This window comes from Dasypus novemcinctus, chromosome 15, assembly GCF_030445035.2.
Source record: "Dasypus novemcinctus isolate mDasNov1 chromosome 15, mDasNov1.1.hap2, whole genome shotgun sequence".
NCBI classification, from domain to species: Eukaryota; Metazoa; Chordata; class Mammalia; order Cingulata; family Dasypodidae; genus Dasypus; species Dasypus novemcinctus.
Window position 1 is genome coordinate 102,163,538 of NC_080687.1, and position 72,089 is coordinate 102,235,626.

A 72,089-nucleotide genomic window follows, 5' to 3' on the forward strand; every position below is an offset into this window, starting at 1 on the left:
GGCACTGAAGGCACAATAAGTTACATGAGGAAGCAGCCCAAATGTCCAAGGCCCCCACTCCTACCATGTTACCTTCTCTTTCCCAGCCTATACCTATAGCCTCTTGGGGAGTTCCCTGAAATCAATTGACTGAGGAAGAGAAAACATGGACCTGGTTTACAGATGGTTCTGCAGGATATACAGGTACCACCCGAAAGCAGACAGCTTCAGGACTACAACCCTTTCTGGGACATCCCTGAAGACAGTATAAAGGGAAATCCTCCCAGTGGGCAGAGCCTCAATCAGTGCACCTGTTTGTTCATTGTTTCTTGGAAGGAGAAATGGCAAGAGGCGCATTTGTGTACTGATTCATGGGCTCTGACCAATAGTTTAGCTAGATAGTCAGGGACTTGGAAGAAACATAATGGAAAATTAGTGACAAAGAGATCTGGGAGAGAGAGATATGTGAATAGACCTTTCTGAATGGGTGAAAACGTGGAGGTATTTGTGTCCCAAATGAATACCCGCCAGAGGGGAAATTCAGCAGAGAGTTCCACTAATTAATAATCAAGAGGATGGGATTATGTGTTCTATCGATACCAGTCAGCCTCTTTTCCCCGTCACTCCTATCATTGCCCAATGGGCCCATGAACAAAGCAACCATGGTGCTAGGCATGGCGATTATGCATGGGCTCAGCAATATAGACTTCCATTAACCAAGAGCAACCCCACTAGAGCCACTGCTGAGTGCTCAGCCTGCCAGCAGCAGAAACCAGCAGTCAGTCACCAATATGGCGCCATTCCTCAAGTTGATCAGCTTACTACCTGGTGGCAAGTTGCTTACATGGGATCACTTCCATCATGCAGGGGGCAGCATTTTGTTCTTACTCGAAGAGAAACATACTCCAAATATGGATTTGCTTTCCTTGAATGCAATGTTTCTGCCAAAACTATGATCTATGGACTTACAAAATGCCTTAATCACCATCATAGTTCCACATAACATTGCTTTTGACCAAGGAACCCACTTCAGAACAAATAAAGTGCAGGAATGGACACATGCTCATGGAATTCACTGGTCTTGCCATGTTTCCCATCATCCTGAAGCAGGTGGATTGTTAAAACAGTGGAATGGCCTTTCAAAGACTCAGATACGGCACCAACTGGTGGCAATACCTTGCAGGGCTGGGGCAATGTTCTCCTTGAGGGTGTATATGCTCCAAATTAGTGTCCATTCTATGGTGTTGTTTCTCTGATAGGCAGGTGTATTAGTCAGTCAAAGGGCTGCTGATGCAAAATACCAGAAATTGGTTGGTTTTTATAAAGGTTATTTATTTGGGGTAGGAGCTTACGGATACCAGGACATAAAGCATAAGTTACTTCCCTCATCAACGTCTATTTGGAGCAAAATGACTACCAACGTCTGCGAGGGCTCAGGCTTCCTGGGTTCCTACGTTCCTGGGGCTGGTTTTTCTCTGGGTTCAAGGTTCTTTTCTTCCTGGGGCTGGCTTCTCTTTCCTCCACAAGGTCAGCTGTAGACTACAAGGCCCACTAGGCTTTGTCTCTCTCCACAAGGTCAGTTGGAGACTATTAGGTGAACAGCTCTGTCTCTTTTCTTGGGGCTCCATCTTCAGCATCAAACTCCAACATCAAAACTCCAACATTAAAAGGCCCTAACTCTTCTTTGCCATGTCTTTTATCTGTGAGTCCACACCCACCAAGGGGTGGGGACTCAACCCCCTAATCATAACTCAATCATGCCTGGGTACAGATCAGATTACAAGCATAATCCAATATTTCTTTTTGGAATTCATCAGTAATATCAACTGCTACATTCCACCCTCTGAATTCCAAAAAAGACATTACAATATTCAAAAAAACTTTAAATCAGTTACAATGCAAATACTAAATTATATCACAATTAATTTAAAGAAATACAGTTTGTCCTGGGGCAAAGTCATGTCTGCTATAGATCTCTGAAATTACAAAACAATTTATCTGCTTCCAGTACACAAATGGATAGAAAAAGGATAAACATTTTCATTATGATAAGGAAAAATTGTGAGGAAAACATGGGTCATGGGTCCTCTCCAGTCCAGTACACCTGCAGGGCAGCCTCCATTTGATTTCAGTCTGAGAGTCACACTTAAGATGATGGTTTCTTCTCCCTGGGGCCATATTGGGAGCCACCCTTTCCACAGTCTTGCCCAATGGCCATTTCCTTGGTTCCACTCTCAAGCATCTGGGTGTTGACCAAGCTCCAGCATTCTCCCTCCAAGAGCATTGGGATGATTGCCACACTTCACCCAAACTTTGGGTTAGAGTCTTAACTCCCCTGTACAGTGATGTGAAGACAATATGCCCCCTAACCTTTGGTATACAGGTTCAACCCTCCCAGAGCAATGAGTTGACCACCTGTCCTGCCCTAACCTTTGGGTGACAGGTCCACCCCTCTCAGACCTGTGAGGTGCTGACGTTAACTGCCCTAATCCTTGGGGAATGTGCTCCACCCTCTTTGTACCCTTGGACAGCAAACTCTCCCAGAACATTGGACTGGAACATCTACCCTCTTCAACTGCTGGGGCAAACTCACCCTCTCTGTACACATGGGTGGGGTTCCTCTCTTGGCCCAAAGTGATGTCCTAATTCCAGATCTTAGCTTCCATGGTTTTCCTCCTAAAGCTATTTCTCCTTCAATTCTCCTTTCCATGTCCTTTTTATTCCAGGCTGCCTGTGGTTTTGTTCATACAGCTCTCTCAAAAAGTCTGTTGGTTTAGCATGCAGGAAGCGAGGGTCCAAGCCATCAGACATTAAGACTTTCCACAAGTCTTTCTTAGATAACTGCATCTTCAATCTTGATTTACCAGTTCCAAGTTTAGTTAAGTCATCCAATGGGGCACTTTCATCTGGGAGCTTGATTTACAGAGGCTTGGGATTTCCAGAATCAGCTTTTGTTTTCTTTGTGCCGAACAGTTCAGTCCTCAGCATATCTCTGTCATCTAGCATTTTGCTATAAATGGCAAGCAGAAGCCAAGCTGCACTCTCCAGGGTTACTTTGAAAATTTCTTCAGCTAAATGCCCAGGCTTGTCATTTTCAAATTCTGCCTTCCATAAAACAGCAGGAATTAATCTTGCTAAGTTCTCTGCAACTTTAAAACACAGATCTCCTTTCCTCCAATTTCCAATAATAGTTTCATTTTTTACTTCTAAGGCATCATAAGAAGTCTCTTTAGCATCCATATTGCTATCAACAGGTTCTTCAAAGCGATCTAGGCCTTTTCCATTAAACATCTCACAATTTCTCCAAAAAATACCTCGTACCCATTTATAAAACCATTGCAGCATTTCAGTAATTGCAAAAGCACTTCCCCAGTCCTGGGTACCAAATTCTGTATTAGTCAGCCAAAGGGGTGCTGATGCAAAACACCAGAAATCTGCTGGGCATTATAAAGGGTATTTATTTGGGGTAGGAGCTTACAGTTACCAGGCCATAAAGTATAAGTTACTTCCCTCACCAAAGCCTATTTCCACATGTTGGAGCAAGATGGCTGCCTACGTCTGTGAGGGTCCAGGCTTTCTGGGTTCCTCTGGGTTCAGCTCCTCTGGTTCCTCCACAAGGACAGCTGTAGACGATGAGGCTCTCTAGGCTTTGCCTCTCCCCACAAGGTCAACTGTAGACTATCAGGTGAACAGTTCTGTCTCTCTCCCTGGGGCTCCAACTTAAGACTTCAGCATCAAACTCCAACATCAAAACTCCGTCAGGAACCCACAACTCTGTCCTTTGCCATGACTTTTATCTGTGAGTCCCCATCCACCAAGGGGTGGGGACTCAATGCCCTAATGACATGACCCATTTAAAGCCCTAATCATAACTCAATCAGGCCCAGGTACAGATCAGATTGCAAACATAATCCAATATCTATTTTTGGAATTCATAACTATATCAAACTGCTACAGCAGGATTCATGGGTCCAGGAATCAAGGAGTAGAAATGGGAATAGCACTATTTTCCCCTAGTGATCCATTAGAAAAGTTTTTGTCTCCTGTTGCATGACCTCATGCTCTGCTGGGCTACGTTTTGGTTCCAAAAGGAGGAGAGCTTCCACCAGGAGACACAACGATTCCATTGAACTGAAAGTTAAGCCTGCCAAGCAGCCATTTTCAGCTTTCATGCCTCTGAATCAATAGGCAAAGAAGGAAATTACTTTACTAGATAGGGTGACTGATCCTGATTTTCAAGGAGAAATAGTAATGCAGCCATACAATGAACATAAAGAAGAGTTTGCCTGGAATACAGCAGATCCCCTAGAGTATCTCTTAGTACTACCATGCACTATGATTAAAGTTGCTAAACAAACATCAACAACAAGCAATAACAACAAACCCTGTGGAATGGAGGGAACCTGATTTTAGATTTGCCACATTACATTATTTGATATGTCCAGTTTTCAACAACAAAAATATATATAAAATATGCAAAGATGGAAGAAAACATGGCCCATACAGAGGAGAAACGCAATCAAATGGAAACTATCCCTGAGGAAGCCCAGACTTTGAACTTACTTGACAAAAACTTTAAATCAACTATTTAAAATATATTCAAAGAGCAAAAGGAAGCCATACTTAATGATTTAAAAGAAAGTAGAAAAAGAATGTCTAAATAAAAACTATCTTGGATTAGGCAATGGTTTCTTAGATATGACACCAAAAGGAAAAGCGACAAAAGAAAAATAGATAAATTAGACTTTGTCAAAATAAAAATATTTGCACTTTAAAAGACACTACCATGAAAGTGAAAAGCCATATAACAAAATGAGAGAAAATATTATAAATTATGTATTTGATAAGTGTCTGGTATCCAGAATATATAAAGAACTATTTCAAGTTAACAATAAAAAAGACAAGTAACCCAACCAAAAAATGGGCAGAGATTTTGAATAGATATTTCTCCAAAGAGAAGTTCGCTCTCTTTATCTAGTCTCTTAAGGTAAAATTTAGGTTATTGATTTTCAGTCTTCCTTCTTTTGTAATATAGGTATTTATAGCTACAGAAATTTCTCTCTAATTTATCTATGCAAATATCCAACATGCACATGAAAATATGCTCAACATCATAAATCATTAGGGAAATGGAAATCAAAACTCCAGTTTAAAAAATAATTAATGAAATAACATTTCACACCAACTAAGATGGCTATAATAAAAAAGACACAAAAGCAAGTTGTATCAAGGATGTGGAGAGATTGAAACCCTCATACCTTTCTGGTGGGAATATATAAAATGGTTCATCTGCTTTGGAAAACAGTTCCACGATTCCTCAAAAAGTTAAACATAAAATTTCATTATGACCCAGCAATCCCACTGCTACTTATATAACCAAGGTAATTGAAAACACATGTCCACAAAATCTTGTACAGGAATATTCATAGCAACATTATTCATAATAGTTTAAATGTGGAAATAATCCAAATATCCGTCAACCAATGACTGGGTAAACAAAATGTTTATATTCCAACAATGGAATATTATTCAGCCACAAAAAGAAATGAGGATTGATACTTGCTGCAACATGGAATAATCTTGAAAACATTATACTAAGTGAAAGAAACCAGACATGAAAGTCCATGTTTTGCATAATTCCATTTATCTCATGAGTTATCCAGAATAGGTAAATCCATAGAAACTGAAAGTAGATTTGTAGTTAGCAGGGGCTGGGGAAGAGGGGGTAATAGGGAGCAACTGCTAATGGGTGTGGGGTTTCTTTTTAGAGTGATAAAAATGTTCTGAAATTAGATATTGGTGCTGGGGATTGTGGCACAACTCTGTGAGTATACCAAAAACAACTGAATTTTACACTTTAAAAGGGTTAATGGTGGGATATGTGTATTATATTTCAATTTTTAAAAAGTCTAGAACTTGACATATGATACCAAATACTCAGAGAAGTTTGCTCCTAAGGCAAAGAAGAAGTGTAGATTGGCCACTGAGTGCACAAATGGAGATTATTAAACAGTAAGGAAAATCAGAAATAAGTAGGAGAAAAGATCAGAAGGCCAACCCTCCAAGATTTTTTCAGATGGGCAGTAGGGGGAGCCCTTGATAGCAAAGAAAATTACCAAAATAAAATTTTTGCTTCTGCCTATAGAGTTTTAATAAATTATTTTTTGAAGAAAATCTGCGAAGTACTAAAATGCAAGGTAAGGAAAAAATGCTAATAATTCCGTTATTCTGAGGCTTGATATTAAATTTCATTTGCGTAGATGCTTCCAGTCTTTTTTCTATGTGTGTACATATGTATGTGGCTATATATCCAAACTCACCTCTTTGTTTTGTTTGTTTTTTTTGCCAAAAAAGATAGAAACATGTTGTAGTACAGTTTTTCATCCTATTTTTTCACTCATTGTTATGTTTTAATATTTTTCCAAAGTCTTAAATGTTTTTGAGAATGTAATTTTCAGTGATTTCAAATGCATTATAGTTATTTAAACCTATTTATTTTTATTTTTTTTCACTCCTACAAGTAACACTGCAATAAATATACTTAAACCTAAACATTTATATTTCTTAAGGATGGATTTCTAGAAAAAAGATTATTAGGTCAAATGTTGCCTACAGCTTTTAGTCTCTGGAAACATATTGTTGCATTTCCAACCAGGAAATTTGGAAAATCTTCATCCTTCTACCAACTGTGTATGATACTTCCCTTTTTCCTGAAATTTTACCCAAATAAGTTAATTATCTATTTTACTTTTTTTCAAAATATTTGTCAATTTTATAAGCAGAAATTGGTTTCTTCTTTAAATTATTTTTAATGAATAGTGAGCTTGAAATTTTTTCACCAGTTATTGTCCGTTTTAAAGTTTATACAAATTGCCTTTTCATTTAGATATTTATCTTCTAACTATTGATTTCGAGGAGCTCATCATGTGTTAGCCATATTAAATTTTCTTATATATTGTCATTCTTTTTAGATTATTCTTTGCTTTATGATTTTTTATCATGAGTCTTGATATAGACAAGTTTTCAATTTTTATATTTTAAAAAAATCTATCTTCTTTTCTTACAGATTCACCGTCTCTCTTTTTGCTTAAAAAGTGCCTCCACACACCAGGAGTTGATATTTATCAGATTTTTTCCTACTCCTTTGCGTTTTCATTTTTTTAACTTTCTAATTCATCTAGACTTTATTTGAGGATATAAAGTGTGTTCCCTCCTCCCCTCCAAAACAGAACTAATTATTCCAGGACTAATTATTGAATAATCTTTCATTTTCCCATTGACTTGAAATGAATTTAGCAAATATTAAATTCTTACATATGTTTGTGTTTGAAGATTTTGTATTTTCTGCTCACTGTCTAGTCTAGTACCAGTATCATGCTACTGAAATTTTATAACAAGTTTTTTAAATCTGAGTACAGAACTCTATTTCTTTAAAAATAGTTCTTGGTTATTTTTAGCTACACATTCTTCCAGATTAACTCTAAAGTCAAATTTTCATTCAAAAAATATTTCAGTTGGGACTTTGACTAGAACCATTTTGAAACTAACAATTAATTTGAGGGGAAAAAGTATTCTCATCCAATAATAAGGAATATGTTTCAATATATTCAAGTCAACTTTTATATTATTAAATAAAATTTTATAGTTGCATTCTTAGATGCTCTATGCCTTTTTTGTTGTTGTTGTCTTGCTTTGTTTTCCTCTCCTATTTAAAGGAGATTTTTCCCTCTTTACATTTATTTTCCAGTTATAGATATTTTGTATATTTTATATCAAGGTATAATAGTGAACTATTAGTTCTAAATTCTCTCCATAACCATGACTTTGAGGTCTAAAAACCAATTCAAATTTTTGGAATTACCGTTTTCTAATGCTTCATAAACTTGACTTCTTTTTAAAAAGTCAACAAATTATATATGAACAAATAAAAAGTAAAATCAGATCTGAGACATATAGCTCCCGCTCCTCCACATGGCTCTTTAAAAGCCCAAGATTTGACGTGAAGGATTTTTTAAAAATAAATCCAAAATAGTTTTTAAAGAGGCACTTCCAACTCAAAAAAGCCCTTTGGTTTCAAATGGCCTCCCAAACTACAAGGAATTTTTTTTTTCATCAGGCTTATTGAGTTATAATTTACCCACCGTAAAAGCCACTCTTTTTAGGTGCACTGATCTATGAATTTCGACAAACATGAAACTTACACTGCCAGGCAGCCACCACCACCAAGACCTAAAGTCCTGCCCACACCCTAAGGAGCTCTCTATGTCCATTCACGCCCCCAACCCCTGGCAACCTTGGATCTGTTTTTCTGTCCCTGTGCCTATATTTCCTGCCCCCCGTTTTTATTTCTGCAGCTTCCAATTGGAATCAGAGCTGCAACCTGGTCACTAGCACCCAGTCCTCAGCTGCTCGTTCAAAAGCCACCTTTTCTTTGCTGACAACCAGCAGATCGCTCTCCAGGTCAGCAGATTCCTCCCCCGAGCCCCGGCCTGGCTCCAGGGGGGCCGGCATGCCCAGGCAAGTCCGGCAGGGTGCCCTGGCCAGCCGGAGGGCTGCTCCCTGGCCAGGCCGGGAGCGCCGGCTTCAGACCTTGTCCTTCTGGCCTGGCCCTCTTCGCCCGTTTGAAAACAGGAGCGTGTGTGCGTGTGTTGCAATAGTTTTTCAGAGGTTCTGCCCGCGCCCCGCGAGCGTATCCTCCTGGAGGGTGAACGAGCCAGCCAGTGCCGAAAAACAGCCCTCCTTGAGCCCTTGCTCTCTGTCGCCTGACTGCGGGATGGCTGGAGCAGGCGGTCGGGTTGTGAGAGCTGGAAGGTCTGGAAAGTGATGGCTCTAACTGAGTCCAAATGCGACGCCAGCACCTTGGGGAGGGGCTGAGGCCGGAGAGCTAATTTCAGAAAATTATAAATTGGCGGAGAAGCGCGTCCTGATGTGGAACGTTGGAGACAGTTAGGAAGGTTTTTCACTTTGGTCGTTTCTTTTAAGATCCATTTTCTTTGCTGATACTTCTTCCCCTGTCTCTACGTGGCCTGGGCTGCTTTATTAGTCCACTTAAACACCGTTGTAAATAAATCTATCTGTGGTTTTATGTTACCCCATTGGACTGCTGTCTGAACGCAGGGCATAAAAGGGGATAAATTGCCTAACTCAATCCACCCTTGAGACCTGCCACGTTAAAAAGATAGACCTTGGAAACTTGCTCTGCCCGGGAACTGTTGGAAAAGCAAGGGACGGCGGTGATTAAAGAAAACTCTGAGTCTCGCCTGATGTTGATAACGCTCTGATTTACTGTTGCGGCTATGTACAACATTTTATATTTGTCAAGGCCTCTCAGCTTTTACGGTGAACAGCTAGCCCTGGAAGAATATTTGCAGCTGATGTTCATTCCTGCCCTGGAGAAAAGTGAGGTGCAAAAGACACGGGAGAACGGGGCATGCCGGGGGCTTTGCTTCAAACCCTTGGCCTCCACCTCCTCTAGCTCCAACCTCCGAAGCCACTCAAGCCTCTCATTGACCACTCGGGGCTACTTGACCTCGAGCAAAAAATATCTGGATTGTAGGCCACACATACCAGTTACCTAATTTGTTTCATCCGTTTAAATTTTTTAACGTGCCCTGGTTAATTGTTTAAATGCTTGGTGTAGGGGATCCAGTCGTGTCCCTCATAAAGACACCTTCAAGTCTGAATCTGTGTCCCTGTGAGTGGGAGCCCATTTGTCAACAGGACCTTTGGAAACATTACCGTTAAGGTGTGGACTCGTGTGTGAAGGGGATCCTGGAAGCTTCTGCTCAGATGAGGTCAAGTTGAATCGGGGTGGGCCTTTACTCCGTGTCACTGGTGTCCTTATGAGCAGAAGAAATCGGCACGCAGCCGTGGAAGCCAGAGCTGAGAGGAAACCAGAGGAGCAGACATGAGGAGCGAGAGACAGGCCAGAACAGGGCCGACCGAGGAGAAAGCAGGTCCTGCTCAGACCTCGAGGTGGACTTCCAGCTTCTAACACCAGGAGACCGTGCATTTCTCAAAGAAGAGTCAACTGATTGGGTGGCATTTGCCAAAGCAGCCCTGGAAGCTAAGACACTTGGTAATTTGCTTAGCATTATATACAGAAGAGGGCATTAAATGTTTCAGAAAAAAACAGTGGTGTGTGGGGACATGAAATGGAGCATCTTCTTACCGCTCACCTAATTCTTTATTGGGCAAGGCCCCTGCCACTTCTCTTAGTCCCACTCACTTAAGGCTGGGGCCGTGATTCTGTCACATGACCAGCAGATGGAATCGTGGCCTCGGAAGACTTAGCTGACCATTTCCATGCCCAGCCTTCCTTCGGGTGCTGTGCTGCACCCTGGGCTTTCCAATGGTCATGGGTTTAAGACGAGGGCAGAGGAACCTCTGGTTCACGGTGCATCACCTGCCCCGCTCTGGCTGTCTCCCAGGGCAATGTGCCAGCCTGGTTGTGCAACAACTTACACGTGGGATGGACAGCCAAGTCCCCTCCCTCGAGAGGGGGCCTGTGGCTCAACAGACTCTCTCCTGGGGAGCAGGTGTAGCTCAGTGGCTGAGTGTCTGCTTCTCATGTGCAAGGTCCTGGGTTCAATCCCCGTTGCCCCTAAAAAAAAAAAAACACTGTCTCTGCTCACAGAGAAGTCAAAGGAAGTGGGCCAGAGGCTGCTGAGTGAGGAGTGGTCACCATAGAGCTAAGCTGTCATTTCTGCTTTCCAGGGCTCCTTTCTCCAAACTCTGGGCCTCAGCATGTAAACCCATGTGTTAAGATCAGCTACTTGTGATGATGGTATTAACAGTGAAACCGGTGTGGGGCTGACATGCCTGTCTGTGCACCAGGGCCCTACACGAAGCACCTTGCATCCCTTAGCTCATTCGATGCCCACAGCAGGTCTAACTGCAGCCCCATTTTGAATACGAGAAAGCTGAGGCACAGGGGCTAAAGGATCCTGCCCATGGGCGCACGAGCAGTAAGTGGCTGCTTCCAGATTTCAGCAGAGGTTCTGACTCCCAAGACTGTGCTCTGAAGGAGAGAGGGCCTCTTTGGACCTTTCACCATGAAAATAACCTGGGCGAGGGCTGCAGAGCTCTGCCTGGGAGATGGGGAGTGGGAGCTGGAGCCTGAGCTGAGGAGGAACAGAGAAATCCCAGGCTCCTGCAGCCCCCCGGCCCTCCTCTCGGTCCCCTAGGTCTTATAAGCACAGGTACCGAGCAGTCATTTGAAAGCATGTGTTCACCGGGGCTGGACATCCTCTGATGGCAGCAACTCCAAAGAGCAAACCTACCTGGTGCCAGCGGAGGCCGAGGAGGGGGTGGGTCTGACCGGTCTGGGTCAGCTCTCCGAGTGCAGGAGGGGCGGGAAGGTTGTTTTTTTTTAGTGAGAACAATGAGGAAAGTGGTTCTGAAATGTTCTTCACAGAAGCAGAAATGGGTGAAACAGAAACTGATGCTCCACTGTTTTAGAAAGATAAGCAGGCCAGCAAATTGGCTACTTGACTGCCATTGCCAAGTTTATAAACTTTTCATATTTAGTTCGTTCCCCCAAAGAAGTGCATGCCCAGATTACCAGAGAACGGCCAGTGATCAGCAGATGTGCGTGCCAGGCCCCAGCCTCTGCAGCGAACGCGGGATCTATGGCCGTCGCTCACCAAGCCCACCACTGTGGCCACAGCAGGCACAAGTGCAGGTGCAAACACACACACACACACGCCCGTCTCCCTCCCCAGCCCAGGTCCCAGCCCGCACCAAGGTCCTCCCACTGCAGGCAGCAACCAGGCAAGAGGCATCTGACCTGGCCTTCAACAACTCCGGAACTTGGAAGAGAGAATGTGGCATTCTCCTGCAAAGCCTTCCTCATTCTCCAGAGATCTGTAGCCAGGGAGGGGAGAAAATGCTCCTTCAGAAGCAGAGCCTGTTTGTCTAGCCACCCGTGTGTGCGCCAGAGCTGGGGACACGGGCGTAGCCTTCCTGGCCAGCTGTAACTCTCTGTTGGTCTGTCCCTGCTATTCCTGGCCCCTGCTTGATTCTCGGGCATTAACCTGCACGTGGTTGGCCAGTGCCTTGTAACTCCAGCTTCAAGGCTTCTCAGCAAAGAGGCTTTGTGAGGATTCCTTTCCTGGGCCTTTCTCAGTCTTCTTTTCTCTTCGGGTTGCCCTCCTGCCTCCCCTCGCCCTTCCCTCTGCCTGGCTGAGCTAGGAATCTTACCTTTCCTCAGGGACACCAGCTGGCCAGGCGTGTTCTCCGCACACATTTTGCTGTAAGAGACTGCTCCCGGAGTCACGGATTCGGATCCGCAGAAACAGCCCAGGCTGCTCTGCAAGGCTGAACTGGGGGTCCAGCCCCCAGCCTCCCGTCCAGCAGGCCCTCGTGGGCTGGACAGGGGAGGCACAGGTGGCCCAGCCAGCTCAGGGGCCACTCCTTAGAAAACTGCCGTATGGAACCTGGAGGGGCCCTTTGCCAAGGCCTGGGAATGTCCCCTGAAACCGCCGCAAGACGGGGTAACTGGCCTTACGGTTGAAACCAGTTTGGGGTTGGAACCAGAAAGCCAGGATTCATGTCCCGAGACATGGCTTCGAGAACTTTGGTGGTGCTGGACCTGTCTCTTTGAGCTACTCAATCTCTAAAACCAAGAGCCGATTTCACCTTTTGGAGCGCAGAGAGGCGCACATCCCACAGGAAACCAGGGTGAGAAGTTGCTTTGGAAGCTGGAAAACACCACACATACATACTCAGAGGCTGGACACAGTCAAGGAGCAAAGAGACGAGAGGAGTCAGCCGTCACCCCGAGGGCGGGGAGAAGAGCCTGAGGCTCTGCAGACGCCCCCAGGGCCATTTCATCAATAGCTGCTCTTGTCAGCGAGGAAATGGCCACTTCTGCCACCATCTGAGACAGCCGCCACACTTTTTACCTCACCACATTTCCTGGCTAGCTGTCACATCACCTGGCTCATCCTCAATCTGTTGGAGAGATGGTCCAGAGTTAAGAGCATGGACTCTAAAGCCAGTCCCAGCTCTGCCTCCTCCTTGCTGAGGGAATTCAAGCAAGTGAAATAGCCTCTCTGTGCTCCACTTTACCCATCTGTAAAACAGAGCTAATACTATCTGCTTCCTACTGTTGTGAGAATAAAATGAGTTAATAAATGTAAAGTACTTTGAATAATTTCAAGGTCACATTAGGAAGCTAAGTGTAGCTCTTCTTCTTTTCCAATAAAATAGTCTGTTCTTAAAATCAAAATACGTGTTCTAAAACGTGGGAAAGATGCAATCTTTAGGCATAATGGAGAATGGAGATTGATTTGACTTCACGAAATCCCATCTTTTCTCCCCCCACCGCAGCGTGAAGTGTTAGGTGCCCTGGGAGAGGCAAGATGGCAGTGTCCACCGGAGCCCCAAAGGCAGAATAATGCACTTTGACACCAGGATATGCAGAGGGTGTGACTGGCTGAAAACAGGTGAGCGGCTAAATCTGGCTGTTTGGCTTTGGACACCTGATTCGTCCTTTTGTACCTACACTTTATGATTGAATAACACCAGTACCTGCCTCACAGGCTGGTTGCAGGGATTGAGAGAATGGCAGGCCGAGTGCCTGCAGCACTGGACATGGTAGATACACGGCCCGTTTTAGCTATTATTGTTGTTTGTGTAATACCATTTGCCATGAACCAACTCCGTGATTTGAAGTTTAGAGGACTTACGTGAAATTTATTTTTTCAAGTTCAAGTTCAAAGAGCTAAAGAGCCAGGTAAATGGACCCTTACAGAAGCCTGATTTCCTGCTAAAGACAAGGAAAAGAAATGCCTTAGCATCGCGGTCAGCTGTGAGCTCTCTGAACGCAGGCTGGTCACACCGTGTGACAATGTCGACAATCCACCATTCACGTCAAACTTATTTAATAATTGCAGTGAGTTGCTTTATTTGAAATTTTAAAAAAATATTTTCCATACATGGAAGCTCAATGCCCTCTAGACATGCCCCAATTTTCTTTAATAAACTGACCCACTGGAAACATGCGGCCCCAGCCTTGGTTTTGTAACATGTACAGAATAATGAGTAAGAAATCAGTGCTTCCTAATTCTGGTCACCCCAAAGTGCCCCTTTCTTTCCGTTTTTCTGTAGCTTAGAACACGTACATAGTTGGAGTCTACATGTTTTTGAGAAGCGCTCATCAGGATATTTGAGCAAATTCGTAAGTGGAAAGAACAGAAAATGCCGGGTGAGGTTCAAATTGATAAAATAGCCTCGTGGGGCTGGTACCTTAGTGGAGCCAGGCATCAAGTTTTGGACCAGGCACGAAAGATCATAAAGTGGGTTTGCTGACAGTGCAGAGGGGGGTGCAACGCTTTCTTTTTCTATTCCAGCTTCTCAAGGCAAACCGAAAGTTCTGGCGTCGGGCCGCCCCTGCAGACAGTGTTTGGTTTCCAACATGCTGGGAAGGTCCCTGGAGAATGTTGAAAAACAGAGTAGGCTGCTGGAGTCAAAGACCCGGTATCAGTAAAGTTAGCACAAGGTTTAATAGCACCAGAAGGCTCCCGCCCCTTCCAGTGCTCCAGCCTGATAATGCCGGGCAATTAAGGGGAAGAGCAGAGATTTCAGGGACTTTTCGCATTTTCAAAGTTTCATCTGTGCAAACAGAGAAAAATGTTTTTGTTTTATTAAATTCTTTTTTTTTAAGATACAAAAATCACAAAAAAGGTTATATTAAAAAATATAAGAGGTTCTCACATGCCCCACACCCCTAGTCCTCCCACACCAACAACCTCCCTCATCAGTGTGGCACATGCATTGCCTTTGGTGAACACACCTTGGGCACTGCTGCACCACGTGGATAATGGTTTACCCTGCAGGTCACACTCTCCCCCAGTCCATTCCGTGGGTTATGGCAGGATCTGTCCCTGCAGTATCATTCAGGGCAACTCCACGTCCTGAAAATGCCCCCACATCTCATCTCTTCTTCCCTCTCCCTGCCCTCAGCAACTACCTTGGCCACTTAGAGAAGCGTGTTTTTCAGACACTAAGAGCAAACCTGAGCCTGGGCAAGCCCCGCAGATACTTTGGCCTTTGCCTGAGAGAAGACAAGGACTAGCGCAGAAAGAAGGGGGCTGCAGGGGTTTCCACCAGGCCTCCCTGGGCATCACTGCGTGGGAAACCGGCAGCAGCGGCTCGCCGCGCGCCCAGCGCTGTCTCCTCTGTAAGGACGCGCTGACGTCCAGGGAGCGAGTGTGCAAACGCGGCGTGCCTTAGCAAGGAACGCTTCGAGCCCAGGAGATGCGAGGGTTAAGTGTCCTGCTGTCGCAAACACGGTTATCTTGGGGGAGGGGCTGCTGGGGGAGCGATTTTAGATACTATGTGGGAAAAGGCAGGAAAAAGCGCTGATGTAGCCCATTTCATGCAACTGTTCAGCAATTATGGTCATCCCCAGTCCTAGAAAATTGAAGTACATGAAGAAAACCCAATCGAAGGACACCAACTGCTCTGTTACTACATAAACTCCGCATCCCATTCTAAAAGCATTTAAAACTGTATCCAAAGAGGTTATGCTGCAGAGGAACTATAATTTCAAAACCATTCCCTGTATCGCTGTACACTTAAATTTTAACATGAAGCTAAATGTTGCAAAGTTAAACCAATTTTATTTGATAACACAGGGAATTTACACTCCTCATTTGGGGTAGGGGAATTTACACTCCTCATTTGGGGTAGACAGGGCCCTTGGCACAGTCTAGAATTTATTGACGTCTACTCCACAGGAACAGTTAACTCTTTGATCCCAGCACTCTCGGTCCTCCTAAAAGAGCTATTTTAAAAGTTGCACGTTCTTTTTATTTTTCTTAGTCATATTTCTACCCCAAGCCCAGCAGGCACAGACACATAGCTCCCTTCTTTTTCTCTGCCTATCTCTCCTTCCCAGAAGTTTCTAAAGCGCCTCCTTTAGCTCTAGCTTTCTTTCTCTAAATTAAAAAATAATAACGTGGTTTCTAGCTAGAAAGCACCCCCCACCCCCTCCGGCAGCCGCAGTCCCCTGGGGCTGTCACTGTCTTGATCTGTAAATTAAGTGGAGTAGGTTGGCGCCCTCAGTTAGCTTTTAGTCAAACATTTGCAGCAATGTTTACCCTAGTGTAATCTTTAGTTTTTACTTAATTTAATGACGGTCAGCACTTTTTTTTTTAACGTGTTCAGCAAATCCTTGGCAAATGCCATTTTGTTTCTTTTCCTCCTTCCCACTCCCGCCTTGTCCCAGATCAAGCCAGATTTATCTGAGTAAAGGTTTTCTAATGTTTTTTTCAGTTTGCTAATGCAGTTTGCTCTCTTCTCGAGGAAAAAGGAGATGGCCCTCTGCGGTCGCCCAGCCGGGCTCTACTCCGAGGTGGCTCCTGCGTGTCCCGTCCCACCTCACATCAAAGGGGGCCAGCTGTAAATTGTTACAGCCCTCGCTTCCTGTGGCTTTCTGGCAGTTATTTGCGAGTGAGGTAAGATGGGAAGCACCCTCTAATTCACATTTTGGGGGTGACGGTGAGGTCCCCTGAAGAAAACCCACTGAAAACTATCTTTGAAGGGCTGCCCGGGTGCGAGCTAAAAGTGAACACTGCGCGTCGTCATTCATTCGCAGCTGTGGGACTTTTGACCCTTCCTCCTCAGCCGCCAGCACCGCCAGCGGTGCACAAACGGAGCCTGGCCCTCCGCGGGCCGTGTGTCCTCCCCAGCCCCTCTCCCGGTGTGAGAGCCATCCCAGGCAGCGGGGCAACGTCTCCACGCTGCTCACACGGCAGAAGGAAAGAGCAGGCGCAATGCCCGTTCTTAGGGACGTAGAGTGGAGCGGAGAGACAGGACGCCCCTCGAAGGCCGCCGAGCCCTCCTCCGCCCCTTTCCTCTGCTTCCGTCCACGCTGTACTGACCCTTCCCAGCCCAGGGCGCTTCTGTTAACACCATCACCCTCGGCTTTCTGGGCTTCAGTGCCAAGAAGACAAATGTCACCTCGAAAGTGTCACGCTTCTCTGGGAAAATGTGATCAAAAGCATGTACACCCGAGGGGGAGAAGAACTTGCCAGCCAAGGTTAAACTCGTCACCCTTTCCCACACGCCTTGACCTTCACGTTTCATCGTGTCTCAGCAGGATCTGTTTCCTGGTGAACAGAAATCAGGATTCTCTTCCACGCCCTGCAAGGAAAACTCCTACCACTGAGAATCCTACGTGCAGGACTGTGAGGTCACCTCGGCAGTGGGGCCTCCGAAAGCAGCTCCCAACCCACCAGGACAAGGGCAGCGTGCGTGTCACTTGCTTTGTGGTGATGTACGGTGCAATGACTCTATCCTCTGCCCTTTCCCTTCCAGTTTTCCTCCTAATTGCTGCCATCCCTTTTTCAACAGATTTTCTCTTTTTTCCAGACCACTCATTATCAACCTACAAACTCTCAAATCTGGAGAAGATATAGCAAAGACCTTCTCTTGGCTACTTTTCTTCACCAGCTACCACCCCATTTCTCTACTCGTCTTGGCAGCACAACTCCTTAGAAGAGTTTCCTATACTCACTGATGTTGCCGCTTCCTGCTCCACTTAGACGTTCCTCCCACCAGCTGCACCAAAACTGGGCCCTCATCTCATCACCAGCGACACCCAGAGCTGAATTCTCAGGCCTCAGGAGCACCCGACATGGTGGCCCTCTCCCTCCTTCCCTCGGTGTCTAGGGCATCCCACGCTGTTGGTTTTTACCCCCCATCTCGCCGGCTGCTCCTCGTCAGCCTCTTTGCTCACCCTTCCTTTCCTCCTCAACCACACTCACTCCCTTAGTGATTTCATTCAACCTCACAGCTTCACATAACGTCTGTGTGCCAAGGCCTTCCAAATGTTTAGCCTGGATTCGTCTATCTGGATGCTTAACGGACATCTCAAACCCAACACAGCCAAGACTGAGCTCTTGATCTCCTTCCCAAAGCCCGTTTCTCTCAGGGCTTTCTCCAACTTGGCAATGGCTCCTGCATCCTTCCAATGACTCAGAGAAATCCTCCGTCAGGACACATCCTGGGCCCCCACGACATCTCAGATGCACGCCACCTGGTCATACCGATGGCCCCAACCGAACCTGTGACTATCTCCCAGGTCCAGCCCCCCATTCCCTCCACCAGGACGGCTGGTCCAAGGCGACTCCTCTCCTGGCTCAGGGCAAGCCTCTGCACGTGCCTCCCTGCTTCCTGCCTCGCTGGGGAGACTCTTCCCAGCACAACAGCCGAGAAGAGACTTTCAGTGTTTAAAAGCAATTCTAGCAGTGGAAGAGCTTTTATCATTGATGGTGAGGCAGTGGCCACTGGAGGCTCTGAGGGGAGGGCGAGGGAACAATAGGTGAAAATGGGGGCATTTGCGGGACATTGGAATTGTCCTGCATGACGTTGCAATTACAGGTGCAGGCCAATGTATATTTTGTCATAACTTGCAAAATGGCACAGGACCGAGCATCAACCATAACGCAAACTCTAATCCACGCTTAGCGGCAACGCTTCAATACGTGTTAAATGCCCCACACTAAGGAGGGATGTTGTTAATGTGGGTAAGTGTGGGAGGGGGAGGGAGGGGGACACCTGGGCATCTCCTACATTTTTGATGGACATTTCTGTAATCTAAAGTAGCTTTACAAAAATTGTTTTTTAATGCAAAAAAAAAAAAGTAAATCAGATGAAGCCACTCATGTGCTCAACCGCCCCGCCCCCAGGGGCTCTTCATTTCACCCAGAAGAAAAGCCAGAGTCCCCGCAAAGGCCAGCAGGCCCTGAGCGCGATGCCACCCACCACCCCCGCCAGGGGTCCTGGCCCCTTCCTCCCCTCTCGCGCCCCCCTCCGTCCACACCGGTCCCTCCCTGCAGCTCCCCAAGCTCGTGGGGCTCTGAGGGCCTCGGCCCTGCTTCCCCTTCCGGGGTGGGTGCTGCTCCCTGCAGGCCAGCTTGGCGCAGCCGCCTCCTCCCAGGAAGGCCTGCCCCGGGGCCCACCAACGCTCCAGCGCCCCCCCAGTGCCCTGGGCCCTGCGCGTCTTCACGCCCGGTATTTTACACCTTTTTAACAGGCTAGAAGGCTTCGGGCCCTGTTAGGCTCATTGCATTTGAGTGCGTGGGCTGCTAGAACGTTAGTTCCACAAGGGCAGGGCGGGAAAACCTTACCTTTTACTGATAGATCCCCATAACAACGAGATGAATGAATGAATGGCTTAATTATTCATCTTTTCACACCTCCCTCTTTGGTTTCCTCTTTTTGCCCATCTTCAACCCAACTTATTCACGTAACAGCACCAATGATTCCGTTTTAGTGGAGCACAGTGTGATTTTAAAGACCCTCAGAGGAGAGTGCTTGACAAATAAAAAATGGAAAAATTATAGAAGAATGTATCATTTAATTTGAGGTGTCCGCCATAGTGGTTAACCACAATAAATCCATTTCTTTTATAATTGGTAATCATGTCCCTCACCCTCTCTCTCTGTTTGTGTGTGCTTGCATGTGTGGGAGTGAGTGTGCATATTGGTATGCGAGTAAATGCGTTTGGGTGCATGTGTGCATTTGTGCATGTGAGTATGGATGTGTGTTCTTGTGTGTGCATAAGTGTGTGTGTTTGTGTGGATAAATGTGTACAAGTGTTTGTGTGTCAGTGTGTGCATGCAAGTATGGATGTTTATGTGTGTGTGTAATGATGTGTGTGTATGTGTATGTTTCTGTGTGAGTAAATGTTTATGGGTGTTTGTGTGTGAGTGTGCATTTGTGTATGTGAGTATGGATGTCTACGTGTGTATGTGTGTGTTTGTATGTAATGATGGGTGTTTCTGTGTGTGCATGAGTGTGTGCATTTTTGCGTGTAAGTATGGATGTTTATGTGTGTGCTTCTGTGTTTGTGTAATGATATGCGTTTGTGTGCATGTGTGTGCATTTGTATGTGTATGTATATGTGTGTACGTTTGAGTGTGTGCATTTGTACACATGGATGTTTGTATGTGATGGATATTTGTGAGTATGGCTGTTGATGTGTGTGTCTTTGAGTGTGTGTGGATGTTTGTACGGATGTGTGTCTTTCTCAGCACATGTGTACATGTGTTTGAGAGGTACAGAGTTTTCCAGTGAGACAGCCCAGTTTGCTAGGCTTCCCTAAAGCTGCTTCTGTCTGCCGGCGCCTCCTCAGGCCCCGCGCCAGTCAGTGAGACACCCAAAGGCCTGGCTGCAATGAGCCTTTACACCAGTTCACAAGGGAAAACTTTGGGCGCATTCCCAGAAGTCCAGGCACGTGAGCAAGTTAAGTCTGCAAGGAGCCCAACTTGCAAAGCTTACCCCACGGTCAGGGTTTATTCTGTTTATCCTATCAACCCTGTTTATTCTTTAAACTCTGGTTTCTCAGCAGAACGTCTCATCACACTACACCCAGATTGTGGTGACACACAGAAAACATCCAAAAAAGAGCCACAGAGAGCACAGGCCTGCTGATTCATGCACGAAGCCATTTGTTACAAGCCAGGTTAGGATTTCTCTTTTCCACCATTTTTCAATACTTTGGGTACAACAACAACAAAAAATGCCAGGTGTTCTCAACCTTAAATAAAATGTGCTAAACAACTGGGAATTTAAAATAACTTTCATTCTTCAAGTTCCCTTCAGAACCATATCTGACCAAAATAATCAGTTAATGAAATACCTTGGAAATCCAGACCATGCAAAATGGACATATAAAATGTTAAGACAGAGCCAGTAAATAGTTACTGCAGCAAACTTTGGCTAAGGTTTAAAATGCATATCCAAAAGACATGTGCAATAAGAAATGTCCAATAAGAATTCACAAAAGACTATTAGGAAAGCAAACTGAACATGGTAAAGCAGAGAGGCTGCGAAATCAGACAGTCCTGGATTCAAATCTAGATTCCAACCTTGGGGTGCCAGTGTCACCTGGAACAAATTGCATGTTCTCACTAAGCCTCCATGTGCACATCTCTAAAATGAGGACAATAAGACTAGTCAGTCCCCTTACTCAGTGTGGGGGAATTAAGAAATCCATATAAAATGCTTGCCTAACTTCAGTTTCTAGCATGGAGTAAGCATTTAATAGATGAAAACTACTGGACACACTTGTCTTGTAGAAAAATATCTTTAAAAACCAGGAATTACCCTGGGTAGTCCTGCTACCTTGTCTAACACAGTGGCAAGAATTCCTAGAGTACATAGCCAGTGTTTAATAAAAGAAAACAGACAAAAACACCAAGTCCTTGATAATTATGCTTGTGCTTATGAACCACAATCTTACAAAATTGAAGCATAACCTAATAATAACTATTGCCTAAGAATTACCTGCTGAAAACCTCATTGTTACTCAAATGTGGCCTCTCTCTAAGCCAAAATCAGCAAATAAGCTTGCTACCTCACATCCCCCCTGCCCCAACCCCAGCATAGGACATGACTCCCAGGGATGAGCCTCCCTGGCATCAAGGGATTATTACCAAGCACCAACCAGTTATGCATTTGGAAAAAGATCTTGACCAAAAGGGGGGAAAATCAAATACAAAAGAGTTTTTATGGGCAGTGGACTTGGCCCAGTGGTTAGGGCATCCGTCTACCACATGGGAGGTCCGCGGTTCAGACCCCGGGCCTCCTTGGCCCGTGTGGAGCTGGCCCATGTGCAGTGCTGATGTGTGCAAGGAGTGCCCTGCCACGAAGGGGTGCGTAGGGGAGCCCCACGCACAAGGAGTGCGCCCTGTAAGGAGAGCCGCCCAGCGCAAAAGAAAGTACAGCCTGCCCAGGAGTGGCGCCACACACAAGGAAAGCTGACACAAGAGGACGCAACAAAGAAAAAGAAACACAGATTCCTGTGCCGCTGACAACAACAGAAGCAGACAAAGAAGAACACGCAGCAAATAGACAGAGAACAGAGAAGAGAGAACCAGGGTGGGGGGAGGGGAGAGAAATAAATAAATAAATAAATCTCTTTTAAAAAAAGAGTTTTTATGGCCAAAAGATTTCAAAGTGAGCCAGGAGTTCATTCTGGAGGTCATGCTTACGCACATCTTGGGCAAACCTCACTAACTGCCACAGTAAGCAAAACCTGAACAGGGACGCTCCTGGGGGCTCTTGAGACTTCTGGACACTGTTGGCAAGGCACACAACCCCATGGAATCAGCGCCACATCAGTGGGCCTTACCTTGGAATATATGATAACCTATTTCCCCACTGTAGCAGAATTGGGCTCATTTATAATTTCTCTACACATGGCTCTTCTGTCCCTTTTATTTGAACCTATAATTAGCACTGTATCCATTAAACATATGTTCCAAAGACTTAAATTTTGCTCTGTTTGTATGCTGGTTGAACACTGAATCCTATCAGAGTTGCAGCCAACACCTATTCTTCAGTAAATTGAACTTCCCTAGAACAACAAACAAAATGATGATGATAATGGACAAACCCCCCCCAAGAAGCAAAGAGTATCTGCAACTGCAAGTAAAACAGTTCCTTCCATCTAGCCCCATAAGATATAAGCCCCTTCTCAACTGGAAACAGAGAGGGCATCACCATCCCCAAGTCCTCAAGGCTGAGGAAGGAACAAACATAAGGGGGGAATGAAACTGTGGACCGAGGTAGACTTTATTATTGTAGTAACTGAAGAATTTATAACATTGATAAAAAGATAGTGATTATGAAAGGTTCTAAGGGGAGCAGGAGGGAAGAGCAGGTGGGACATAGGGCATTTAGAGGATATTGAATTGTTCTGCATGATATTGCAATGACAGATGCAGGCCATTACACATTTTGTCAAAACCTACAAAATTGTACGGTGCAAAGCGTAAACCATAACGTAAACTGTAGACCATGGTTAGTAGCAATGCTTCAGTATTTGTTCATCAATTCTAACAAGTATATCACATTAATGTACCACATTATTAATAGGGAAAAATGTGAAGGGGGAGGGGTGGTATATGGGAATTCCATATATTTTCAATAGAACTCTAATCTAAAACTTATTTAAAAATAAAACTTTAAAAAACAGAACAAAACTGGGAACCTAATTTTAAAACTTAAGAAACAATGCAGGCCTCTTAGGAGATATGTCAAACCAGGCACTGGGACATCTTGGTCCTCCAGACCATTCCAAGCCGACCTGTTCAGATGCCAGGGCAGGGGTCCTCCCGACGCGCACTCAGCAGGCACTCGCTGATCCTGACCACCGTTTCCTGGAGTTTACAGGAAAACGTCTGGAAGAATTACCGAATCACTCGCCGTTACTCCTGAAGTATTACGGCATCAAAGGGGAAATTCAAAACACCACCAAAACATAAATAAATCAATGGCTGGACCCCAATTTTGTTTACAAGATAGGAATGCCTAAATACACAAGGACCACATGCAGAGCAGAGGTTCCTGCATTCACAAAACCAGAATCAGGACAGATGTCCTAGAACTCGAGGGGGCCTCCCCAGCCCCAGCAGGGGGCTTCCGTCAGCGGTCCACTCCGGGGGTAAAGCGTCCCAAGGCCACGGGAGGTGTCCATGGACTCCCAGGGGGAGGCCACCAACACTTTGGGTTTGGCCAAAGGGAACAAACTGACTGAATAATTTAAAGTCCAAGTCAAGCAGGCCGTCTCTCAGAGGAAGGCTCGCACACGTAGAGGAGAAGGTTGGCGAAGGCTGGAGTCCTTCTCTCAAGATGGAGTTTGCAATGTGACAGTGATGCCCTGCAGTGGGGCCCTTGACTGGCCTGGGGCAAACTCGCTGAAGTGCGTCGTCTGCTGTCCTAACCTTCCTTTAATTTCAGGTTAGAAATTAACATTTTTCTTAGCATGGTCTCTCATATGGAGCAAAAGCAGCAGCAAAATCGAGAGAATTTAGCCAGTCAGTGATTAATTCTTGCTGGCTTCTCTTCTCCGTAGCAGATATTTAGAAGGCAACCAAGATATTACCTCAGTCCTAATCCTTAGACGAGACTTCAAAAATTGCTTTCTCTTCACTAAATGCCAAATAAACTGATCTCTGAAAGGTTTAAAATGCCAGTGTGGTGTGGGGGCCAAGCCACACGCAGGCGAGTGCATGCACATCCAATCACAGAAAGAAGCACGGACAGACACGCGGGAAGAAAGCACACAGGCGTACCCTCACACGCAAACACCCCCAGCTGCGTGGAAAGGAAAGGGAGGCAGCGCTCCGGCCTGGGCTTGCGTCCTGCAGGCCTTTTTACTTTACAGTGCAGAGCGGAGCCAACAAAAGTAAACCCCTTGCGAGAGAAGAGGCTCATCTCCAGCTGAAGGAGGTTTGGCTGCAGGTGGGTATAAAACTGCAGCGTTTATGGAAACTTACCCTTCCCTTGTTTTTTAAAAATATATTTTTTCTTGAAATTGCAGACCTGTGAGCTTAGCCAGCCTTCCTCCCAGGCCTTTTGGGAAACACACCTTGAGTTCTCGTCAGCCTTCCGGCCTCATGCTGGCCTGGCTGAGTTGTGATGGACAGAGGCTCGGGGTTCCTGGCCGAGAGTCAACACATGGTCCACTTAGCTTTCGCACTGGACGCAATGCCTAGACACACTTAGAAGCCAGATTTGTTGTCATATTGTTAATTAGTCTTCTTTTCTAAAGAAAGGAATTCTATAATTTCAGTTAGCAGAAAGCCATTTTCTACTTGATTTCTATGTAGGGCTCGTGCTCACTCTTCTGGCACCACTGAGCTCTTTAGCTGGCAGTATAAACTTCACTGAAATGAAGAATTGTAATTACTGACACTGGCTGCTCCAGCGAGAAAGAAATTCAAAGTGAATTGCTAAAAAGTTATAAATATGGCTCATAGATAAATAGAAAGTGAGCATGTAACCAAGGTTAACGTACCCATCGGTGAGGGAACCCAGAGAATGGGAAAGCTGGTAAAGAAAGCATTTAAGGCACTGGGTCTATATCGGCACTGGAAAGCAAACGTTGGAATGAGATGAGTGGATTTGATAGAAAACTGATTCGCGTCGTAAAGGGCAAAGATAGATAACTTTTAGGGTTATCTTTTCTTCTGGACAGAAATCATTTCAATTGCTACCGGATACAAATCTACAAGTTAACATGTAATTCATCGAGTCAGGGTCTTAATAGAAAATAGCAGGTCAAAGTGCATTCTCCTCAAGCATCAAATAATCTGCCCTGAAAAGGCAATGCAGCCATCCTGTGGCCTTCATTCAGGTATTTTAAAAATATTTTGATCGTGGTGGCATACCCAAAATACAATTTGCAGCTCTAACCAGTTTTTCAATGTACAGTTCTGTGGCATCGATGGCATTTACGTTGTGCTACCAGCACCACCATCCATTACCAAAACATTTTCATCATCCCAAAAGGAAACTCCATACCCATTATTACAAGGTAAATTGGGCCCCCCAAAGAGATCCGCCCGTGTCCTGATTCCCAGTGTCCCAGAGTGGGAACTTAACTGGAAATAAGGTCATTGCAGGTGGAATTTCTTCATTTCAGGTGAGGTCACACTAACCCAATATGACTGGTGTCCTTGTAAGTACGGTGAAATCGGACACGGGCAGTCAGACGCCAGGCAGAAGGCCACATGACAGCCAAGGCAGAGAGCGAAGCTCACGCATGGCCAGCCAGGGGCCAGGAAGTAGAAGGAGGCACAGGGGATCCATTCCTACAGCTTTCACACTCTGGCCTCCAGACCCGGAAGACAATAAATTTCTGTTGTCTTAAGCCATCCCCTTTGTGGTACTTGGTTACAGCAGTCTTAGGAAATACACCCACTAAGCTATAAACCCTCATCCCCACTCCTCCCCCCAGCCCCTGGCGGCCTGTGATCTATTTTCTGTCTCTGTGAATTTGCTTATTCTGGATATTTTCTGTAAGTGAGGTCATACGATGTTTGTCCTTCTCGTGCTGTCTAGTTTATTTCACTCCACGTGATGTCTTCGAGGTTCATCCATGCTGTCCTGCGTTTCAGAACTTCATTCCTTTTCACAGCTGAATAAGGCTCCTTGTGTGTATAAACCACATTTTATTTATCCTTCATTAGTTGATGGCACTCAGGTTGTTTCCATCGTCGGGCTATTGCGAAAAATGCTTCTGTGAACATTGGTGTACAAGTATCTGTTCGAGTCCCATTATTTAAGTTTTTGATGCTTTGTCCAAACATAAGTAAAGTGAGTTTTTTGTTTTTGTTTTTTTTTGGAGGGGGAAAGATACCTTGGATGGTAAGACAGTCAAGGTCACGAAACAGCGGCAAAAATATTGCTTGAACAACATCACCACTCAGGCCACAGTGAAACCTTAAAAATGCAGAATTGGTACCATCGGTCCAGAGGCATGTTAGTAAGGGAAGGGAATAACTCCCACCAGAGGGAGATGGAAATGTTCAGCCCAAGAATCATCTTTTTACCATCTGCAGTGCTGGATTCGGACTAAACTGACAATGTGACAGCAAGAAAGCGAGTGCAGAGATCCTAGCCCAGCTCCGGTGGCCTTCAGCCCACATCCCCAGAACCTTCCAACGGTTGAGCAGACCTGGCGGCCCGGCAGCCAGGGGGCCCGAGGGGCCTGTTAAAGGCCAGCGAGAGCACAGGAATGAGATGCCTTGGCCAGAGCCCAGTGGAAGAGGCTTCCCAGGGCAAAGTGCTATCTGCCCTTTGAAAAACACTCGGGGCACAGCCCCACCTCCAAACACACCCCTCTTAACTCTCTTTTACCCACCCCCCACCAAGAGTTAAACATGAAAAAGTTCAGCCTAGAAGCTACTAAACATTGGGAACCATGTTTCTTTCTTTCTTTTTTTTTAGGAGGTACCTGGGATTGAGCCCAGGACTTCTTTCATCAGAAGCAGGCGCTCAGCCACTTGAGCTACATCCGCTCCCCAGGAACCAGCTTTCTGATGGTCATATTTGCGTCTGTCCTCAGCTGTCCCCGGACTTTGGTTTCAGGCCTTAGAGAAACTAGACCTCTTGCACAAAGTACAGAGAAAGCCCGTCTTGCTACCTCTTCTCTGACATGGCCTCATCAGGCCTGGTCTCTCAGTGCTGGCAGGACACGAGAGCCCTCCCATCAGAATCCTCACCACGTGTGTACAAAGTAGGTTTATGCCCTTATAATCTTCACAAAAGAGCAAGTATGCCTCTGCTTTCTTTATTTTTTCCCTTATTTTTTTCCTTGACCATTAGATGCTCTCTCTAATTTTGGGGGTGGATTAATATGATGCCATGGAAGGCTGATCAAGATGCAACAGTAAAGCCCATTTGCATTTTAAAATCCAAATCCTTGATGGAGTCCGAGGAATACCGTGCTTACCTCCATCAAGCAGGGGCAGACGAAACCTCACACTCCCCCCTAAAAGGCCAGAGTCCTCTACCATCTGGCTCTCGGTTGTCCAGCAGGATAGAAACTGGGAAAACGACACATCACTACTCTAACCCTAACCCTCGACTCTGCATTAAACACAAAAACCAACCATGTCCAGAAACGATTCCATTCCAACTTCCACTGTTAAAACAAGGATTAATTTAGGAAAAGAAGTCACTGTTGAAATTCAAATGCCCCTTAAAGCCAGAAGAACCCATTTTCCCTGACTTGAGAGCCTCCATTCAGTGGGATTTGCTTCCTCAGAAGCTGCCTGACTACTCAGGGCTAAGTGGGGAGTTTGTAGGTTGAGCGATCCCTTCCTAAACTCAGATCTCCTGCACAAAAGAGATGACAACAGCCAGAGAAAGAGGGGCACAGATTACTAAGGCTGGCGGTGTACCGTTTCGTTTTTGTTGTTGTTGTTTTCATAAATCCTGGCTTTTTAGCAGTTTAACTCAATTCAATCACACCCTAGAGTTCCAGTCTTTCCAGTTCAGACCGTCTCTTGACATGGATGTTCAGCCAAGAAAATAATTATGATGACCTTAGAGAAAACTATAAACTCTTCAAATAACTCACTAATGAGTTAACTACCAGAAGAAGCAGGTAGAATCAAATGGAAGCAATTAATTTTGAGAAGGGAAGGAAAAGGGTGATGGAAAGGAAAAAGAAAAATGCCAAAGGAAAGGGGAAAGAGAGGAGAAAGAAGAGAAACAAGCCAGGAGAGAGAAGGGAGGCCGCCCTTTAAGGCTGTTACAATCTGCGAATACCGGTGTTGTAAAATATTTACTTGTGCTGAGAGCTTTCGCCTCCCCGCCTGCATGTGCCAGCTCATAGACTCTTGTAAACTCTCCCATCTTTTATGGCCTTTTAGGTACAGACGCTCATCAGTGCGAAGGTGAACTGCAACTATTTCACAGAAAATAAACTCAAGAGTATTTTTATGTGTTCATAGCTCTAAGACAGCAATGGGGAAAAATAGAATTCAGCACACAGGCCATTTTTCTGTTTTAATTCCAGCCAAACCCCACATCAAATCTGTGGCTTGGAGTGATCACTTCAGTCCCCTTTTGCTTTCCCACCAGAATATGACCATTTGGTGTCCTCTGAGAGTCACAAGTCTAGAAGTCACTATTTAGCCCAGCCTGGCTGGCTGTCCAGCAGTCTTTTTTTTTTTTTTTAACACTGGCCAGTGTAGAGGGAACACAAGAATCAGGGTAAGAATTTTATCTAAACGTGTTTTTTTTTAACCTTTAGGGATTGCAACTAATAATGTGAATAAAGGTTTCCAAGCGTCAGTATATAGTGGCACATCAAAGCAGTCTATATTCTTGCAGGAAACCCAAAATGAATTCTCTGTTGAGCTTTTTTGGAAATGTTTAACGTAGCCCGAAATGAAACTTAACTGTTGAGATCAGCCCCGCTGCCTCCGACACCGGCCTTGGGGCTGGGGAGAGGAAATGGTGGTTTCTCTTTGAAGCTCCAAATCCAGAGACAGCCAAACTGCAGGGGAAGCTGTCCCCTGGCCCCAGACCTCCTGCTCAGCCAGGAGAGGGGCAGAGTTGTCCTCTAGCTTCTCTCTCAAAGGCAGAGAAAGAGGAGAGCAAGAAACACAGAAGGCTGAGTTGGTAATTTTATGGCTCTGGATTCGAACATGTTTGCAGCAATTAAATTTAGAAAATAGCCCTCCCGCAGGAGGAGCTGCTTTGAACACAGAAAAAGTGAGGTGGGAAAGGTAGGTCTTTTATTTTCTGCTTTGGTAAAAAGAAATTGAGGACCAAGGAACACAAGCAGAGACGTGATTGAGTGGGAAGCGTTCTCCCACGTGTTCCTACGTTTCTTTGTCTTCAGTAGTGGACCACTGGCCAGCCCAAAGCACCCTCAGGGTTCCTTGCACTCTTTCAAGCAACCCTACAGCAGGGCAGCTTTTGTCAAACTCTGTGGTCTGTGGTGTGTGTCAGAAAATACCTCCTGCCCCTCTGACTTACTCTCCTAGGGCTACCATAACAAAGAACCGCAAACTGGTTGGCTTAAGTCAACAGAAATCTACTGTCTCACAGTTCTGGAGGCTGGAAGTCTGAAATCAGAGTGTGAGCAGGGTCATGCTCTCCTGAAATCTGTAGGGAAGGACTCCCTCCATGCATGTGTCTGTCCTGGTCTGGCAGTGGCCAACCTTCCTTGGAGTTCCTTCACTTGTGGCATAACTCAATCTCCATCGCCATATGGCCATCTTGTCTCTATGTCCAGATTTCCCTCTTCATACCAGGGCACCATTCCAATGGGATTAGGGCCCACCCTAATAGAGTTTGACCTCGTCTTAACTACTCACATCTTCAATCACATCCAAATAACTTCACCCTCCCAGGACGGGGGTTAGAACTTAAACACGTCTTTCTGGAGAACGTGGTTCGGCTGATATCACCATTCCTCTCTCTCAGCTGAAGATTGGCTTCCTATTTCACGAAGAAGGAAAGAGCAGAGGAACTTCCATGCATCCCACCTCCATACATACCTCTCTGCTCTCTGCCTTTCTTCTTGTAGCTCTGTGTGAATTGTCCATGCCCCTAGGGTCAACTCTCCACTCAAGCACTAAGACCCAAATGCTTTCACCTCCTCAGGGATATCATCCCGGCAATTGCCCCAATCTGCTGCATCATCAATTTTTATTCTCTTTTACATTATCCTTACATACAAATTTTTGCAATATCTCCCATTCAAAAAAAAAAAAAAAACCCTGCTAACCTTACATCACCACCAGCCACCACCTCATTTAGCTGCTCCCCTTTGCAACAAAATTCCTCAGAAGCATTGTTTTTACCAGTGCAGGCCAAGAGATAGAACGCAAGTCACGTTAATAATTTTAAGTATTCTAGTAACCACATTAAAAAGGTGAAAAGAAGCAAGTGAAATTAATTTTAATAATATATTTTATTTAGCCCAATATATCAAAAATATTATCATTTGAATACGTAATCCTTACAAAAATTATTGAGATCTTTTACATTTTTTTATTTTTTCAAAGTAATCCAGGTATATGTTATGCTTATAGCACATTTCAATTCAAAGTAGTCACATTTAAAAATGCTTAGCAGCCATGTGTCTAGTTGCTCCTATATCAGACAGTGCAGATCTATTCTGACCCAATTTCTTCTCCTTCCATTTCTCTCTTGAACCCACTTCTTTCAGGTCTTTTATCCTCACCACTCTGCTCTTGTCAAAGTCTCTATAACTTCCATTTTGCTATATCTAAAAGTCAGTGCTCAGCCTATATCATACTTGATGGATCAGCAACATTGAATACCACTAATCACTTTCCTGCTTGATCAGCTTCCTTCACTTGGCTTGCAAGATATCACATGCTCTGGGTTTTTCTCTTACTTCACTGGTTACTACTTCTCAGCCTCCTTTGCTGGTTTGATCTCATCTCTTCTGACTTTATTGATAAAGTCCTGGAAAACACCTTTTCACTATTTGTTATAAACAAGATCCACATATCACATTGGTTGTATTCTCTAAATACAACCTCTAAATAGCATCCCATTGGAATATCCCAGGACTAAGCCCTTCACCCTCTTCATTTTTTCAGCCACACTGACTCCTGAGTGATCTCATCCATCTACGTGTTGTAAACTCCATCCTGGCGCACTCAAGCTCCAGAACCATGGTTGCCATTTGAACCCATGCATCTCCATGAGGAGGTCTCATGGGCATATCAAAAGTAACATGTCCAAAAACGGATCACCTGGTCTCTGCCTCCTAAACCTTCTTCTCCTGCTCTCTCAGTAACATGGCAACCCCTCACTTCAGGTGGCTCTCAGCAAAACCCTTGGGGACATCTTTGACTCAACTTGCTCACACCCCACATCCAGTCCTTCAGAAAATCCTCTCAGCCATACTTTCAAAATATACCCTGAATCTGACTATTTCTTACCACCTTGTCTGGTTTGTTCCTCACAGTAGGTCCCTGCTCCATAGTAGGTGGTTGGTAATGAACAGGTGGCCACTTCTTGAACTTATAAGATGTAGAAACAGATTGATGTTGTACTGGGTTGCATGTCCAACTGCAGCTGGTAGTACAGACAATGCAAAAACATCACGGAGCCAGAAGTGGGGACTGGAGCGGCCAGAAACGTTCCTGGTTAGGGAAAAGGGGACAAAGTGGAGTTGGCATCGCTTGCAGCATAGCAGTTGAAATCCACAGTTTAGTCACTCCACTCTGCCATTCCGTATCTGCCCACAGCCGCCGACCAAAGACTGCTAACCCCTTACTCCTCACCCCCATCCCTTCAAGAATTCCTTGCAGTCACTCTTGCCTGGGCTGCTCTGATTGTGAAGGTTCTATGTCAGCCCCATATCTTACCTTCTCTTTTTCCTGAGCTTGGCACGAGAGGAAAACCTTTTACATGCACCTATTCTAACACCTAGAAATTAGCTTTATGCTGAAGAACTCTTTTCTGTGCCATTAAATCTAAATCTTTAATTTGGTGGATGAAATCACAAAGTAGAAGATTAGTAGACCTTATATATAAATAAAAAACTTCAGCATACATATAAAACTAATCAATATTAAAAGATATCAATGAATAGAGAAAATACCACAAAAATAATTCAGATGATTAGTACTTAAACTAAGCAGCAGGACCCAAAAGATAAATAAATACATAAATGATATGAACTAGACAATCTTCAAGAGCCAGTTCAAGTGGTTAGTAAACATATTGAAAATGTATTTGGGCATGTCTAAAGAAACAATCTGAAATATAAATGATAAAACTTGTATTCAAAAGGTTTAATAGTGAACAATATTATTTTTCTAGTAATGATAGGTTAGTTAAGCAAACTATTATATGCATGCTTGGTAGAATATTATGGAGTCATGGAAAATGATGTTTTGCAATAATTTATGAGGACTTGGAGTAATGATTATCTTATATTACATAAAAAGATGAGGATTAAACTTTATATGTGGCAGGACCACAACTTATAAAATAAACTAACTGCATGTGGAAAAAGATTGGAAGAAAAGACATCAAAATATTATCATCTGTGGATGATGATATGGGATTTATTGGTATTTTCTGTGAGGAACACATATTCTTTTTACAATAGGAAAGATGACATTATTCTTGTAAATAAATGAAACGGGGAAAAATGAACTTCTCATTCCATTAACCCAATTGCCATCCAGGCCTCACTTGTTCACTGTTAGGTTTATGTTGATTTAATAGCCATAAATCTCTTTCATTCATTTAAATGTGTGAGTAGAAGCTGAATTATTTTCAAACATACTTCCAAAAAATGTGGCAGTGTAACATAGTAGAAAATCATATTTTCTTGTTGGCTTGACAGAATAAGGAAGAATTTGAAAGCATAGGCTCCACCTAGCTGGCTCTTACCCCAGGAGGCTAAGGTCCCTGGGGTCTCCCTTACTTGCAAAGCACACCGTCAAAACGCTGCTGCTGCTGCTGTTTTCTTCCCTCTCCTCCTTTTTGTTCTCCTTCGCCACTGCCTTCTTCTTTAAAATACAGGTTATGGAGGCCAAAGGCCAAATTGTCCAATAAAAAGATATGGTCAGAGGCTTAGAGACACAGATGTGACCCCGATCCAGAAAAGTCGTTATAACACCAAACGAAAGGAATGAGAACTCCTTGGCATCATGGAATACCCAGCTTGCACTCAACTTCCCTTGTTATCTCAAAAATGTCTCTTTAAAAGTAAGTTACTCAGGTTAAATTCACATAGCAAAAAAGTAACCATCTTAAAGTGAACATTCCATGGCATTTAGTGTAGTCACGATATTGTGCAACCAACACCTTTAAAGCTTCAAAGAATTGCCGTCACTCGGAAGGAGAACCCCTGCCCCACTCAGCCCTTTCTCCCCATCCCCTGCCCATCCCCATCCCCGGCCCCCTGGCAACCACCAAACTGCCTAACCGCCTTCTGTCTCTATGGCTTCATCCATTCTGGGTATTTCACATAAATGGAGTCATATAAATGTGACATTGGTGTCTGACTTCCTTTACTCAGCACAGTGTTTCAGAGCTTTATTCACATTGTAGCTTGTACCAGTACTTTTCACCCCTTTTTATAACTAACATTACATTGCATATGTATACTTCAATCTGTTTATCCATTGATGGACAGTTGGACGTTTCCATCTTCTGGCCATTGTGAATAGTGTTGCCATGTATTTATTTGAAAACCTATTTTCAATTCTTTTAGGTTTGTAAGTATGGAACTTCTGGGTCACACAATAATTCTATATTTAACTTTTTGAGGAACCATCAAACTGTTTTCTACAACTGAACTATTTAACATTCCCATCAGCAATGTATGAGGGTTTCAATCTCTGCATGTCCTCTCCAGCACTTGTTATTTTCCTTTAAAAAATATATCTATATATCTATATCTATATCTATATCTATAAATTAGCCATCTAGTGGGTGTGAAGAAGTAGCTCATAATTTCGGTTTGCATTTCTTTAATGACTAATGATGTTGAGCATCTTTTCAGGTGCTACTTGGCCATTTATATATCCTCTTTGGAGAAATGTCCATTTCTCCTGCCTTTTTGTTGTTGAATTATAAGAGTTCTTTTTGTATTCTGGATATAGACCATTATCAGATAATCTATATGCAGGTATTTTTTTCCATTCTGCAGGATGTCTTCTGACTTTCTTGATAAGGTCCTGGAAAATTTGATATAAACAAGATCTGCATATTGCATTTGGTTGTACTCTCTTAAGTCTAAAGCAATATATTTGAAAAATGCTCATTTGTTCTGTCTCACCAGTGCTGGGTATTCATTTTACTTTGGATTGCTTTTATTTTATGATAGCGGCAAACATTGTTCACATATTTGTTGGTCATTTCTATTTCTTCTTTTGTGGCTAATCTGTTTCTATTCTTTGCCTGTTTCCTATTGAGTTTTTTAATATTATTTTTATTAATTTATATTAATAAAAGCTCTTTGTATGTTAAGCACATTAGGTTTTTTTCTTATATGTACTACAAATATTTTCTCTCATTCTATGTTTTCTTTTTAATGGTAAAATTACAAGTTAAAATGTCATTTTAATCATATAGAAGTTTTAAATTTTATATAGTCGAACACATCTTTCTTTTGCTTCATGGATTTACCCACTCTGAGTTTACTTTAAAAGCATTTTAAAATTTCTTCTAATATTCTTATAGGCTTCCATTTTACATCTATATCTTTAGTTTATATATAATTTGTTTTTCTATATCTTATGACCTAGGTAATCAAAACTTACTGATTTCTAAAAAAATACCATTAATCCTAATAACATTATTTCCCCCACTGAATTGAAATACCATCATTATAAAATCTTACCTTCACATATATATTTGAGTCTGTTTCTAGACTTTTCTTACTCCACTAATTTACTTCGTATGTTTCTCTGCAAGTACCACATTGTTTTCATTATAGTAGCTTCAGAGCATGCTGAAACAATGGGGCAAATCTCTCTTCACTACTTTATTTTTTTTCAAAAAATTATTGGCAAGTTTTAAACACCTTCTCTTTGATAAGAGTTTTATACTAAGTCTAGAGTTCTCTACAATTCTTCATTTATCTCAAATGAAAGAGTATTAAGTTTAAGAAGGACTGACAAAAATACTTGGAAGGGATGTCCTCTGAAGCCAAGTTTATAATAGTAAGAAATTTAAATTAACCTAGAGTCATTATAGCCCAATGGAAGAAAAGTTAGATAAATTATGGTATGTCCACAAGTGGTACCTAGTCTCAAAAAATGGCCCCCAATAAACCATACTGCCCAGATTCCATGCCCTTAACCTGGTCCCCTTCCACATTGAATCAAGGCTGGCCTATATGGCCAAAAAAATGTGGCAAAAGTTTTGTTGTACAATGCCCAAGATTGATCTCAAGAGGCCCTGTGGATTTTAGTTTGGTCATCAAAAGCTCATGCTCTGGGGGAAGCCAGCTGCCATGTAAGAAGCCCAAAGACCGTGAAACCTTCCCACTCTGAGAAGCTCGCGCTAGCTATGTGGAAAGGCCGTAGAAAGGGAGAGAGATTCCCAACTAGTCTCACACTGTGCCAGTCATCCTGACTGCGGAACTAGAAACATGTAAGCAAAGGCGTCATCTTGGAAATCCAACTCAGTGAAGCCTGACAAGCCAGTCCCAGTCACCATCTATCTGCCACATCATGAGTGATTCCAAGTGAGAGCCACACAGCTGACCCTAGTCGACCCACAGAACTCAAAGGGGAAAAATAAATTATTGTTTTGAATCACTACATTTTGGAGAGGATGGTTATGTGGCTACAGATAACCACAACAGAAATTGGTACCTAGAGCTGGAGTGCTACCATAATAAAACCTAAAACTCGTGACATTGGCTTGGACCAGACATTGGACAGAGGCCAGAGTGTCTTGAGAAGACTGTTAACGGGCACTGGGAAGAAGATGAAGATATTGCTATTGGAAGCTAGAAGATAAAAGGACAGGTATTATGTAGTGGTAAAAAGTTTGGCAATATGTCATCCGTAGTAGTGTGGATAACAGAAAATTTCCTAATGAACGGGTGAATTTGGTTAAAGAGATTTCTAGACAGAACATTTCAAATATTTTCTATTATCAGCATATAATATGGTCATTAGAAACAGAATTGTGCAGCTTCTAAAAAGAGTTTAGAGGAAATATTGAGTGTCTAAGATAATCTGTCCAGCAAGCAAAAGGTTCTCAAAGAAAGAAATGGCCTCAAGGTAAAGATACAATAAAAGATGTGGCTGTAAGACCTTTCCTGAATCCTCAGAAAGATTTAAGATGGTCTCTAAGAGATTTATGAGTATGAGTTTTGTTCAAATGAATGAACTCCAATAAGATTCATAGGCAAGCCAAAACTTTGTTAAGAGAATTGTACTTGAATAAACTCACCAGCTTGTACCAAAAGTGACAAAGACCATTTGAAATGAAAAGAAATCCCAGGGCCCCAACATTCTACAGTCAGAAAGCAGACTGAGATAGCTACTTAGTTCTAAAAACAATCCATTTCTTATAGAAAAGAAACACAACTCAAAAAGTAGTGACAAGAGCCACAGACATCCATTTTCAGGTAGCAGAACTGGGCTTTAACTAGCAGCTGGCACTATGTGCCTCATCACGATTTAGATTGCTATGGAATAGTGAAAGCTATATGCTCCCAGTTCCGCCCTTTTTTGAATAGGAGAGTTTATTGTGGTTATCCTATCCTATTGTTGTTATCTTATATTTTACCACTGCACTTTGGGTGTGTGGGAGCTTGTAACTTATCTCCTTAGTTAACAGATCTTCAGAGTGAGAGGAATCATTATAAAGGATTTGCACCAGAGAGGAGTAGGTTTGTGTAGGGGAGGAAATGGTTATTTTGGTAAATAGAAGAAAGTACTCAAATTGTATGAACTTAGTAAGCTATTCAAGATGTGGTTGTTTTTAACCTGTAACTAGGATACAGATTTAACTCTTCTGAAGATGACATCCTAGTCACAGCTCTGTTTTTCTGAAACAAAAGACCCAATTTCTTTTCTAAGTAACTGGGGATAGGTTTATTCTCTTGGTCTGTGGAAATGAGATATCTACTCCCTCTTAAGGTTTACTCATGTTAGCACTTCCAGAATTGTGCCAAAATGGTGCAGAGATTTCAGCCTACACAATCAAGGTTGTGCATCTGAAACCTTGGAAGCCTCCATCTCTAGGTCCAACACCAAATAGAAGATTTATTACCATTTGGATGGTTTGATAGTCCATGCTCCCCATGAAACCTCTAGGGAGGGATCCTTCCTTGTCTGTTCCAGCTTCTGGTATCCCCAGGCATGCCTTGGCTTGTGGCTGCATAACTCCAATATCTACTCCATCTTCTTGTGGCTGTCTTCCCTGTGTCTGCCTCTTCTCTTTCTATGAGGATCTTTCTATGAGGATCTTTCTATGAGGATCCCTAATCCAGTATGACCTCAACCTGACATCTGCAAAGACCCTCTTTTCAAGTAAGGTCACATTCACAGACTGTGAGTTAAGGCTTCTAGATATCTTTTTGGGAGGGCACAATTCAACCCAAAGCCCCAACTCCCCTTTTCTTCTTTGTGCCTGAGCCCAAATACACAAGCACTGCCAAAGAAAGTGACATATAGAGAGCACAATGCGAAGTTATGAACACCATAAGCTATGTCCTCAGCACAGTTCAGCAAGACTCCTACTTGCATGTGATTTCAAGTCTCTCTACTATACCTCCAATGAATATTTCAACAGAAAGAAGCCTACTCCTTTCACTAACAGCTCACCTAGTTCAGAAATTATCTCACTTGGCAAAGTCTTCCCTGAACACCGAAATCAAATAACTCTTCTTCAGAATAATTATCTCTGGAATACATTAATCTTTGCAATCATTGGATTATTATCTCCCTCCTCACACCCTAGTAGACTGTAAGTTCTATTCAGGGGGAAAAAATCCAACATTGTTTCCCTGAAGTACAGCCAAAGATAGAAAAAAACACTGAATACAGTTGGATGGATGGATGGATGGATGGATGGATGGATGGATGGATGGATGGATGGATGGATGGATGAAGACTGGCATGGAAGTATCTCCCATCCACTCAGTTCCCAAATATCTTAGCTACAACTTCTATTTGTGAAGAAAACAAGCTCTGGTCTTCTAAGGAATAAGCTGTCATGATCATATCATTGGTTTTCTGTTCCTAAAACATGTTGGATTATATACTGAAGGAAGGAGCAGAAGAAATCCAGATCCAGCTCTGTCTTCTGCCCATCCTTCTGACCATTTTGTTAATCTCCGAAGGAGGGAACTCACCACAAGGCAAGGTAGTCATCTCAGTTTTCATTATTCTTGGCATGTTCATTGAGTGACATTTCAATTACAGTCTTCTTGTTCCTGATTGCAGGGGTCAGTTGAACCTAAGAGAGCTTACTCTTAATTCTGCCCAGGAAAGACAATATCATATTTCAGTTTGGTGGTTGAATGTACTAGATGAATATACATGGCCAAGATATTGCAGGGTTGTGACCTCTGTGGGGCCCATATGCTTTCTGGACAAAACTCTGAGATTCAAACACTTGTAAGAAATGACTACAGGAGTTGAGTTTTCAGTTAAACTTTAATGGAGTCGGCTTTGGATGCCAGCTGTCTTCCTAGAATCAGCCACTCTGGGAAGAACTTCTACAAGAAGGACAGATGTTTCTCATCTCCAACTGGACTCAGAAGACCTCGGGTAAGCGAATCATCAGGAGACCTAAAGAGTTGAAAACCATTACATTTAGTGGCTGCATATAACAATAACAAAAACAACAACAACCCATTTTAGATCTTCTTCTAGGAGCTTGGTGCTTCATATAATGTTCACAGCAGGCCTATGAGATAGGAAACTTATGTGAGGCAAACAAGCCTTGGGAAGATAACTTGTCCAGGGTTCCTCAGGTTGTAAGTGGGAAAGCAAGATTTCAAAGCCAGATTTGTCTGAATCAAAAACTTCATTTTTCTAGAAACAATGCTAGGAAGATGCTTGAAGTAATACAGAGACTATGACTTCCAGAAAACACTATAGTTTTCCAGAGTTAACTCATCTGCCTCCTGCATTCTTAATTCAAAACATCTCTTTTTAATCTCACCTATTGTCTCTTGCCTGAAGGAGAACAAAGTAACATGTCCTGGAAAAATGCTGGTAAGACTGGATTTCCTCCATGAAAAATTCCCTGGTCATCATCCTCTCCCACACTGAGCTGACTAATGCACCTCTGGGTTTAAGAGCACATAGTGTCTCATCTCATTGTCATTTGTATCAGTTTGTGGTTCTCTGCCATAGAGCTTCTGAATGGGGTGAGATGCACATCTGCATCTCAGGCATCTCAGCACTGGGGCCAGGCACACCAGAGTTGTTCAAATACATTTTTTTTTTTATTAATCTGCATCAAATTGACACCTCCTTACTGCTCTCCCAGATCCCTAGATGTAGTCTTCATACTTCTAAAAGTAAAAAATTAAAAAATTTATAAAAAAGATCTCCAGGGACACAGTGTGTTTGTAAGACTAACAATAGAGAATGTACTCCTGACCCGAGACCACCAGACCAGCAAGCATCAAGGAACACATAGCAAGACACTAGGAGGAAGAATTATACGAATGTGGAAAGAGACTCTCTGAGGCTCAGGGCAAAGGGAAGATGCAGTGTTGATGTGAGAGCCTGAGAAAAGCTTCCGGAAAACCAGTCCCCACCTGAAACACGAAGTTCATGAGAGGAAGTTCAAGTCTGAGATGGACTGTGGGTAAGCAGGGCAACTACAACCCTCAATCTCAGTTCAATTCCTAGTTAAATTGAGTCAATAATCCACATTAAAGATCTTGCAGAATGAAACGTGCTAATTTGCAGCCATCAAAAACATTCACCTTGTGCCTACTGTCCGATAGAAGATACCCAGCTTTCAACAAAAATAAAGCAAGAAAAACTTCATATCATCAAGATAAAATTAAGAGAACTACACTCAGATATGGCCCAATTGTTAAAACTGTAAGACAGATATTAAAAATAACTATAATTCATATGCTAAAGTTCTAAGGGAGAAGGGAGACAGCATGCAGGATCAGCTGGGGAATTTCAGCAGAGAGATGGACGCTAAAAGGGGGATTGCAAAGGAAATACTAGAAATAAAAACCAAAATATAGCAACAGAGATAAAGAACGCCTTCGTATGGCTCATCAGTACATTTGACACAGTCAATGAAGAATCAGTAAATGTGAATACAGGTCAGTATAAACTGCACAAACTGAAACTCATAAAGAAAAGAAAGAATTTTTAAAAAGCAGAACAAAGCATCCAAGGGGTATAAGATGTGACATATATCTAAGGCAAGTTTAATTGGAATCCCACAAGGAGAGAGAGTAGGGTAGAAGAAATGTGTGAAGACGTCATGGTCAAGAATTTTCCAAAATTCATGCTAGACACCACAAAAGATCCAAGAAACACAAAGAACACCAAAAAGGATACCAACAATACAATATAAAAGAACAAACAGAACCTTAGGCATATCTTATTCCAACTGCTATAAAGCAAAGAAAGGAGAAAAAGAAGATTTGGAAAGGAGCCAAAGAAAAACACATATTAATAGTGATATAAATAAATGATTGATTAAATAAATAAATAAGAAGAGACAAATCTCACTGCAAAAGAATTCTAAATAATTTTATGGATACAGGGGAGCAGGACTTTGTCCTCCTAAATGCAGGTAGTGCACACTGACTTTCTTCCACAGTACAGAATATGGAAAACTGCAAGGGAAAGCAGCTTTACAGTGGATAAACCTGACAAACCTACCTCAGCCAGGTAATCACAGCCACCATCAAGAGTTGATGGTGTGTAGTATTAATATGATGTGATGAAAACAGCATTTTACTTCTGTGGTCTTCTTCCCAAATACCATAACTCCAGTTTAATCATGAGAAAAACATCAGACAAATCCAAACTGAAGACCACCCTACAAAACCAATACTCCTCAAAACTCTCAAGGTCATTAAAACCAAGGAAAGTCTCAGAAATTCTCACGGCCAAGAGCAGCCTAAGAAGACACGACAGCTAAATGTAACATGATATTCTGGATGGGATTCTGGAACAGAAAAAGGACGTTAGGTAAAAACTAAAGAACTCTTAATAAAGTAGAGCGTTTAGTTAATAACAATATGTCAATATCGGTTCACTAATTGCAACAAGTGAACCATATTGATGCAACATGTTAATAATGAGGGAAACTGGGTGTGGAGTATATGAGAATTCTAGGTACCACCTTCATGATTTTCTATAAATCTAAAACTCACCCAAAAAGTAAAATTTATTACAAAGAAAACAAAAAGACACATTGTATACAGAGGCTCAAAGATAAGAATTATAGCCAACTTCTCGTCCAAAACCACGCACCCCAGGGAAAATGGAGTTAGAGCTTTAAAATGCAGACTTAAAATCGTCAATTCATAATTCTGTACCCAAGGATATATCTTTTCAAACTGTAGGAGAAATAAAGACTTTTTCAGGCAACAACAACCAAAAAAAACCTGAGGAAAGTCATTGCCAGCAGACCTGCACGGTAAGAAATGCTCAAGGAAGTTCTCCAGGCAAAAGGACTATAGTGCCAGACAGAAACTTGGCTCTACACAAACAAATGAAGAGTGCAGGACAGAGAATGAATGACAGTTTGACAAATGTATTTTCTTACCCTTAAACGCTCTAAATGATATTTAAAGCAACAATAGTAGCAATTTATCGTGCACTTATAGCCTATGTAAAATTAAATTGAATGACAAAAATAGCACAGGGTGTGGTGGAAGATTTAGGAATATAGTGTTGTAAGATCTTTACACACAAAGGAGCAATATATTACTTGAAGGTAGGGTCGAATTAGATTAATTTAAAAATCTATATTGTAACTCTAAAGCAGACACTAAAGTAAAAATAAATAGGAGGTATAAAGAATAAGCCAGTATTGAAGATAAAAAGAAATTATTTTTTAAAATTTAAATTACCACCCAAAAAAAAGGCTGGAAAAGTGGAAATAAACAAAAAAACAGATGGAGCAAATAGAAAACACCTTGTAATTTGGTAGCTCTAAACCCAACATATCAATAATAACATTAAATATAAACAGTCTCAACACATAGATTGAAAGAGAGATTGTCAGATTGGATAAAAAAGCAAGCCCCAAATGTTTGTTGTCTGTAAGAAACTTATTTTGAATAAAAGATATGCATGGGTTAAAAGTAAGGATGAAAAATACATATCATACAAATAATAATCAGAAGAAAGCTGACATACTTATATTAAAATAAAACAAAGTACACTTCACAGCAAGGAATATTACCAGGGAAAAAGAGAGAAATGACATATTAACCAAGGGGTAAATTCTCCAAGAAGATATAATAATCCTAAATGTGCATTCAGTTAACACAGGGACCAAAATTCTTGAAACAAAAACCAGTGGAACTTAGAAAAGAAATAGACAAATCCAGAATTACTGATGGAGATTTCAATACCTTTCTTTCAGTAATTGGTAGAGCATGTAGACAGATGACCTGGTCATTGCTACAATCAACTAGACCTAACTGATAATTACAGAACTTTATACTCCACAACAGCAGAAAACACATCCTTTTCAAGTGCACTTGTAACATTCACCAAACTAGATCATATTCTGGTCCATAAAACCTCTTACAAATTTAAAAGAAAAAAAAAATCACACTAAGAATTTTCTCTGATCATACTGAAATTAAATTAGAAATCAATAATAGAAAGGTATTTGGAGAGTCCCAAATATTTGGAAATTAAGTCACCTTTAAATTACACATGTGTAAAAAAGGAACTTTCAAGGGAAACTTACAATTATTTTAAGTGAATTACAAAGAAAATATGCCATAGCAAAATCTGTGTGATGCAACTAAAGCAGTGCTTAGACAAAAATTTAGCATTAAATCATTATATTAGAAAAAAGGTCACAAACCAATGGCATAATCTTCCACCTTAAGAAACTAGGAAAAGAATAACAAATTAAATCCAAAGCAAGCAGAAGGAAAGAAATGATAAAGATACGTGGAGAAATCAATGAAATTGAAAACAGAAAATCAATAGAGAAAATCAACTCAAAGCTAGTTCTCAAAAAAATCTATAAAATTGATAAACATCTCGTAAGACATAACAGGGCAAAAAGAGTGAGGATAAAAATGTCTAATGTCAGGAATGAACAAAAAAATACCATTACTGACCCCACAGACACTAAAAAATAATAAGGGTTTACTTCAAATAACACGATGCCCTCAATTTGAAAACTTAAATGAAATATACAAATTCTTAAAAAGTGAATACCAAAACTTATTCAAGAGAAATAGATCATGTAAAAAAAACACTCCAATAAAGGAAACTCCAGACCAAGATAATTTTTCTAGAGAATTCCGCTAAACATTTAGGGAATAAGTAATACCAATTCTATATAAATATTAGCAAATTTAAAGTACCAACACGTCATGATCAAGACGGATTTATCCCAGAAATGCAAGACTGGTTCAACATTTCAAAACTCAGTCCATTGCATTGTTTACCCTGCCATAGCCTACTAGATGGACTGGGGACAGTGTGAAGGGCAATGTAAGCGACGGTCCCTGCAGTGTGGCGGTGCTCCAGGGTGCGTTCACCAGATGCAGTGGATGTGCCTCACTGATGAAAGGCGGTGTTGGTGTGGGAGGAGCGGGGGTGGGGGGTGAAAAGTGGGGTCTATGGGGACCTCTTATGTTTTTTAGCGTAACGTTTTGTGTGATCTATTTATCTTTTTTTAAAAAAAAAGACAATAAAAAATCAGTCCATTGTAATTTACCATATTACAAAGCAAAGAAAAAAATGATATGATCAGCTTAATAGATGCATGGAAAGCATTTTACAAACTCTCATAGCCATTTATAACAAAATCCCTCAACAAATGGAGAAGAAAGTGACCTAGTCTGCAGGTATGACAGGTACCACACAATAAGCCAGAGTAATCACCAGGAATTTATCATCTCACAGTTTTGAAGACTAGAAGTCCAAATTTAAGATGACAGCAAAGGCTATGCTTTCTCCCAGGGATGGTAGCCTTCTGGCGATGGCAGTCCACTGCCTCATGATCATCACTCTCTCCTCTCTAATTTCTCCTGACTTCTGGCTTCATCTGGTTTCTGGTTTCTTACATCTATGGTGGCTTTCCTCTGATCAATTGGGTCCTAATTTCCTCTCCTCATAAGGCTTCCAGTCACTCAGACTGAGGCCCACTGAGATTCAGTTTGGCCACACCTTAAATAATGACACATGCCAAAGGTCCTGTGTACAAATGGTGTCATAACCACAAGAATGCAGATTAAAATTTTAACATGTATTTATGGGGGAAATGATTCACTTGACAAAGGGGAATTTCCTTAAACGGATCAAGGGCATGTAGCAAAAAACTTAAAGCTTTTTCTTTTCCTTAGGAGGCACCAGGGATTGAACCCAGGACCTCATACATGGGAAGCAGGCACTTAGCCACTGAGCTGCACCCAAAACTTAGCTTAAATTTTAATGGTGAAAGACTGGATGCTTTTCTCATAAGTTCAAGGACTAGGCAAGGATGTCCCTTTTGCTAGTCCTATTCAACAGCACAGTTGAAATCCTGGCTGATGCACTAAGACAAGAAAAGGAAATAAAAGGCTTACAGATTGGACATGAAGAAATGAAACTGTCCCTAGTTTCAGATGAAGTACTTGTGTAAGGAGAAAAACCTATGGACTCTATAAAAAAATTTGTTGCTAGAACTAATAAGTGAATTTAGTAAGGGTGCAGGATAAAAAGTCAATATGTGAGAAGTGGCTGTGGCTCAACTGATTGGGCTCCCATCTACCATATGGGAGGCCCTGGGTTTGCTTCCCAGGGCCTCCTGATGAAGGCAGGCTGGCCCACGCCCGTGGAGAACTGACAGCCCATGCCCGCAGAGAGCTGGCACAGCAAGATGACACAACAAAGGGAGGTAAGCAGTCACAGAAGAATGCACAGCAAATGGACACAGAGAGCAGACAGCAAGCAAGTTGTAAAGGGCGGGGTGGGGTGGGGTGGGGATAAATAAATAAATAAATAATATATCTTTTTTAAGAAAAGTCAATATGCAAAAATAAATTCTATTCCTATATACCAGCAATGAACAATCAAAATTCAAGCAGTACCATTTATAGCACCATAAATAAATGAATATTTAGGTATAAGTATAACAAAATATGTGCAGAATATGTATGTCAAAAGTTATAAAACAGTGATGATGAAAAGCAAATCCTATAAACATAGAAAGATAGACGATGTTTGTGGGTTTAAAGACTCAATATTGTTAAAACAAAATTCTCCACAACCTGAGCTATAGATTCCCTGAAATCTCAATCAAAATATCAGCAGGAATTGTTTATATAAATATCAGCTAGGATAGCCAAAAAAAAAAAAACTTCATAAAAAGAAAAGAAACTAATTTGAAGGACTAACACTATATGTTCTCAAGATTTATTATAAAGTTACAATAAGAAAATTAAAAAAAGAGATAGTTTGGTGTTTGGCAAAAGGACAGACACATACCTAAATGAAACAGATTGGAGTTCAGAAAAAAACAGAGATAGTCAAATGACCTTTGACAAAGGAGAAAGGTAACTCCATGGATAAAGAAAGGCTTTTCAACTAATTATGCAGCAAGAAGACATGTTTGTAGTGGTAGAACTCTCCGTATGTTGAATGGGGCGGGGCTACAAAACTCTGCATTTGTCAGTACTATATACCGCCAAGAGCAAATCTTACAATGGCTAAGTTAAAAAGAAAACAAAGATGAAAGGTCTCTCATACACTAGAAAAGATAGAATTGGAGGGAAAGAAGTCCATCCGTTAAACCTGATGACACTACAGAAGGGGTCCTCTCTCCAGATAACCCACGGCCCTACCAAGCCTTTCCAGGGCTCCCAGGCCTTGGCGCAAGCTGTTCAGCTCTGCAGCTCACAAAACCGTTTCTCCACGAAAAGGTGTGCTTTACGATATCATCATCAAGTCAGATGTGTCCCAACAGCCCCCTCTCCATGTACTAAAACCCTGATAACAGACTAGCACTGCAAACTATTTGAGCAAATGTAACAACCCTTTCCCTCTTCAACAAACCTAGGACTGGAAAGCCTATAAACTTGCCATTTCAGCTGTTTTAAGCATCTTATCGTGATTTTCTGCAAGTCTGGACTCAAGACATTGGACCCCTTCTTAATAACATTTCATGCTACCATTATGTAATTGAATCCATTTTGTCGGTGTAGTGAGAATAGCATTAAGCTGTAATTCACTTCACTGTCTTCCAGCTTTCAGAACCTCAAGCCCCAGAGTTGAGAATACCAGGAACGTGAAGCAAAGACTGATACTAATCCCTTCCCCTCCCACCATCCTCGGAGCCAGCCTGAGATCGTGCACACGGCCGTGTTATCCCTTGCATTATCACCAAGACTCTGGGATGCTTCACGTTTGCAGAATCTGTGCGTGGCGCCTGTGGAATTTCTCCTCGTCTGCCAGTGCCTGATGCTAAGTGACGCTCCCCGGTTTGCTGAGTCTCAACCCGGACCCAGAGCATTCTGGGAAATGCAATCCTATCAGGAGATGGCACTTTTTTACATGGGTTGCCCCCTCGACATTAAGAACCTGGCACCTTGCCACCGAACGTGCAAGTAGCTACATTATTATTGAAACCACATGTTCATTAGCAAGGTTGGCACCAACTCAATCTCCACTGTCCGAAGTTAATATTCTATTCCATTATAGTCCAGACAACGAGACAGTGCAGGATCCAGTTTGGGCATGAGAACAAACAGTCTTGTTTGATGAAATCTGAGTCTTCAACTGTTAGAAATATGACCCAGTTTCTATCTCGACATATGTCTGCACTGATGTTTCAGAGAGGGACATGTTTTGAAAGAAAACACCATTCTTTCAGTGTTATCTTTGCAAAATTGTATTTAGTTCTTTCCACCACTTGCAGAGACAACCGGAGTCCGCCAGCTTCTTGCTGGGCTAATCACTTCATCCCTGGAGATTCCTGCGAGAGCATTTCACTTAATATAAAGGAGTGACTCAGAATCATTGCTTTCAATTAAGAAGGCCTGAGAGAGCTTTTAGAACAGTGTTCTCTTCTTTTAGAATCAGGGAGGAGAGCAAGGGAGAGAAGGAAAGAAGAAAGGAGAAAAAGACTAAGAACAGAAAAATGATTTGCGTGCTCAAAATGAAGTCATCAATCCCATGCACTGCTTTCCTGACTTTAAATCAGACTGCACAAGTTCTCAGTCTCTCAGACATTATTCATGTACAATGCATATTTACTCACTTGCTCCATTCTGTTGGAAAGAGATGCTGGGTTTTTGAAGTTTTTTTAAAATTATTGTCATTGATTCCCATAGGTCAAAGGGCTTGAATTTATTTACATCCCTTAGTATAAAGCAAACCCACATAGTGGATGTGTGTGCAAAAAAGCTGGAGAAAGCATTTGTTTACACCCATTAGTGGCACCAGTTTACAAAAGAGGTTTTTATACCACAGTGTGCATTTGAGTCCCTTCTTGTTTACACATGGCAATCATAAAGCAGAAATTTGCAAATCTAGAAACCTACATTGTGGGAAATGGATTAAAGTATTTTTATGTTTGCTGCTGGAAAGAGAGACATCAAAGGCCAGATTTTCCCCCAGATAATCCATGAAGTATTGTAACCCTTCCATTCATGGCTAAGTCCATTAAAATAAAACATTTTCCAAAAATCTGAGGATGATCTAGCCTCACCAATTTCTTGCAAAGCAACCATATTCCCACTAAACATAAACAGTAATTGTGGCGGATTGAAGCTGTATGTACCCCAGAAATACGTGTTCTTATATTTAATCCATTCCTGTGGGTGTGAACCCACTGTAAATAGAACTGTTCGATGAGGTGACTTCAGTCCAGCCCAATCAGAATAGGCCTTAATCCTATTGCTGGATTCCTTTATAAGTGAAATGAAATTCAGACAGAGAACAAAAAGCCTCAGTAGCAAAACACTGAAATCAACAGATCTCAGAAGAGAGTGGAGAAACCAGCAGATGCTGCCATGTGCCTTGCCATGTGACAGAGCAGCCAAGCAGCCAGCTCTAGAATACCAGTTTTTGGGGAGAAAGCATCGCTTTAACAATGCCTTGATTCATTCATTTTCCTGGCCTAAAACCATGAGCAAATAAATTCCCTTTGTTTAAGTGGAACCATTTCATGGTATTTGCTTGAGCAGCCTAGGAAACTAAGACAATACTTTTGGATCAGTGAAAAGTATCAGTCAACAACCTACATTAATGAGTAGACCTTTCTATCCAGTTTCTTGACAAGTGATTGCTGGGACTTCCTGAGAAGATGGATTTAAACCACTGCTTTATTGTCCCGAAGCAATGCATATATTTAGGCTCCAATAAAGTAAGAATTCAAAATGATGATAAAGCATCTTTGAAAGAATTACATATTTAATTAAATGTATATACAGAAGTAGTCACCGTGGAAAAAGTCGCAGTGTTCTCGGACTATCATGGACTTACGGTGGTAATGCTTTTTCTTTTGAAATGTAGGGTATAATGTACACAGTGCTAGAGGTCTTCCAAGGTTTTCACGAAGCTCTGACCTGCTGACTGTGTGACCTGAACACCTGAGAGGAAAATCCCTGACCTGTTCTGTAAGTGGCCTCTCTCTTCCTGGACTTGGATGTCACCTCCATATTGGGTCTTCCCAGAGCTCCCCAAACTAACTGATCAAGTAAAAGTTTCAGTGATTCACTTCTGTTTTCTACTTCACAAAAGTTCAACATAAAACTTTCCAAAGATAGGACAAGTCTCCTCTATCTGTGACAACCAATGTGCTAAACGTGTTCATTCATGCATGTGAGTGCATGTTGAGTTGGAACCACTGTGCCAACACTCATTTTCCATGTGACTTTTTACAAGTAAGTAAGGAAGATGCCCATTGTTTCCTTGAATTTAGTGGGTTTAAAACCCTAAATCCTCACATCTGACAAGGCAAGTTGGAAAAGAGCTCCCCATAGCAAATTCAGAGCATTTCCCCCCAAGAAGCACCATGTACTAAGTCAGCCATGACATAATGGCTGCATCCGTCTCCGTGAGATGGACTGAACAGTTCGAAAATATATAGTGAATGCATTCTTTGCCTTCATTCAGCTCTTTGCACACACTCTTCCTGTACCATTAATTTTTACTTTCCAGCAAAAATGGGGCTGTAAGTCATTCATGTGGACCTGTCTGACTCATCTGCACCAAAGTGCACTACTTTTATATATTATATATAGGCAGCTATGGAGAGTAGGCCACAATAGTGGGCATGTTCTGACTTTGTGAATTATTTGTGGTAGCTAGTCTCCAAAGATGGCCCAAAACATCTTGCGCCTCCCTGTGTGCACATGCTTTTCCTCCCAAGACGAGCTGGGGCTTATTCCCTCTCCACTTCAACCTCGGCTGGCTCTATGAGAGCTTTTGACCAATAGAACACGGTGGAATTAATGTTGTGGGGCTTGCAAAGGACTGGTAGCATCTCTTTCCTCCTGTAAGCCTTAAGCTGCCCTGTACGAAGTCCAGGACACCCTGCTGGAGAAAGATGTCCCCAGTAGAAAGAACGATCTGGTGGTGCACCAAAGCCCACACACCCAGGCCGCCATGCTGCAGCTCCAGCCAGCTCTGAAGCTGCCTGAGAAGCCACAAGTGAAGACAGAAGAACCGCCCCCAGGGGAGGAACCAAAGAGATTGCTGTGTTAAGCCACTTCGTTTTGGGGTGGTTTCTTACGCAGCAATAAAAAGTGAAACCATATTTTCTCAAGAGGCAGGTTTTGTCTATTTTGGCAAAATGACAGCTACAAATTTTAAATAGAGCACATCTTAAAGATCAGCATTTTGGTGTTGGGAGGCCCGGGGAGGGAGGGGGGGGGTGATGAGTAGAAATTGTACATCAAAGAGTTGTCATAAAAGATTATTTGAATGAGTTATGTAGAAGCACATTAACTAAATTACCTTTAAGATACAAATGATTTGTGAAATGGAAGGAAAAGCATTTGGCAGAAGTGTGCTTAGGACTTCAGCAATTTCAGAAGCATTTTGAGGAAGAATTCAATGTCTTTAGTTTACCCAGATGACAGCCCAGTTCTCCTGCCTTGGTTAATGCCTTCTTCACCTACAACCTGATCAATGTTTTAAGAAAACAGCCATACCCTATTTTTTCTAAAACTATTTATTACAGAAATTTTCAAGCATATTCAAACTTAAAAGAGTATAATAAACCTCCATATATTGAATACTCCATTTCAATTATTGACTCACCACTCATTTTGTTTCATCTATACCCAAATCCACTCCTCTCTCCCCTGCTGATTTTGGGGCACATCCAAGAAACCATATCATTTCACTCAAATATTTCTAAGAATTCTCAGTTAAAAGGTGAGGATTATTTTTTAAAACAAAACCACAATACCATGATCTTATCTAAGCATTTTTTTTAAGATTTATTTTTATTTATTTCTCTCCCCTTCCCCCTACCCGCCCTAGTTGTCTGTTCTCTGTGTCCATTCGCTGTGTGTTCTTCTGTGTCTGCTTCTATTCTTGTCAGAGGCACCAGGGATCTATGTCTCTTTTTTGTTGCATCATCTTGCTGCGTCAGCTCTCTGTGTGTGCAGCTGCAACTCCTGGACAGGCTGAACTTTCTTTCGTGCTGGGCGGCTCTCCTTTATGGGGTGCACTCCTTGCACATGGGGCTCCCCTACAAGGGGGACACCCCTGCATGGCATGGCACTCCTTGCACACATCAGCACTGTGCATGGGCCAGCTCCACACAGGTCAAGGAGGCCCTGGGTTTGAACCCTGGACCTCTCATGTGGTAGGCAGACACTCTATCCATTGAGCCAAGTCTGCTTCCCTAAGCATTTTTTAATAGTTATTTTTGATAGTATCAAATATCCTATTAGTTGTTTGTTTGTTTGTTTAATTGGGACAAGTGAAGTCCATATTTGATATTGGCTGGTATTACTCTATGAGGCCCTACCTCTCTTCTGTTCTTCCTTGATATTTTATTGTTGTTGTTGAAATCACACAATCATTTGTCCTATAGAGATTTCCTCAATTTGGGTTTGCTGACTGTATCCCACGGTGTCTTTTTACATGTTCTGCTGTCTCCTATGATCCTGAAAAATGTCAATTCGATTTAGAGACTTGATTGGATTCAGATTCAATTTTTTGGCAAGAATACTTCAGAGGGATAATGTGAAATTCTATCAGAAGGCACATATAATGTCTAATTTCCCCTTTTTTGGTAATTTTAGCAGCAACTGATGATCATTGCCTAGATCCATTATTGAAGTTTACAAAGTGCTGATACTTTAATTCTATTATTTCTTTTCCATAAAATTACCTAGAATCCATCTAGAACAGAAATTTCAGTTAGTATAGGCAAGCAGGATAAATGCCTGATACTTCTAATTTACCATTTCTCAAAAGTAATTAACTGGTTTCCTAGGATCTTCCAGAGGTCCCCAATGTGATTTTTCAGTACCATTAGAATTTATGGATTTAGTCATATTTGTGTCAAAATTCATTAACGTTTTTGTCCTTACTGGTGTTCAAATTTAGTCAATGGGAACATCAAAATAGCTCCTTTAGATCAGACTCTATCAGTCTTTGATAGTTCCCTCTAGCTTCCCTGTTTTTTGGGATAACAAGGTGTGCCAAGTTAATCATGTACACTCCAGACCTAAGAATCAGCCATTCCTCCAAAGAGCCCTGATTTCATTTACTAGGAAATGGGACTTAAAGAATGATCTGAATTTTGCCTTTCTCATTATCACTGACTTGGCTGTTATTTTTATTTCTTTTCATTGACAAGATAGTGGTATTTGTTTTTCTTTAGCATGTTGGATATTTTTTGAGAAAATTTCAGTTTAGGACTCCTGCATTTATACTTAACCTCCTTCATCTAGCATTTATATTTCCTTTTTCTCACACCAAAAAATCCTGCTCCTAATGACACTCAAAATATGTTGTTAGACTTGGATTTTTGTCATTTTAAAAGTTGAGAAATGCTATCTCAATGTAATTTTAATTTGCATTTCTTTTATTCCAAGTGATGTTGAGAATCTCTACGTATGGCCAATGGCATTTGTATTTCTTTTTCTGTGAACTATTTGTGTCTGTAGCTCATTTTTCTATAGGTTTGTGCTTTTTTCCTTCTATTTTAGAAGCTATTTATTTATAAGGGATATAGCCTTTTGTTCACAATATAAATTTTAAAAAAATTTTTTAAAAATTTGTTGAAGTACTTCACTCATACATAAACATACATAAACAATAAGTGTATGGTAATAGTTGTGAACTTACAAAACAAACACACATAGCATCATACAGGACTCTCATACCTCATCCTCCTACCAATACCTTGCTTTGTTGTTAAACATTTTTAACTCATGATTAAAGAGCATCATCAAAATACTACTAACCAAAGTATTTTCCCCCAACTCACCCTATTATTATTATTATTTTTATATCACCTTTATGTCATTTATATTAGAGCATATAAAAATAATAAGTATGTAGCAAAAGTTGTGAATTTACGAAGCAAACATCTATAACATCATACAGGGGTCCCATACATAGACCCTCCACCAACACCTTGCATTGTCGTGAGATGTTTGTTACAAATTGTTAAAGAATATTGTCAAAATCTTACTACTAATTATAGTCCTTATCTTACATTTGGTGTATTTTCCTCCAACACACCATATTATTTTTTAAATATATTTTTATGACAAAAGTTATAAACTTACAAAACAATCATGCACATTGTGCAGAATTCCCATACAATACCCCCTATCAACACACCACACTGTGGTGGAATATTGGTTACAGATTATAAAATAATATCATCCAATTGTTACCACGTCCATAGTGTACATATGGCACACATTTTCCATACTTCCCCATTATCAACACAGTACATCTTCGGCATAGATACAAGAATATTACATTACTGCTAATCACAGTCTATAGGTCATTCCAGTTGTATTTTTCCCATGCTTCTCCACATTCCCACCACCCTGCAATAGTGATGTACATTGGTTCTAGCTAACAAAGGATGCTCTTGCATCTGTTCCATCAACCACAATTCTCATCTGCCTATGGGTTTACTGTGCTATTCAGTTCCTAGATTATTCTCTAGCATTCTGTCAACTAGCATTTACATCCTTGGACTACCATTTTCAGTCACATCCCCATTTATAAACCAGCTGCTACTATGTTTTACCATCCATTCAATACATTTCCACACTTTTACAATAAAGCTAACTTCTACATACATTAACCATCAGTAGTCCATTTCAGTTCCACTCTTACCTCCTTTAAGAATCCACCACCTACCACCAGGCCTTAAAGATATTTTCCTACATTTTCTTCTAGAAGTTTTATAGTTCTTGCTTTTATATTTAGGTTTTTGATCCATTTTGAGTTAATTTTTGGATAATGTGTGAGATGGGGTTTCTCTTTTCTTCTTTTGGCTATGGATATCCAGTTCTCTCAGCATCATTTGTTGAATGGACTATTCTGCCTGAGCTGTTTGGTTTTGACAGGCTAGTCAAAAATCACTTGACTATACATGTGAGAGTCTGTTTCTGAACCATCAATTTGGTTCCATTAGTCTATGTGTCTGTCTTTATGCTAGTACTATGCTGTTTTTAACACTGTAGCTAGGTAATATGATTTAAAGTCTGGAGATGAGAGTCCCCCAACTTCATTTTTCCCTTTTAAGATGTTTCTGGCTATTCAGGACCCCTTACCCTTCCAAATATATTTGATAATCATGTTTTCAATTTATTTTAAAAATGCTGGTGGAATTTTTATCAGGATTGCATTGAATCTGTATATCAATTTGAGTAAAATTAACACCTTAATGATATTTAGTCTTCCAATCCATGAACATGAAGTGTTCTTCCAATTATTTAGGTCTTTTCTTACTTCTTTTAACACTGAGTTGTAGTTTTCCAAATACAAGTGCTTTACATCATTGGTTAAGTTTATCCTTGAATATTTGGGTTTTATCTGTCATATTTTATTTTCACCACTCTTTTAACATTTTTATTTACTTTTATTGTTATAATCTTCATTTCTAGACTCTCTTCCAGGCCTCTCTCTTGTCTTTTCTTTTCAGGCTCTAGCACACCCTTTTGTATTTCCTGAAAATCTGGCCTCCTGGTTAGAAACTCTCAGTTTCTGTTTATCTGTCAATATTCTAAACCCACCCTCATTTTTGAAAGACAATCTTGCCAAATAAAAGATTCTTGGCTAGAAGTTTTTCTCTTGTATCTTAACTATATCATACCACTGTCTTCTTGCTTCCATGGTTTCTGGTGAGAAATCAGCACTTAATCTTATTGGGTATCCCTTATATGTTATGCATTGCTTTTCTCTTGCTGGTCTCAGAATTCTCTTTTTGTCTTTGGCATTTGACTAGTATGTGTCTCAGAGTTTTTCTTTTCAGATTTTTTCAGAAGAGAGTACATTTTCTACTATTATTTTTTCAAATATTCCTTCTGCCCCTTTCCTTTCTCTTCTCCTTTGGGACACCCATGACACATATGTTTGCATGTCTCTTGCTGTCATTTAGTTTCCTTAGACTTTCAATTTTTTCCATTCTTTTCTTCATCTGTTCTTTGTATGTTCACTTGCAGAGACCATTTCTTCAAGCTCAACAATCCTTTTGTCTGCCTCCTCAAAGCTATTCTATAATTCCAATGTATTTCTTATTTCATTTGTTGCACCTTTCCTTCCCATAAGCTCTGCTATTTTTCTATGTCTGCTTTCAAATTCTTCTTTGTGCTTATCCAATGTCTTCTTGATAGCCTTAAACTCTTTAGTCATCTCATTGAATTTATTAAGGAGATTTCTTTGAACATCTATAATTAGTTGTCTCAACTCCTTTATGTCATCTGGCGGCTTATCTTGTTCCTTTAACTGGGCCATAGCTTCCTATCTCTTGGTGTGGATTGTAATTTTTTTGTTTGTCTTGGTATCTGGCTTACTAGAGTATTTATTCTGGGACCAGTTTTTCTCTTTAAGTTAGGGCTTCCTGCCCTTTCCCCTTTGCTGGTTGTGCAGTAGTAGCTGAGGATGTAGTTGGTGCTATAAGCTTGGAGGCTTAAGCAGGCCTCATTGTGCCAGGGACCAATGAAGCTTCTCCAACTTTCTCCTTTGCCAGGGGTAGGGACAGAGTCGCAGCTGTGTGGAATAATCCAAGTCATGCAAGCCTAGACTGTAGTTACCCAGAGAGACTGATAAAGCTTCATGCTCCTTTCTCCCCTTCCTACAGTGGGGATGGAGCTGCAGGAGTGGGCAGCAATCTATGCAGTGTGGGTCCAAGATGACCTCTGTTGCATCAGTCCAATTATTCAGTCTGTGCCAGCGAAAGTTACCTGCAGTTACCTGGATAGGCTGGCACTGGGCCTGCCAGTCTCCTCCCTGCCAGAGGTGGGGCTGATGCCTAGGCTGGACCTGCAGGCCGATCTGGATGAAAGAAACCGGTTCCTACCATCACTGTGATTTTCAGTCCTGGCTTCCCCTCAGTCTGGAGCAGAGTCAAAAGGGCAGCCACTGGCTTCTTTCTGACTTGGACAGATTCATACCCCAGCTGTTACTAGGATTATCTTAGCTAGCAGAGTCTACTAATCAGTAGCCAAAATCTGTGGCCAACTGTCTCCTCCTCCCCTGTTTTTGGGAAACAGAGCTTCCAATTCCAGCCACAGAATAGCTCCTGGAATGGCTGTGTTTCCAAAGTAGGATAATCACCAGCCTCCATGGCTTGACTAGTAATATCCCAGAGAGGCTGGCGTAGGTCCCCCCAGGTTCCTCCCTGTTGGAGGTGGGGCTGGGGCCTAGGCTAGAGCTGCAATCTGATCTGGATGGAAAGAAGCCGCTCCCCACCAACACTGTGATTTTCAGTCTGCCACACTTCCCCTCATGCCAGGCGCAGAGTTAAGATGGAGGCTCCTGACCTCTTTCTGACTTGGACAGGTTCAAACTTGATCTGTTCTTAAGATTATACTTTAGCCATCCAAATTTACTAATCAGTAGCTCAAGTTGGTACTCAACCATCTCTTCCTCTCCTGTCCTTGGGAAGGGGAGCTTTCAATTCCAGCCATGAAACAGCTCCTGAGGAGGCTTGTGCCTCCAGTGGAGGATGGCACTGGCCTCCATGGCATGGAGTACTCTGCTTATGAATCTTTTCTGCAGATGGGCAGTCTCCTCCTTTCATTCCTCCAAGGATGTTGCAGGATGATCTTCTGATCTCCTGGAACCCCCAAACAGGTGCTTCAGCTAGCTCCAGATGGCTCTGGGTGTTTGCTAACTGCCCTGTAGCAGGAGGTGACTCTAGGAGCTCCTCACTCTGCTGCCATCTTGTTGGTTGTCCATACAACATAAATTTTAAATATTTGTTCCATGCTTGTCATTTGGCCTTTTGCTTTTCTTAGGGTAGATTTTTCTACCATATAAAATTTGTTTGTGTTTATGTTAATGAATGCATTGATCTTTTCCATTATTGCTTCTGAGTTTTGTGTCATAATTAGGAAAGTTTTCTCCATTCATGTTTACTTCTGGAACTTGTAGGGTACCTTTTTTTTCATTCCTCCCCCCACCCACCTCCACCCCGAGATGGGTCCTTCACCTGTTTTTTTGTCTGCTTGCTGTGTCTGCTTATCTTCTTTTAGAAGGCATGAGGTACCAAGTGGGAGGTGAGTGCCCAACTGCTTGAGCCACATCTGCTTATTGTGGCAGTTGCGGCATCTGCTGGTTGCGGCATCTGCTGGTTGTGGTGTCTGCTCATCTTCTTTAGGAGGCACCAGGAATGGAACCTGGGGCCTCCCATGTGGGAGGTGGCTGCCCATCTGCTTAAACCATATCCACTCCCCTGTAGGGTATCATTTTTACATTTAAATCTCCGATACATTTGGAATTTATCTTGATGTGTCATGTGAAAAATGTACCCAAGTTTGTCTTTTTTCCTTAAGGTCATCCAACTGTCTCAACAAAACTTTTTAAAGGTCCACCTTTTTCCCCACTGATTTGCATACGCAATTGGATCTGTCTCTGGATTTTCTATTTTATTAGTCTTTTTACACACGTACTCAAACCACCCTCTTTTAATTATCATAGGCTTTACAATGTTTTATTATCAGGGTGCACTAACTCCATTCCCTAGTTTTTGTTCTTTTTCTGGCTATTTGTTCTTGTTTGCAATTCCAAATAAACTTTTTAATCACCTTGTCTAGTTGACTATTAAAAAATCAAAATAAACTTACAGCATTTTTATTGGGATTGTATTAAATTTATAAACTAATTTAGGGAAGACTGACAACTTTATGATGTTGAATCTTTCTGTCCAAGAACAGAGTATGTCTTTCCATCTGTTCCAGTTTACTTGTTGTAAAGTATTTTGGGGGAAATGTTTAGTTTTCCTCATATACATTTTAAAAATATTTCTTGTTAAATAACACCAAAATATATGTTTCATCTCATCTCATCTATTTTTTTTTTTTAATTTTATTGGCTATTCCAAGTGGAGTCTTCTTTTCATTATTGAACAGGTTTTGTTCTTATGTATTAAGGGAGTTTACTTTTATATGCTGGTTTTATAATCTGATATTACACAAAATTCTTTTGTTATTTATAATACTTCTTCACTTGAGTCCTTTGAAATTTGCAGACATATATTCCAATATAATCTATACTTTTTCCCTCTTCCTTCCCAATTTTTTGCTGCTAATTGTCTTCTTTTGTCTAATTCCATTGGCTAATTAAGTGGTAGTGGAGATAGTGGACAATACTTTCTTGTTCCTGACTCTGAGTTTAGCAAGAAATATACCAGCATTTTCCCATTAAGAGACTTTGCCACTGAGATACATTATCATTTTTTAAAATATCCATCAATTCTTGTCTTATTGAGTGTTTTATAACATGAAAGGATGTTGAATTTTGTCAAATGCTCTTTCTACATCTAGAGAGATGATATTGTGGGTTTTTCCCTTAGTTCTTTGTGTTTCCTAATATTGGAGGAAATTTGACCCCACATAGTCATGATGTATTATTTTTTTAATATGCTGTTAAATTTTTTACTAATAATTTATTTAGATTTCAGTACTGAAACTGTCTTTTTACTTTTATTCTGAATGCTTTCTTAAAGTCTGTCATCCCTCTTTCTAAATCTTATTTTTCTCCAATCACCTCATTTGAGTGTTCTTAATTCTGATTTGTGTTGTCTTTCATATCTATTACTGTCTCCGCAATTTCTTTTAGCTCATTTTGAAATATTAGTTTATAATTTTTATCTGCCTTGTAGATCTATCTTTCTAAAGTGCTTTCATTGTCTATAGAGGAATTATTCTACTTTCTTTTTTGTTATATTAACTTTCTATGGGATTTGACCGTATCCTTTTCTGTTGTTCATGTTAAAGCGAGAAAAAAATGTTCTTATACTTTTAGAAGAATAGTACGGAACTAACTTTATACTTTAAAACAGCCTCTTCTGTTTTTCATTCGTAAAAGATTCAAATATATGGCCTCTTACTCTCTGAGATGCGCCCATCAGCTCTCCTATCTACTCTTAGCTGGGCCTTCTCTTCCCTTTGCATTATTAGCTCTATCCTACTCAATTTGAGTTCTGCTCCCAGCTCTCAGAAATCTCCTCTCAATGCAGGGCGTTGCTCTGAAAGTGAGCTTCCGTTGGTTAACTTCAAAAATTCATTTCCCTGCTGCCACATCCTCATCAGACCTGACCATGGTCTTGTACTGAGCCATGAACTGGGTCCTGCTAAGCACCTGCCCAGTATCTGTTGCTCTTCTCAAAGTGGACCACTGAGCTTTCTGGTAAATAGCATTGGTGATCTGGGGATTCTCCCACTCTTGGGGCCACTTTACATTCAATTCCTTCCCTCTCCTTCTTGTACCCTTTTGGTGATGCCATACGGTTTTTTGATTTCCAAGGTTTTGTTCCCACATGTGCATATATTAAGGAATGGGAAGATACCTTAGTTTTTCTTGTAGATTTCATCCTTACGGCTTTGGTTTTGTTACTCTGCCTGTGTTTCTTGAAGGATTCTGGGATAGTTAAACTATATTGCCACTGCAGTCATCTTCCCATAATTCTTATTCCCCTTATTTTTATGGGGCAGAACTTGAAAGTAATTAAGCTGCTTTTCTTCTGTACAGATCATATCTCACCCATATGTCTGTGGGACAACTAAGGAATAATAAAAGCTTAGAAGTTAAAAATTTTCGTGCTCGCTTCGGCAGCACATATACTAAAATTGGAACGATACAGAGAAGATTAGCATGGCCCCTGCGCAAGGATGACACGCAAATTCGTGAAGCGTTCCATATTTTTTAAAAAATAAAAAAATTAAAAAAAAAAAAGAAGTTAAAAATTTTAATAAAACACAATTTGTACCAGAACCTGCAAAGAATGTGAGTTAATTTTCTAAATGTATTTTTTAACATTCTGGATACAAAGAAATGCATTCTATGGGGGCTTAATGAATTCTAGTGGTATTAAATTTTTTAGTTCCCTATATGTTCATTCTTTCTAATTATTTAGGTTTTCTCTAACTCTGCCCTCTCACCACCTTGTCATAGAAGAGCAACTTTTTCAAGGATACAACGTGAGATAGTCTATTTAGTCATTGGCAATAGTTTCACATAGCCCATCAACAGATGGTGTAGATTTGTTGTAGGATTAATTGAGTTAACATACATAATATGGTTAGAACAGTTAATAAAAATAATACTTGGCACATGGTAAGTACTACAAAAATATTAGCTACTATTGTAATAATGGTATTTATCTTTCGTTTTGTTTTCTTTTTTAATCAAGAAATGTTGTTCCAGCCCTATCCCAGTTATCCTTCTGCTATAGCATTGGACTATATTTTACACAGATTATAACTTCTGGGCAATAGTAGTAGACTTTATGTTCGAAAGTGATTCTATTGTTAAATCAATTAGAAAACTCGATTAAAGGAAGATGCAGTTTTCCTAGCCCTGTCGTTCTCTGACAGTGAACCCCAAGACTTCTCTTTCTTCTCTTCCCCCGTTATGTCATCCCAAGAATTACCATCATTTGCAGTTTACTCTCAGAGATACCATGCCCAAGTCTAGCAGTCACCTCAGATGCAAGTTCAAGCACACTGCTTTGTTATTTTTCTTTCGTCAGGAGGAGGAAAGGTGGGTTCATTGGTAAAATAATAGAGGGGAAGCTAAGCAACCCCCACTAAGCCAACCAGCATATGGGAGTAGGGTGTGGCATGTTCTTTTAAAAAGGCATTTTCAATCATATAGTATTTATTATGAAAACAAAAACGTTCATCTTCTTAACATAAACTACTTAATAAAGATTGCCAACATTATGGCTGGTCTAAAGAAGATGCAATGATTCTTAATGGGTATCATAAAACATTAAGGGGGGGGCACCTTTTAATGAACCAGAGTCAGCATCTCAACAGTAGGGACAATCCCAACTGATGTGCAAATTAGGAAAGCAGCATGGTATAGTGGAAAAGTTCCAGAGCCGGACATTCAAAGACTTGGGTTCCTGTTGAATTTCATCATTTACCAACTCTGAAACTTTGAGCCAGTCACTTAACCTCACCGAGCCAGTCTCCTCATCTGTAAAATGGGAATAATAAAAACATTTTAAAAATCTTCCATAGATTTGAAGGTTGAAATATATATATATATATATATATATATACACACACACACACAAACATAATATATATATATAACTATCAAAATACTTTTCAAATTGTAAAGTGCTAACAAATGAAATACTATTATTACTGTAATACCATAATTGCCATTTTTTACCTTATCTTAAAACAGACACAAAGACCCACTCCCTGCCAGGATAGAACACACACACAGTATTGTTCAAATTTTTGCATTTTTGCTACAGTAGTCAATCTGTTTCACAAATGCAATTTCTATACTCACTTTGAAAGACAGGAGGACAAGAAATTTTTTAAAAAATAGGTGAAGGAAAGCACAATAACTTGTCTCCTTTCTCCTTATCCAACCATCTATGGCAGGTCTTGAATAATCAGTGCACAAATACATTTTTGTGACCATAAACAATTATTTTAACTTTATCTTAGCCTCTTCTCCAGGGGAACAGAAATACTTAATGTCTGAGATAGTGTCAGAGATAGGTCTGAGATAATGTCTCTGGAAGTAACGCTTCTCAGCTTATTTCGACTTCTTGCCATTGCTTCTGGTGTATTTTTGGCATGAAACAGCTGGAAACTCCAAACCTTCCAGGTTCTTGTATTCGTCCTTGGGAATTCACTACTGGACTCTTAACCTTTGAGAGTTGCTCTTACAGGGTGCCCTCAACTGATAATCGTAGCAAGAAAGAGATATTTATAGCACATCAAGTTACTGTACAAGCTTGTGTCTCTGTGGTTAAATACTGGGTTTCTGCCTCCAAATTAGTAGTTTACCATGTTTTCTTAAGCCCTGGAAATTTATGGAGTTATTATAGTTAAATCCTTGTTCCCAAAACATAAACAAAAGAAAACACTACTTGCTGATTTCTTCTATTTTTATGTGTTTGGGTGGCTTATATTGCCTTGTAGTAGCATGCAAGAGTAGAAAAGAATTGTTTTCCCAAAAAAATGTGATTGCTTTTGGGGTACTCCATATATATTCTTTAGTAACAGTGACATCTTCTCATCCTGGGCTCACTAAAATATAGAGCAATCTTTTACACTATGCTAAAAATATTAGCCATTGTAAAAATTTGCCTGACAATTGAGGAAACTGGTGAACTATGAAATCTATACGAGGGCTGACAATTGCCTAGGAAACTTAGAAAATGTTGCAAATAATTTAAACCCAGGAAGAACGTGTGTGTGTTTGGGATTCCTAAAGCTGATTTAAAGGATCACAGAAGCTTGGATTAAAAGGCACTTTGGCCCCATTCAGAAAGATTCCAGAAATTTATGTAGATACTCCCCCTCTCGATGTAGGGGAGCACAACTTTCCCCTCCTCATGTGTTAGCTGCCCATAGTTACTTCCCTCCAAAGGTACAGCGGGGAAAGAGGAGGGAGAAGAGTAACCTGTCAGTGGAGAAACTCAAGAACTGCCGTCTCAGCCAGATGATCAAGGCCAACGCCGACAGAGATAAGTCACATTGGTAGCAGGTACCCTTGCTATGATGTGATGAAAATGACAACTGTCCTTTCCAGTCTTCCTGCCAATAACCCCTAACCCCAGTCTTATCATAAGAAAAAGATCGAATTCCAATAGCAGGGAATCTCACAAAATCCCTGACCAAAGCAGTCAAGGTCATTAGAAAAAAAAAATTTTTTTTAAGTCTGGTAAACTGCCCAAGAAAAAAAAAGTCTGGAGAGACAAAGCAACTAAATATAATGTGGTACCCAGAAAAAGGGTATTAGGTAAAAACTAAGTAAATCTAAAATATGGACTCAGTATTGTTTCATTAATTATAATAAATGTAAAGTGTTAGTAAGAGAGGAAACTAGGTGTGAGTAGATGGGATCGTTACTATTTTATCATTTTTCTGTAACCCTAAAGCTGTTCTAAGAAGTAAAGTCAAGGTTTAGAAAAGGTACTTGGTAACTGTCCAGCTAATACCCTCATCTAATAATTGAAACTCCTCCCTATCTGTCAAAATTCAGTGTTTTCTTGAATTCCTCTAATGACAGGCAACTCACAACTTCCAGAAATAGTACTATGATTAAAGCACACCTCCTAGTGCTTTGTCTTTTTTGTTTCTTTGCTTTTTGGTAAGTTGTAGCAGTTGCCAAAGAAATTTGAGGTGGCCAGGTTGACTACTCTCCTTCAAACTCCCTACAAGGTTATAATAAAAATAAGCCTCAGTAGAGATTTCGCCCCCAAACATTTTTTATATTTTCACTCATTAGCAAGCAAGCAAATGAAACAGTCCATATAACGTATTCTGAAAGTTTGATGAAATTCAAACTTCTTTTCCTTTTTGGTATTCTGACCACACCTTGTGTGAAAGATTCACTTCCAGAGACAGGATTCTATATTCTCCAGAAGCCACTGAGAAATCAGAAACCAGCAACTGGAATCAGGCATCATTCGCAATCATTCAAGTTGCAGTACTCACTGGGTTCTCAAACTTTGTTCGTGCAAGGGTTTTTCTAAATTATTTTGACCAGTTAGCTCTATCTTGGTATTTCTAATTTCACCAATGAGAGCCCATTTCTAAAATTCATCATGCTCAGTAGCCAGTCACTAGTTTAACCAAAAAATTTTGATGCTCAGCATGCTAATTAAAAAACTGTGGCTTGTTGATTGAAATACTAGTAGCTGAAGGACTTTGTAATAAATCCTGGGAAGCAGGTAATGTAGATGACCACCCGTGGACTATGGCGTCTGGATATCATGGTGGCTAACCACCCTCGGAACAAAGGGTTTTACAGCACAAACATTATATGACACTGATTATACTGAAATGTCTTGTAGTAAATTACAGACATTGGAAAAAGTAAATTACATTTTTTAAACAGCTTAACCCAGAAAGTAAAGGCCATTCATTCGACTAGGTAGCAGGCATCTGTGTCTAGCTTGGCATATTAAAAGTAAAGTCAAGGAAGCAGATGTGGCTCAAGCAGTTGAGCACCTGCTTCCCACATAGGCGGTCCAGGTTCAGTGTCCGGTACCTTGTAGGAAAAAAACCAGAAACAAGCAAAAATACCAACTCAGGGGAGCTGTGTGGTTCAGTGGTTGAACACCAGCTTCCTCCATACGCCGTCTCAGGTTCAAGCCCCAGTCCCAGTACCTTAAAAAAAAAAAAGTAAGGCCAAGAAATACCTAAATACATCAAATACTGATGCACATTAAATAAAACCACTGAAATTGAAAGCTCGTGGGCATTTCAAAAATACCTAGATGTCAAGTATGTTCGCAATGTGCAAAATGATGTTGAGAATTCAAGTAATTTTCTAGATAATTTAAATTCAAATGATCTTCCTTCCCCTCACTTTGCTGTGGCATTGTGCCCCACATCAGTCAGGTGTTTGCCCCCACTCTCCACGCTCCAAAGACTTCACCATCTTTGGGCCCCGAAGAGCTTCTACCTCCGTACATGACAATGCAGGTCAACTCTGAGCTCAGAACCAAACTTCTGACCTCATCAGCACAGGCATACCTGGCATAAATGCACAAAGTAGCTCCTTCCCTGAAAAGAGCAATGCCTGTCTCTCTAGCTGTCTAGGCCCGTTATAAAGAAATTCAAGAGGAAAAGTATCTTATTAGGTTGTATCATCTACTACCTTACACGTATAAGAACATTTCCGGTGGCACACATCTTGGGACGTCCCCTCGGCCTCCATAACTCAAACAACAGATCCCACCTCGTCCTTGAAGAGTGTGTTCTACAGCTAAGAGGGGGTGACGTGCCCCTCCAGTCCTCACCATGACTTTTTGTACTACTCTCCTGGTCCTCTTCATTTTTATTTTTATTATTTTATGTATATACATAACTATTATTGTATAGATTACTAATGATAATATTATTATTATAAACATTTTATCCTTAAGAAAACCGAGGCACACCACGGTAAACAACCTGCCACAAGCCACACACTAACAAAAGGAAGAGCATACCACCTTCTGTGTTAAAGCCCGGGATTCCACAGACATGCTTCTCCCCAGCTCTTGGTTTCTGTAACCAAGATGGTAGCACTCACCAAATGCTCCAATAACCAACTGAATATGAGTGGAAGTGATGTATGAAAATAAGCACGATTGTGCCTATGAGCCCATGTGCTGCAATGGTGACATCGTCAGATGGAGGGAGCCTGGGCCCCAGGAGGAGAGTTGTTCCACAGGGTTGTCTGGCCTGCGCTGGACTTTATATGACAATGACTATTTTATTCAACCATAGGATACAATATCAACATTTATCTTAGTGAAGCACAACATTGCAACAGGATATTACTCTACTACATGGTTCTTTCTCTTCCTCTTGCTTCTCTGCTGGCTATAATTTTATATCTAGACTTTCCATTATCAGACTCTAATTTTACTGAGAATGAAGTGACTTAAAGACCACTGATTGAATGAAAATGACAGAAATCTTTTAAAATGTTGGTGTCATGTATAGATAGGATATATCTATGGAAGAATAGTCCCCAATTCTGGTTGATACTATTTTATTAGCAAAGTCATGAAAGCCTCAACTAAATTAAAACTTATTTTTCAAAACTCCAATATATTTATTCAATATTCATATTTTAAGTACTGACCATGGGCAATGTGTTCAAACCAGAAAGAACAGTTGAGGAGGGAGGAAAGCAGGGGATACAGTGATGCTTGACTGGATTATGAAGAGTACTACAGAGTTAAAAAGAAGAGGTCCTTGCATAGGTCACTGAAGGTTTTTGAGCAGAAGAGTGTAAGAGTGGTGCTTCAAATAAACGTAATCTGAAGCCTAAGCAAGAACATGGGACGCTGATAGCCCAGTTGTTATTATTGTTTCCAACATGAGAGAGAGGGTAAGGGAGCAAATATAGATAGGAATGGAGAGGGCTCGGAGGGATATTACAGAATAAAAACCCAACAGGCTTGTGGAATACATTCAGAAGTGGGGACAGGAATGAAAAGAAAGAAGCAAAGCTTCCTTTGAGATTTAGAATTTGGAGTAGCGATGGGACGCTGCTTCCAAGAATATACAAAGAAGCAAGTTTGGAGGGAAAACTGTGGGATGGACTTTGCTCACGTGGATCCTGCCTACCAGCAGTCGATATATGTATTCACACTCTCTACCTCTCCCTAGAAAGTCAGAGAGCTTAATTTAGACATATCTGCATTGTGTCCTCAGAAATATTGCACGTCATTTCTTCTCTCTTCCTGGAATTCTCTTTCTCTTCTTCTCCAAGAGTTCTCTTCTCAGTCAGTGCCTATCTCCAGTGGTAGCTCCTCTGTTAAGTTGCCTCCAAACACCCTGTCATCTCTTTGCTTCCAGGGAATTTCTTATCAGTGCTCTTCCTACTGGCACTTATCCAAATACACATTACTCAACTCTAGAAGACAGTAAAATGCTTAACTTTATTACATGAATATGTGCATATACATAGAAATAAAGTTGGTTATTATTCATATGTCTGGGCTGTGGTCTTCTTATGCCAGTTAAAATGCATACTCAATATTCGACAAATATATCATTTAAGCACTGTCAGTATAGCTCCACCACATGTAATTTGCACCAATTATTAGAATATACCATGTGAAGTAATGTAAAACATTGATACAAAACAGCTGGTCTCCCTTTTTCTCCAAGATGTCACCAATAACTACTGTATTAGTGAGGGTTCTCCAGGGAAACAGAATCAACAGGAGATATCTGTCAATATTAAGAGATTTTATAGGAGTCTCTCACATGATGGTGGGGATGCACAAGTCCAGGTTCTGCAGGCAGGCTGCAAACCAGGGGCTCCGATGAAAGTCCAGTGAAGGTCCTTGATGAGTTTCCAGGAAACGTTAGCTGCCCAAAGACGAGCTGGGAAATTCTCTCTGAAGGCTGAAATCACTTCCCCTTTTAAGGCATTCAACTGATTGGATAAAACAGATTGGCAATCTCCCTGGTTGATCATAGATGTAGTCATCCATCTATGCAGTAAACTCACTGATGACTAAAATCCATAAATGTCCTTGTATTACAATTAGCCCAGTGCTTGCTTGATGAAACAACTGGGCACAATTATCTGGTTGAATCGACACATTAGGCTAACCTTCACAACCCTACTCTGGATTTGAACAACTGAGGACAAAGAATGGCCATCAAAACATAGGCTTTACAGATGGCAAGATAGACACAGAGAAAAGAATGTTCCCCAAAGCCTCTGCAATATCAGGAAGAAAATTTCTGCTTCTCATATACATATCCTTGGTCCTTCCTTCTCAACTTTCTAAAATGCTTGCATTACCCAAGAGATCATATGAAGCATATCTCATGCAATCTGAAACGTCTAGTAGATAAATTTATCTTCTGTCTCCTGGCCTATAAAACTGAAATGCAAAAGTGAAATAAGCAATCTGAATAACTATTAAAAGCAAAGTTGCTTTGGAATCCAATGTCAATTTTTCTGAGACAGGGTTCAGAATCATTATTTCTTTCCCAACATCTCAAATCAGGCTCAGAGCCCAAATGGCAGCTAATTTCTAAATTCACTCCAAAGAGCCAAAAGGGTTAAGAGATGACCCAGAAAACATAACTCCACATTTCTAATTACTCTATTTCCAGCTAAAATGCAGCATTCTTATTAAGGCTTCCTTTTTCCCTTCCTTGCCCTCCTTTCACAAAACCCAAAAGTCATCATATTTTTTTAATTAAAAAAGAAATAAATTCCTATCTTCCTTTAATCACATAACCAGTATGAAAATGAACCCAATGAATAAAATTGTCAAAAGGGTAAATGATAGGATTCCCTCGTAGCCAAGTTTTCCATCTAAAATTAGTCTGCATTTTGGATTTACTGTCGTTATTAAGCAAACGTCTTTTTGACAATAAAGCAGTGCTTCTTGGATGTCCAGAGTTGTGAAGCGCAGGCTAAAGTACTCAGTGATGTACAACTTTGATCGACTCCAGGGACCTTACCGTTTCAATGCTGTGGCCTGTTCTTTGTTCACCAGACGAAGACGTTAGGGTGGAATACACAATTCGAGACCAGCTCTTGGAGAAGGATGAGTGGAACGATGTTATTTCTGCCATGCTAACATGATGAATTACAGTGTATTAAGAAAGTGTTGGCACATGTGGGAATAAGTTCTTGACAAGCTTGCCAGTAATTAAGGCACATTGTATGTAAAGTCACTGCAAAACAGTGCAGGCTGCTTCTTTGTTCGATGTCTTTTGCCAAGTGGTGTTATTCATACGCTTGATGGAAAATACTTGTATCTACAAAATCTCTGTGGTTCGCTCATGAAGAGAGGCAAGAAGGAAGAGAGATTGGGTTTTATGAATGTTTCAGTGTTCCTGCAGCTAGATAGGTGCAGGAATGATTTTCCCACCGCTCCAGAGGGCTGCAGATTTTAACAGATAAGTCATCTGTAATGGAGAGGACATAACAGGACCTTCAAGAGTTGTTTGAGATAGAGGGAAGAGTTTCTGCTCTCCTTTCTTTCCCAGATAATTTACCCTAGCATCAAGTCAGATGGAAAAATGAAGAACATAATAGAGCAGTGTTTTGTATCACATTCCTTAAGCCCACCTGGCTTCTCATCCTTGACTGCTGCCAAGAAACTGGGTTTCCTATTTGTGATAATAACCAAGCAGACCTAGACCTGACAAGTCCCAAGTCCATTGCCAGGGCTCAGACCACAGCCAGCAGCCTTTGTCCAGGCCCTTCCCACTTGGCTTCCAACCACCTCCACAGCTCATTCCCCAGCCCAGGACGGACCTCAGGGACTGGCTCCCAGCCAGAAGCAGTAAGGAAAGGCATATCCTAGTTACCTCTCCTGCTGTCCAACAAGATTTAGAACATTTATGATTTGCGAGGGCCATGTTGTATTCAGTCTGGCACTTTAAAACCCTATTTTCCTAATAAATTGTTTTATTGAGTGATAAGAAATAGAATTGACATCCAGGCCAGGTGTAATGGAAATTCTTAGAATTGCACATCACTAGAAACCAAACTAAATCTCTCGTTCCCTAGGAAAGGTTGAACTTAAGAGTTCATGTAAACAGCCTCATACTGAGTAATTTTCACTGGAGAGCTATTATCCTAAATTGCATCTCAGCGAAGGACAGATATTTAGAGTGGACACCTGGCAAGCACAATGGTGATGCGGAGGCCTTCCCCTATGCTCAAAGGACAAAGGGAAAAAAAAGACTGAAGGTGGAGATGGCTTTCACTTGCCTTGGATTATGCTACCAGAGGGACCACTGGTGCTTCTACTTCTTTGGCTCCTAAAAGGAGCCAAAATGTCAGACCTGTCTGACACATACCCTCTGACAACGTTTCTGAGCCATGTTAGAAACACCTGGAGAGCTTTCAAAAACATACACATGCCCAAGGGATAAATTTTTAAAGCTTCCCAAATTATTCTAATTGCAGCCAGGGTGAGGGGCCACTGACCTAGGGGAATTGCTCAAGTCTGATGAACAGCAGTGACAAGAGTTAGTCCAAGGCTCTGACTTTGACCATGACCGTAACAAGACCTCACCAACACAAGGAGGGGACTTGTCACGGACTTTGCATGCTGTGTTCAGGCATTCTGTTGCTCACCATATCTGCATTGGCTTCCTTCCCTTCAAAAAAAAAGATGATGCACTGATTTTGTATTAGAATTATAGTTCATGCTCACTGTAAAGAATTTGGAAACTAAAAAGTGTGAAGAAGAAAATAAAACCCCAATCCCACCAACCAGACACAAATGCCTTTATTATTTTGCAGTATTTTTTCCAGTGCCTTTTTTTCCTATACATAATAACATGCACATGTATTTTGTTTTAAAAAATACATGGCTAATCAAGAACAATTTACTTATATCATTGAAATTATCCTTCCTTGAAAGTTAAAAAGAACTTACCTATAGAAACATATGAGTCTGAAGTTCTTTTTTGTATATGAATCTTTTTTTTACTTCACCTTAAAATCATTTCGAACTCACAAGATAGCTACAAAAATACTACAAAATGCCTGCAGGGAACTCCAACATATTCCCAAATATGGAAATCCACCAACTTTGAACATTTTGCAACATTTGCCATATCATCTATCTCTCTACCTACCTACCTACCTACTTACCTATCATCTATCTACCTATCATCTATCTATCTCTATCTATCCATCCATCTGGATATAAATCTTTGACATTTAATTTTTTTCATGAATATATTTGACTACATAATATTTTTGACTTTTAGAATCTATCTTGGTAATTCACAATTTTCCAAGCAAAGAGTCTACTTCTTTGGAAATTTCCATTTTATTGGTGAAGAGTTTAATGTCGTATTTTCTTATATTCTTAAGCATGGTCTTGTACTAGTTATTCTTAATATGACTGAGGTGGCTCTTGGAGGAGTGGTGGGTAATGAGCTCCTGGGGGTAGAGGGTTAGAGCACATGCCCCAGCCTTCTGCCAGTATCCCCCAAAGCACCCTCCTACCACCCCACCCTTGCCTCACCATTGTTGAGAATCACCGAAGTGAAATACTACTGAAAGGAGCATCTTACATATGTGAATGGCACGAAGTCATAAAAAATACTGGGAAGCACCATGTGGAAAGTCTAATTCCAGAGCCCCTTTCAGTAGAAGAGCCTGAAAAGTCTTTGGGACTGTATTACTGTCATCTGGTTTATTCCTACGATTTTCGTTCACCCAATAAGGAGATGTATTTGAAGCAACACAATTTACTTGTATGGCCATTTGGGGCCAACAGTCCCTATATTCAGTGTGGAGTAGACCATCCAAATTCATAAATTCTACACGTGTTCCTGCTATAAACAATTGAGCTTCACAATTAGATCCAATTACTTTTCACTTCCAAGAACTTGATCACCTCTGTCATAAGATGTTCATTAAATCTGAATTTTTATTTTTGCTTTCTTGGCAATTTAAAATCCTTTTTAACATCAGCCCTGAGAAAGACATGGAGAGCTTCCAGACCTGTAAAACGAGCTAGGCGTCTTTCTGGACAGCTTGATGAAGATGTATGCCTCAATACGCAGTGGTAGTCCAAAAAAAAAAAAAGAAGGCGGAGTACAAGTAGAAAGATTTGGGAAAATATGGGAAATATTATCATTCTATTTCATAAATCATCCCTGTCTTATCTTATCCTCTTCTCCCAGAGGGAAAAAGTATTCCACAAAAGCACAAGAAAAAGGAAGCAAGGCAGGGTAAGGGTTTTCACATACAGAGAGATTGGAAAGCCTAGACTTTGTTTTTGGAAAAGAAAAACAGTACTTGAGAGTAATTAGAGAAACATGAAATAATGTGAATAGCTGTAACAAAATGAACTAAAGCAAATAAATAATTGAATGTATGTTTGGCACGTTATGCTAATCAACAAATGCACTTCAATCACAACTTACATAGCCACAACTATAACAGTAATTGAGAATTTTTCGTCCAATGTCTATTAACTGATCCAATTATTAGGGCATATTTTTAAATTGACAATGATTTTTAGTATAAGCGCATATAAAACCCTAGGACCTAAAAGACTGGCAAAATAAATTGGTTTGTAACTTTCACTTTACTGGAAAAACTATCAATCTCTAATTTAAGTGTTTTCAGCTATACTGTAAGAAATTATGCAAATAGATCAAATTTAGTAGTTTCAAGTGAAATATTCCACACAAACAAAGGACCACCATGAAAATGTCATTCTCCTGGAGGACTCAACTCAGTACATTAATTAAAATCTGAAAACTGTGTAACAAGAAAGGAGACTTTGCTGAAACAACACTCTCTGGGAAACAACAAAGATGATTAACTCCCAACTTGGAACAAACAGAGGCTGGAAGCGTTCCTACAATTATGAGAGTAATGATGAGCAATCTTATATAAATGGACCATACACAAGCACAACGCAGATGTACCCTCCCCAATTTTCACATTCCACTTGGCCTATAAATGATCTGGGAACATGCATGAGTTATGCAAATGATGATCAAAAATTAGGATTAAGTCTTTTAATAGAAATGTACCAGCTGCAGACAACCAATCTTACATCGATGCTTTACAATCAAGTTGAAAACTTCTTTGAAAGAAACAAGAGGCGGGATTGGCCTCCCCATTTAGTTCTGCAGAACTCTAGAGAGCCAGAGAACCAATGGAAAATCTGACTTGAGTTCGTTATGTTTCCAGAAGTATCATCTACGCCCCACTACCTTAGAAATTCTAAGGTTCCAGAGCTATTCAGAAAGAAATCTTTTCTCCTCTCTTCCATACATGATTCTCTTAATTCCTAGAGACTATGCCAGCAGCAAACAAGTAAACTTGTAAATAAGACCATAAGATAAACCCACACTGGACTTGACATTAAATAAACCTGTCATGTCACTTAGCAGCTTGTAACCATGAGTGATTACTCACCCTCTCTGAGCTTCAGTTTCCTCATCTGTAAAGTGAGGCCAAAGGTGGGCTTACCCCACAGGCCTTCTGGGAAGCTTAAACGAGAGGTGAAGTGCT

At 41.2% G+C, this 72,089-nt stretch overlaps 1 long non-coding RNA gene and 1 other non-coding gene across 2 annotated transcripts; both read left to right on the top strand.

Moving 5' to 3' along the window:
* The first annotated feature begins 16,157 nt into the window (after positions 1-16,157).
* Positions 16,158-19,410, top strand: LOC111759253 (uncharacterized). Its single transcript, XR_002793310.2, has 3 exons — positions 16,158-16,442; positions 17,087-17,263; positions 17,359-19,410. It is a non-coding gene; the product is annotated as an uncharacterized lncRNA (long non-coding RNA).
* Positions 19,411-59,182: 39,772 nt separating this feature from the next.
* On the top strand, positions 59,183-59,289 carry LOC111758821 (U6 spliceosomal RNA). Its single transcript, XR_002792973.1, has one exon. It is a non-coding gene; the product is annotated as a U6 spliceosomal RNA (small nuclear RNA).
* The last annotated feature ends 12,800 nt before the right edge of the window (positions 59,290-72,089 follow it).